At 44.0% G+C, this 63,346-nt stretch overlaps 3 protein-coding genes across 5 annotated transcripts in view; 1 reads left to right on the top strand and 2 right to left on the bottom strand.

Moving 5' to 3' along the window:
• Positions 1 to 8,426: 8,426 nt before the first annotated feature.
• Positions 8,427 to 24,432, bottom strand: abcg5 (ATP-binding cassette, sub-family G (WHITE), member 5; the record flags this gene model as incomplete). Its single annotated transcript, XM_079511905.1, has 14 exons — positions 8,427 to 8,608; positions 8,950 to 9,062; positions 10,058 to 10,169; positions 11,136 to 11,209; positions 11,447 to 11,585; positions 14,037 to 14,242; positions 14,880 to 15,093; positions 15,630 to 15,759; positions 17,508 to 17,647; positions 19,594 to 19,726; positions 20,378 to 20,476; positions 23,096 to 23,232; positions 23,695 to 23,816; positions 24,278 to 24,432. 14 exons carry the CDS (start codon positions 24,430 to 24,432, stop codon positions 8,427 to 8,429), a joined length of 1,956 nt encoding a protein of 651 aa, XP_079368031.1.
• Positions 24,433 to 25,125: 693 nt separating this feature from the next.
• On the top strand, positions 25,126 to 38,475 carry abcg8 (ATP-binding cassette, sub-family G (WHITE), member 8; the record flags this gene model as incomplete). The annotated part of the gene is made up of 13 exons (XM_079511904.1): positions 25,126 to 25,137; positions 27,130 to 27,234; positions 28,272 to 28,419; positions 28,553 to 28,791; positions 29,409 to 29,541; positions 29,905 to 30,174; positions 30,736 to 30,895; positions 31,485 to 31,580; positions 31,810 to 32,009; positions 34,210 to 34,286; positions 35,402 to 35,669; positions 37,762 to 37,889; positions 38,338 to 38,475. The coding sequence occupies 13 exons, from the start codon at positions 25,126 to 25,128 to the stop codon at positions 38,473 to 38,475; spliced, it is 1,974 nt and encodes a 657-aa protein (XP_079368030.1).
• Positions 38,476 to 40,345: 1,870 nt separating this feature from the next.
• Positions 40,346 to 63,346, bottom strand: part of lrpprc (leucine-rich pentatricopeptide repeat containing) — a 90,359-nt gene continuing 67,358 nt past the window's right edge. For all 3 annotated transcript variants that reach the window (XM_079512763.1, XM_079512762.1, XM_079512764.1), the window contains 7 exons: positions 63,158 to 63,346; positions 57,487 to 57,614; positions 56,931 to 57,046; positions 47,056 to 47,130; positions 45,993 to 46,077; positions 44,069 to 44,211; positions 40,346 to 40,626 (listed from right to left, as the gene is read on the bottom strand). The exon at positions 63,158 to 63,346 is cut by the window's right edge and continues 22 nt beyond it. In XM_079512763.1, the coding sequence (XP_079368889.1) occupies positions 40,567 to 40,626; positions 44,069 to 44,211; positions 45,993 to 46,077; positions 47,056 to 47,130; positions 56,931 to 57,046; positions 57,487 to 57,614; positions 63,158 to 63,346 (796 nt within the window). In that variant the 3' untranslated portion in view covers positions 40,346 to 40,566. The remainder of the gene's footprint in view (positions 40,627 to 44,068; positions 44,212 to 45,992; positions 46,078 to 47,055; positions 47,131 to 56,930; positions 57,047 to 57,486; positions 57,615 to 63,157) is intronic.

Below are 63,346 nucleotides of genomic sequence, written 5' to 3'. Positions count from 1 at the left end.
AAACGTGTCTAAAAAAATATCTAAAATATTTAGAAGTGTCGTAGAGACTTGAAATCAATTCCATTGGATTCCCCGTGCTTCAGACATGGATAAACACCCTTTGTTTTAGAAATATTGTTAGTTATTCCCTGTCGATTATAGCCTTAAAGGGCCTCGACGCCATACAAAGGTCATGGGCGTGACCTTTGATAGTTAGAAGTGTCGTAGAGACTCAGGACCAAGTTCATTGGATTCAGCTGGATGAGAAGAAGAAAAAATTTGCCTGCTCAAAACAAACGGACACATTTTGGATTTTTAATTGATTTTAACGCGTTGGAGGCCACTAAAAATCCAATTTTTTAAGGATTCCTCTAAATACACTTCCCCCCCCCCTATGTCAAGTAAGGGAAATCTAATGGTGTTAGTTTTAACTGTCTAGAAGACTTAGAAATGGGTCAAATTGCTGTTTGAAAGTTTTAAAAAAATCATATTTTCTCGAATTTTCATTTTGCTCCAAAACTCCTTCTACCCCCACTAAACCAATGGCGCTGAATCAGAATATGTAGGTTATATCTCAATCCGACAACCAGAAGTGCCTTAATTGGCCCCTAGTTGGCTAATTATAGAGTTCGCGTAGAAAACACGAAACACTAGGGTTGTGTGTTGTGTGCTAGGGTTGTGTGCTAGGGTTGTGTGCTAGGGTTGTCTCTCTCTTCAAACATGATCTTCAAACATGATGTTACCATGTGGGGGTCCCTGGGGGTCCCCAGGGGTCCCCGAACCTTGAGACCCCCGAAAACGCCCCCACGGGGGTGACACGATTCCAACAAACCCACCCTCGTCCAAAACGGTTTGAGAAATGAAAGAGTTACCATGTGGGGGTCCCTGGGGGTCCCTAGGGGTCCCCGAACCTTGAGACCCCCAAAAACGCACCCACGGGGTTGACACGATTCCAACAAACCCACCCTCGTCCAAAACGGTTGAGAAATGAAAGAGTTACCATGTGGGGGTCCCTGGGGGGGTCCCTGGGGGTCCCTAGGGGTCCCCGAACCTTGATACCCCCAAAAGCGCACCCAGGGGGGCGACACGATTCCAACGAACCCACCCCCGTCCAAAATGGTAGAGAAATGAAAGAGTTACCATGTGGGGGTCCCTGGGGGGTCCCTGGGGGTCCCCAGGGGTCCCCGAACCTTGAGACCCCCAAAAACGCCCCCACGGGGGTGACACGATTCCAACAAACCCACCCTCGTCCAAAACGGTTGAGAAATGAAAGAGTTACCATGTGGGGGTCCCTGGGGGGGTCCCTGGGGGTCCCTAGGGGTCCCCGAACCTTGAGACCCCCAAAAACGCACCCAGGGGGGCGACACGATTCCAACGAACCCACCCCCGTCCAAAATGGTAGAGAAATGAAAGAGTTACCATGTGGGGGTCCCTGGGGGGTCCCTGGGGTCCCCAGGGGTCCCCGAACCTTGAGACCCCCAAAAACGCCCCCACGGGGGTGACACGATTCCAACAAACACACCCTCGTCCAAAACGGTTGAGAAATGAATGAGTTACCATGTGGGGGTCCCTGGGGGTACCCAGGGGTCCCCGAACCTTGAGACCCCCAAAAACTCCCCCACGGGGGTGACACGATTCCAACAAACCCACCCTTATCCAAAACGGTTGAGAAATAAAAGAGTTACCATGTGGGGGTCCCTGGGGGGTCCCTGGGGGTCCCTAGGGGTCCCCAAACCTTGAGACCCCCCGCCCTCCCTCTATACACACGCGTGTGTGTGCGGCGTGCGCGCGTGCGTGTGTGTGCATACCCCGCGGACCCCCGTGGACCCCCACCTGGGCAAAAATGTCCACCGTAAGATGAACCTAAGTAGGTTTGAATGGGGTTTCTAGGTGTAAGTATGTAGGACTAGTAGCGTGACGACGAGTATAATAAACTGGAAGAAAAGTAACGAGTGTGTGTTCTGGTCCTGTTGATTGAGCAGAGCAGGACCTATACACCTTGAAGGTTTATAGGTCCTTCTCAGCTCAATCAACAGGACCAGAACACACCTGGGCTGGCTGCCAGGATCACATCCACCAATGGGGAGGCTGTCTGTGTCCTGTCATGGTTTCTCCTCTGTATTATCTGATTAACATCAACGATAACACTTAAAAGCACTAAAGACACCTTTGATGCACAGCACCATTCAAATGCTCTGTACATGATCCCAAGGCCCTATTTGAAAAGTAACACCAAGAAGAACAACTTACAACCTAAAAACCACTGTGAGCTCAGTGGCACCCTTGTTAAGATGACGTCCTTGTGAGCCAGAGGTTGTGAGTTCAAGTCCAGCTGAGTTCCTCCTACTTTCACTCTGCAGCATGTTTTGGAGAATAACATCCAGAAGAGAACTGGAAAGAGATGGAAAGCTGAGGAGATTCTCAGAGAGCACGGTGGCACTCTGTGATAAGCTGCCGTCCGAGGCCATGGGCTATAAATGATGAAAAACGAGGATTTGAAAAAAAGACGAAAATCACTCCGAGGCAATGGACTATGGTCAGTGGTGTTAGACTATGGTGTTAGGACGCTGCCACATGATTGGGAGATGGTGAGTTCAAACCCCACTCAAGTCTTTACTTTCAAGACCGATTTCAGAAGAAGAAAACCAACAAGAAAGCTGTATGAATTGTCTGGACCCAGTGGCGCAGTGTGTTAGGACGCTGCCACATGATCTGGAGATGGTGAGTTGAAACCCCACTCAAGTCTTTACTTTCAAGACCGATTTCAGAAGAAGAAAACCAACGACCTATCAACCAACACATTCAAAGGCATATCAATCCCATTAATCCGTTTTCTTATCAAGTTGAAGGCATCCCGCATTTTGTTGAGGGTGGGTTGGGTGTTTCACGGTTTCTCATCAACTCCATGTTAAATCACCCAATTACCCCCCAACGGACCCTAACCCTAACCCTAGTTGTCTGTTACCAGATTGGTTACCATATGGTACCAGAACCAAACAAACAAAAAAGCAGTTGAATTGTCTGGAACCAGTGGTGCAGTGTGTTAGGAAGCTGCCACATGATCGGGAGATGGTGAGTTCAAACCCCACTCAAGTCTTTACTTTCAAGACCGATTTTAGAAGAAGAAAACCAACAAAAAAGCAGTTGAATTGTCTGGAACCAGTGGCGCAGTGTGTTAGGACACTGCCACATGATTGGGAGATGGTGAGTTCAAACCCCACTCAAGTCTTTACTTTCAAGACCGATTTCAGAAGAAGAAAACCAACAAGAAAGCTGTATGAATTGTCTGGACGGGGGGCAATCCCACCCCAGTCTTTACTGTGACACATTGCTGTCCACACTGACATCAAGTAGCACAGAAAAGCTGTGTTGTAGTAACCATCAGTTAGCTCAGTGTGGTGAGAGGCTGTCCTTGGTAGCCACAGGTCCACGGTTCAAAACCCACATTAGGCATAACTGTGACACTTTTCTTTGCACACTGATTTCCAGAAGGACAACTTTAAAGCAGCCCAGAAATTCACCATGATTGTGTGCCGGTAAGTGGCCCAGCGGATAAGTCAGATGATATCCGTAGTATACCTAGTAGAAGTGTGCCGGTTCAAACCCGACATACTCCTAGTAGGCGGTGATGGTTCAAATTACCGACACCTAGAGTAGGAGTGGCCCAGTGGATAAATCAGATGATATCTGTAGAATACCTAGTAGAAGTGTGCTGGTTCAAACCCGACATACTCCTAGTAGGCGGTGATGGTTCAAATCACCGACACCTAGAGTAGGAGTGGCCCAGTGGATAAATCAGATGATATCCGTAGGATACCTAGTAGAAGTGTGCCGGTTCAAACCCGACATAGGATGGTGCTGGTAGGCGGTGATGGTTCAAATCACCAACACCTAGAGTAGGTGTGGCCCAGAGGATAAATCAGATGATATCCATAGAATACCTAGTATGATGGTGCTGGTTCAAATTACCAACACCTAGAGTAGGCATGGCCCAGCGGATAAATCAGATAATATCTGTAGAATACCTAGTAGGAAGGTGCTGGTTCAAATCACCAACACCTAGAGTATGCGTGGCCCAGTGGATTAATCAGATGATATCTGTAGAATACCTAATAGGACTAGTAGGATGGTGCTGGTTCAAATCTCCAACACCTAGAGTAGGGGCAGACCAGGTTAGATAGGGGGAGAATAGTTCAAGGGTCAGCTAAAGTGGGGTCAGGTTGGGGAGGGTAGTTGAGGTGGTCAGGTAGAGTAGGTCAGAGTGGGGGGGGGGGTCATGTAGGTGGAGAGTAGGGGTCAGGTAGGAGGAGAGTAGGGTGGGCAGGTAGGAGGAGAGTAGTGGGGTCAGGCAGGGGGAGAGTAGGTAGGGGAGGGGGCAGGCAGGTGCAGAGAAGGCAGAGGGGGGGGGTCTTCCTGATTTTCTTTTTAAATAATAAAAAAATGGAAAGAATTAGAAAATTAGAAAACAAATATTAAAAAACATATTTTTAAAATTAAATTTAAATTTAGAACATTATAAAAAAAATCAGGAAGACCCCCATCTGCCTGCTCTGCACCTTCCTGCCCCCTCCCCCACCTACTCTCCCCCTGCCTGACCACCCCCCTACACTCCCCCTGACTGAACTCTGCCTACTCTCCTCCTACCTGACCCCACTACTCTCCTCCTACCTGCCCACCCTACTCTCCTCCTACCTGACCCCCCCACGTACATGAGCCCTACCCCCTTTCTGAAACCAGCTCCTCGCCACTCGCTCTACACACTTGCCCTCGATATGCGCGTTCACGCGAGGCTGCGCCATATTAAGTGTCGTCCGAAACCAAGCAGCCTTGAGTGGAAGTGGCTTATAAAGCCCTCAAGAGCGAGTCTGTGCCGATCTAGACTCGATTGCCTTGTGCAGCCCTGTTCTCTGTCCGCATGGAAAACGCGACCTACAAATGTAAGTACCACCACAAATAAATGATAAATAAACTCCTCCTAAACAATCTTCATCTGATGCAGAATAGACAACACTCCAACTGATGTTCACAAGGGCTCTTTATTTACCCCACCGTGAAAAAAACGATAAATGAAAGTTATGAAACCACACAAACAAAACAACTTATGATTTATAAACACCATGGATGTATATGACATGTCATTTTTGACACGCTGTATTTCCTTTTTCCATATTAATGAAATCCACATGTCACAAACATACACGATAAAATGCAATATAACTGTACAAACAAAATAACAGGTAACACAATTGCGTGATGGTAACCATGGCAACGAATGGTGTCTGTTTCCTGCTTCTGCACAAGGAGGGCGAGTGTATTTCCAAACAGTTTTTTATACCCAGCACCCTAATCAATGGAACTTGATTCAGCTGGAGGGGCACTTTCTGACGAGGGAACCTCCCGAGAGCACTTCAAGTCAAGGGACTGGTTTCAGAAAGGGCTCTCCTCTCCTCCTACCTGACTCACTCTCCACCTACCTGACCCCCCCCCCCCCCCCCCACTCTGACCTACTCTACCTGACCACCTCAACTACCCTCCCCAACCTGACCCCACTTTAGCTGACCCTTGAACTATTCTCCCCCTATCTAACCTGGTCTGCCCCTACTCTAGGTGTTGGAGATTTGAACCAGCACCATCCTACTAGTCCTTCTACGGATATCATCTGATTAATCCGCTGGGCCACGACTACTCTAGGTGTTGGTGATTTGAACAAGCACCTTTCTACTAGGTGTTCTACAGATATCATCTGATTTATCCGCTGGGCCACGCCTACTCTAGGTGTTGGTGATTTGAACCAGCACCATCCTATCTCGGGTTTGAACCGGCACACTTCTACTAGGTATTCTACGGATAACCTCTGATTTATCCACTGGGCCACTCCTACTCTAGGTGTCGGTGATTTGAACCATCACCGCCTACTAGGAGTATGTCGGGTTTGAACCGGCACACTTCTACTAGGTATTCTACCGGTATGATCTGACTTATCCGCTGGGCCACTTACCGGCACACAATAATGGTGAATTTCTGGGCTGCTTTAAAGTTGTCCTTCTGGAAATTAGTGTGCAAAGCAAAGTGTCACAGTTATGCCAAATGTGGGATTTGAACCCTGGACCTGTGGCTCCCAAGGACAGACTCTCATCACACTGAGCTAACTCATGGTTGCTGCAACACAGCTTTTCTGTGCTACTTGATGTCAGTGTGGAAAGCAAAGTGTCACAGTAAAGGCTGGGGTGGGATTGCACCCTGGACATTTATTTTTTTGTTTGAACTTGAGTGGGGTTTGAACCCACCATCTCCTGATCATGTGGCAGCGTCCTAACACACTGTGCCACTGGGTCCAGACAATTCACACTGCTTTTTTGTTGGTTTTCTTCTTCTGAAATCGGTCTTGAAAGTAAAGACTTCAGTGGGGTTTGAACTCACCATCTCCCGATCATGTGGGAGCGTTCTAACACACTGCACCACTGGTTCCAGACAATTAAACTGCTTTTTTGTTGGTTTTCTTCTTCTGAAATCGATCTTGAAAGTAAAGACTTGAGTGGGGTTTGAACTCACCATCTCGCGATCATGTGGCAGTTTCCTAACACACTGCGCCACTGGTTCCAGACAATTCAACTTATCACATCAGCTACCAAAGCCCCCTAGAAATGTCCACTTTCAATCAAAAATCAACACAGGCACAGTTTGGCGTTTCGTTGTTGACACTGGCAGTAAGAGTGATTTGTCACGATACGACATGTTGAGAACTTTATTCTAGATTTTGACAGCTAATCAAAGAGAAGGTGTGGACACACTGTTACAGAAAGTAGTTGAAAACCTTGTAATTATTTTAATATAACATTCCAAAGTTACATAAATATTCTTGACATATTGATGCAGTAATTGATGTGTCCTTTGTTTTATTACATTTGTTCCCACTTTATCAACTTGATGTAATGTTTGTTTTAGTTTTTATTGAGCAATTTGAACCAGTTATTTTTTAGTAACATCAGTTGACATTAGTTGTTTTAGTTGCTTATTGAGTTTGAGTTATTTGAGTTTTGAACCTGGAACGTTTGGCTCATTAAGCCCTGACATTGTTTATTGTGCCACGCTGGCATGGAAAATGCAACTGAGAACGATATACACTATACAGTACTTAACCTTGTAAAGTTTGAATGGAGTGAATTTGTACTTAATGTGGTCTTGAACCCCAAATCTTGCATTGGTTTCCACCAATAATAACTTAATTTAGGCAAAGTTTCAGTCAATACAAATATTTAAAATACTGCCTCTATGCCAAGTCATGCAGACTGGAACTCGACTGAAGCAGCCACAATCTGCTTTATTGTTGTTGACACTTTCACTGCATCTAATTGTACAGAATTATAGTAAAATAAATAGTAGTAGCTGCACAATTTATTTATTCACTATTATGCCATTTTGTTTCAGGCAACATATACAAAATGTATTCAATATATTGATGAACATACAGTTTACAAAACTAGTAAGTAATTTGTTTACAGAACGGAAAATTGTGCTCTAGAAAAATACAAAATCATTTCACATTTGTCTATCTACAGAGTTCTTCTACATTTATCCCATATACAGAGTATAATTATCACAACATAAACGGCTGTACAGATATTATGTATCATACAGGTATACTCATCCCATTCTGACTGAAATTTGCACAACATATTTACAGTTCATCAGCATAGTTATTGGCCATGTTTGTGGTTGTTACAAAAGATATTCACCAAAGGACTTCTAAAACTGTGACTTTTGTGCTTTATATTATGAACCATGAATCAATTTATAAATACACTTATAAATGAAAGTATCCCCTAAAAAGGTATAAAGGGTTGAGTGCAAACATGCTCGTCAAGTAGAAGTTACACAATTTTTTTGATGAAGCGTTCAAACTCAGTGGATTTCAATCAGTGGTCCGGGGACCACCAGTGGTCCTTGAGGGGGTTCCAGGTGGTCCCCAGCTAAATGATGGAGAGTTTTTAACCAAATGGACCCTTATAGATAGACTATTGAGAGTGTGAAATGAAACCAAATGGACCAGAGGCAGGCGGGGCGTTACCATGTCTATGTTCGGACGTAGAATAGATATAGGCTGTAAGGGTCCATTTGGTTTCATTTTATGCTTTCAAGAGTTATTGTTAAACAACTGCATTACTTAATTTACAAGACGTCTACACAATTAAAGAATGTAGAAGAATAGTTATTTTGATCACCTTTGCCTCTTATCTCTCTTATGGTACCAACATCAATACAGCATCTTATCCGACCCGTTTGGGTCCGAGAGGCTATAGATCTCATCAAATGGTGGTCCGTGGTGCAAATGTCGAAAAAATAATGGGCCTTGACATGAAAAAGGTTGAAAACTACTGTTCTAACTCATTACATAGAGGCAGCCATGTTATTTTAGGCCAGTAGACGACAAGACTCTCCCGATGGTTTTAGTGACGCACGAGGTGGTCTCTGATCTTGTAGCTGACAACACCCAGCAGAAGGAGGATTGGCAGGAAGGAGTAGAGAAGCAGAAAGTCTGATGTGTATCGGGAAAGAGCACCAGGGTAGCCCTGGTCAATGATCTGGTCACCATGGGTGATTGGACAGGCCCCTGGCAGACTGCTGTCGCCTGGCACAGAACAACAAAACAGGGAGAGGTCAAGTGTTAATAATTTCCCACCAACAATTAAAACATTAAAATGACATTGGCCCGGTTTCTCAAAGGACACTTCTTACACCATGGTGTAAGAAGTGTCCTTGAGAAACCGGGCCATTGCCATTATAAATATAAATCAATAAAATATCATTGCATTTGTTGTGTAAATTGCAGACTATAAAGAGTGTTGTAAACTCCAAAAGTAGGTTTGAAAATAACAGCTGTGACCTCATTTTTTTTTATGTGGTCATTTACAGTTTCAAAATTAGGGCAAGTATATTGCCAAGGACGATTGTTTGGTGATGATAACCTACTGCATGTGAAGTTGAGACCATGGAACTCAGTGACAATGAGCAGTTCAGAGCTGTACTTCTGGAAGGTGAGATAACTGAGCAACTTGAAAACCTCTGGCATCTGCGCGGTACTCCTGTAGAGAAAAAAATAATGAGACAATTTGGGCTATCGATGGTTAAAGATGGAGTGCCACGATTTATTTCCACCCTAAAACATGATCATCAGGTATTATTATAATATTAGGAGGAAGAACTTGTTCCAAAAAGTGTACAGTATTTGTTAAAATCATGCTTTTATGTGGACACGCCCACCAGTTCATTAAGTATGCCTGGTTTGCCTGGTGGGTGGTGATCCACCCACATAGACACATGAAAAATTGGAAAAATACAAAAATTGTGGCACTCCATCTGTAATGTCTTGCATGTTAACTAAACCACTGGAATGTCTTGAGCTGCAACAGAAGCTGCAAGTGCAACCAATGAACCAAAATGGCACGCAAATATTTCTATAAAAAGTTAAAGGTATATTCAGTGATTTGACTTAATTCAAATATCACTTATTTTTTCTTTTTTTCTGGATAATCCTCCCTACTATAGAGTGTGCTGACCATATAAGGAGTTCCTCCCTGTCCCCAGTGAGCCCCTGGGGTCAAAAAACCCTAGTTTCAGTTTTGGTGGCGGGTGGCAAAACCTTCATCCAATCAGGATGAGTGGGGCCTTCCTCCAATCATGATCGAGTGGGGGCGGGCCTTGGTGCACATGCTGTTGGCCTGTTGCACTTCCCCCCACTGTAGAGCGTGCATGTGCACATTTTGTTACCGGGGCGGACTGGGTGGTTTTCCAAATCACCCAAATCACTGAATGCTCCTTTAAAGCTGTATGAGGATAACAAAAATGTGGCTGACTACACTTTGTAACCCAGATGCAGTTAGGCCTCAGACACACTTGTGTCCTGTGTCTTCTGTGTGTCATGGCCGCCTCAGTGCATTTCCAATGGGAGTCACATGGTTTGAAGACACAAGTGTATCTTGTGTGTGTCTTAGGTGTGAGTGAGGCCTTAGAAAACCACACCTTCAGTGTGCTCAAGAAGATAAACAAACAAATAACAAAAAGACCTGTGGTGTCTTACCTGAGGAAGCCAGAGCCCAGCATGATGCCAGCTATATTAAGTAGTGCCACTCCACTGTTGACCATGTTAGGGTTCTGGACTACCCCCAGTAACACCACAGTTAGCAGCTCACCTGGGTACAAGAATAAACACCAACGGGTGTCAATTTAGCAATTAGATTATTTCACCTGATGATTGTAACAACTTGATATGATAAAGTTATTTCTGTTTGGTTTTATTTTGCTGTACTCAAATAAGGCATAGGCCTACATGAGATGATATGATACTGACCATGATACTGACCATGATAAAGACATAACATGATTCTTCTGACCATCCCGATTTTTCCCGATCCGATATTTATATTTTATTGAACACGTTTATGCCATATCACAATAGTACAATATCCCAAATCACAGACAATATCATGATATGGATATATTATTGATACTAGGGATGTCCCGATCACGTTTTTTAGCTCCCGATCCGATTCTGATCATTTGAAAATGACGTGATCGGCCCCGATTTACGATCACCCGATCCGATCGGGACAAACCTAGTTAGAAATGTCATTTATTAAATAGATAAATAATAAAGGTCATTGTATACTGTCATTAAAAGAGCAAACAAACAAACAAAAATTGCAATATACTATTGCACCAACAAGAGGAAAACATCTTCTTTTATATATATTTATATATATATACACATGTAAAAAAGGTCATACCATACAATAACAAAAACAAAAATCATGCATTCAAAAGTCATGTTATACAATAAAAAGGTCATACTGTAGCGTCATCAAAAAGAGTTTGAAACAACATCTTTATTTCGATTTTTGATGACACCACAACTAATGTTAAATATTAAAGATAGCTTGGTAGTGCTACGTATCAAACATACTGTAGGTCAGCAGCTGATGTTAGTTGTATGCCGTTTACAGCCCCCTGGCCTGCATGTCTGATGCCCTGGAAGTTTAGAGCCGCAAGTTATGCTTCTACCTCACACAAAGAAGGAGAAATGGTGCCCGCCATACAGTAGGTCAGGGCAGGAAAAAAGTGTTTATTCAATGCAATAAAGTGTCAATGTTTTGTCTCACCTATGATATGAGGTACGAGGACAACGGCAGAGAAACAGAGGAAGCGTAAGGTGTCTGGGTGCATTCCCACCGTCCTGGGGAAGGGACACAGAACAGGAGAAAAGACAGAAGGACAAGTCACGGAAGAGGGATGCACAGTTTGGTGGGGTCGAGGCAACAGGCACTGAATATCTGAGCCATGAGTTCTGTGAGAGCAAAGCAATGGGCAGCACCGCACACGCACACACGCACACACACACACACACACACACACACACACACACGCACACACACACACACACACACACACACACACCTGTCTCTCTACTCACCAGTAAAGGAAGGAGGTGAAGATGAACACACTGATAATGCTGAAAGGCAGTATATGGAAGATGTACGCCAGGAATATCTGCCATTTGCTGTACAAACCATCCTGACTCTCCTGGTCACTGATGGCCCGCATCGCTGGGACTGGACTCACAAAACACAGACAGACAGACAGACAGACAGACAGACAGAGAGTTTGGAGATTCCAAGACAAACATTATTCAAAATGACCATGCAAGTTGAACGGGTCACCATTCACATAATCGCAACATCCAATGCTTGATTCTGGCTGAAGACTTGTATGTTGTTGTATTGCCTCACTGTATAAGAAATGCTAGCATATTACTGTACATCAGCATGGCAGAATTGAGAGAACATGTAGCCACTGAATACATTTTCTTTCAAGAGGTCAAAAACAAGCCGTCACCCTTATGGAATAATACCCTTACATCACATTGGAAAACCATTGCATTGCCTTCATGTTATGACAAGTAAGACGCGCAAACGCGGGAAGCGAACGCAGCTCGTAAATTGCAATAACAACAATTACAATAAATTACGTACTTGTTAAGGTTTTTTTTAAGTTAAGTTTTTTTTAAATTAAATGTTTTTTCAAGTTATTTTTTTAGTGTGTGTATGTGTGCGTGCGTGCGTGTTTCTTTTTTAGGTTTTTTTTTAAAAAGTTTTTTCTTTAAGTTTTTTTTTTAAGTTAAGTTTTTTTTTAAGTTAAGTTTTTTGTGTGTGCGTTTTTCCTTTTTAAGTTTTTTTTTTAAGTTAATTTTTTTTTTAAGTTAAGTTTTTTGTGTGTGCGTTTTTCCTTTTTACGTTTTTTTTTTAAGTTAAGTTTTTTTTTAAGTTAAGTTTTTTTTTAAGTTAAGTTTGTGTGTGTGCGTTTTTCCTTTTTAAGTTTTTTTTTTAAGTTAAGTTTTTTTTTAAGTTAAGTTTTTTTTTAAGTTAAGTTTTTTGTGTGTGTGTGTGTGTGTGCGTGCGTGCGTGTGTGTGTGTGTGTGTGTGCGTGCGTGCATGTGTGTTTTTGTTTGTGATACAGCTGCGCCCTCTGGTGGTGGGCGGGTGGTGTTACAGCGTGACACACACACACACAGACACACAGACAGACACACAGACGTGATCTGCTGGGTCTCATAGTAAATGCTCACTGCGTTCGCAATCACTGCGTTCGCAATCACTGCGTTCGCAATCACTGCGTTCGCAACTACTTCATCAACTTTGGATATGGCATTAGGCCATTTTCATAAATTGTGTGAAAATAGCCAATCTACAAGCTCACAACGCATCTCAAAGCATCATGTTGTGAGCTTGTATATCGCATATTGTTGCTATTAGTATTCACCCTATGATAAAGTAGGGCTTAAGTAAAATAAAAAACATCACACCCGTGTGAACTGAGTGGTGTAAGGTCTTGTATAGCCTGATCAGCTGTGGTCTGACGTAATGTCTGACGTAATGAAATCACACCCGGGTGAACTGGGTGACCGTAGCAACCATGCTCATTTTTTCTGCACAGACAGTCGTAGGAGTGGTTTACACCACTCAAAAATATCATGCAGGTTTTTGCATTTCCACTACTGCTCCTCCTGCAGGAAAGCCAATTACTGCACCTGTTTATCAGTTTCTTTCTAGAGTGATATGATCACTCAGATCATTATCTGTGCCTGTTTGGGTGCTTACAGAGTGTTTAAATTGTCACGCTCATAGTTTACGAGAGGTTACTATAGTACAACTCATAAACTGACCTTAAACACACATAAACGCGCAGGTGTTTAAATGGTCACACTCAGAGTTTACTAGAGGTTAATGGACTGCATTTATATTATAGCACATGCCAGTTATCTGGTCTTTGCTTGCCTCCAACTTGTGTAGCAATACGTATCAATAACTGTGTAATCAGAGGAAAAATACATACTTATGATATTTTATAGTAAAACAATGATGAAAACATTATATTGTAAATAAGGTTTTTGTTGTTGTCTGTCTCTGTCTGTCTATAGTGGGTATTTTCCTCAACTCACCACACACTGTGATCGTGTGTGGCCTTTGTTACTCCCTTTAGTTTTATTGTTTTGGATAATTAACCACGATTTCACATTTTGATTAACCCAACAAGAGAAAAGATAATCTCAACCTTTCACCCAGTGTCAAGCGAAACAAGATAAAACAGTGTGTCCCCCCCCCAACAAACACACACACACACACACACACTCTCTCAATGAGAGATTAGGTGTATGACGAGGCTATCAAGGTTCTCAAGTTAATTTCATTCATACAGGGTTCCAAGCCAACCTTTTCCCTAGTTTCTTTTGCTGTATGTATTATGTCTGTATGTTCATAGTCTCCACTTTTCATGGTTATTGTTGTAACCGCAGGTAACTCTGGATATGAGCACATGAGCGCGCACACACACACACACACACACACACACACACACACACACACACACACACACACACACACACACACACACACACACACACACACACACACACACACACACACACACACACACACACACACACACTTATTAACGTAATTGCAGAGGGACATTAAGCATGCCTGTATATAAGGGCTTGAACTCACAGAGGGCCACTGCGTTGAGCATGCCTGTGTAAGGGGAGGCTCCCACCGACTGGTAAATGATACCAATACGATCCTGCACGGCTCCCTTGGTGACGTCCAAGTCCAGGCGCATGACGAAGAAGGCGACGAAGAGGCCATAGATAAGGTTCTGGGACAGACGCATCAGAACGCCCATCCTGTCCCGCGACAGGTTCTGCGCTGTCCGCCTGCACACAAAGCACATATACTGTACATCATATTCATGTTATGTATATGACACATACTGTACTGGCTTAGACAGCTAGCTGGCCAAATGTGGCCATGAGTGACCTTGACCGTCAAACACAGTTGCTGTGAATGGTGTGGTAGATATCATGGCTGAGTTTATCCAGGCACAAAGGAACAAAAACACAGTTACTGTAGGTGTGGAAACAAAGAATGCCTGCACACAATAAATGAAAATGCCTGCCAACAGCCTCAGCCAACTCCTTCCCCACTCTGAAAGGGAATCTCATGAGCGAGAATACAATTTTGTTTGCTGGACAGGTCGGTTCCTTGTTGACAGTAATGTTGATATATTCATTGAAGTAAAGTGTTGAACCTGTTCAACCTGTCATGCTGAATAAATAAGGCCATGGGTATGTACGGTATGTGATAACTATAAGTAAATCCAACGGCTCAGATGGATAACCTTCGGCTGCAACAAATGACCAGGTAATATTCTCGATAATTAAAATAAAAATCTAAGCAGAAAATAATACAAGTGATATCAAAGCAGAATCATATCGTTTTTTGGGGGGAAAGAACATGGGCATGGTTGCCTGGCCCTGTGCCACAGCACCTGGCCTAACCCTGACCACTGACCTGAGCAGAACTCCCAGTTTGACCGCACCACTGGGCGACTCTTTGCTCTTGAAGGGGATGGCCGGCTTGTCGGCCCGCTGCAGGCTCTGCTGCGTCTTTCCCAGCATGCACGAGTAGATGGCGGAGGCCTGATAGGACGAGGTGATTTCATGCATGCGGTTGAAAGTGGCGGCCTCTCTCTCGCTGTTACGTGTATCCACCGAGGTGAAGTCAACTGTCAGTCACACCAGAGAAACACAAAGCAGTCAAAGGTCAGAGTTAAACAAGAGGGAGAGCTCAACAGAAAATATTACTGACACTAAGTATGGTACAGTACACAGACGGACACACTGATATAGATATAGTTCAATAAGCCACTTTCTGTTCTTGTTTTTAAGTAAGCGGCTGTGGCTCAAGAGGTGGCTGCTTGGGAATTGGGAGTTTCCTGCTTTGATCCTTAAGGCTCTCCTTGGGTTATTGTCGAAGTGTCCTTGGCTCTCCTTGGGTTCGTGTCGAAGTGTCCTTGGCTCTCCTTGGGTTCGTGTCGAAGTGTCCTTGGCTCTCCTTGGGTTATTGTCGAAGTGTCCTTGGCTCTCCTTAGGTTATTGTCGAAGTGTCCTTGGCTCTCTTTGGGCTAGTGTCGAAGTGCCCTTGGCTCTCCTTGAGAACGTGAAACGTGCTTGCTATTTGAATGCACTATTTAAATAGTTGTTTACCACTGAACCTGGATAGGCACAAGGCCACAGAAATACACATTGCAGTGTTACATACCATAAATGTCAAAGGGGTTGCAGTACTCTGGACATTCATATCCACATTGGCTGAAGAAGTCCACCATCTCCGCAGGCTCCCCACAGAACACCAGCTCACCACGACTCATGATGGCTATCCTACTGAACACCTGGAGGACAAGAACACACACACACACACACACACACACACACACACACACACACACACACACACACACACACACACACACACACACACACACACACACACACACACACACACACACACACACACACACACACACACACACACACACACACACACACACACACACACACACACACACAATGATCTTTTTCCCTCTTATCTCTGGGACCCAAATCTACACTGTAAAATCCTCAGTGTTAACTCCCAGAATTACATGAGGGTCCATTTGGGCTCCCAACTATCCCAACATTACATTACATTACATTACAGTCATTTAGCAGACGCTTTTATCCAAAGCGACTTACAATAAGTGTATTCAACATAGTTAGGGAACAAAAACTACTAATCACCAGAAGTCTTTAGTGCATTTTCTGCAAAAACAAGCAACCAAGAGTATACCTAGCGGCTAGCGCTAAGGTAAAAGTGCAATATATCAGCTACCTATTTCCTTAAACAGATGAGACAAAATAGCTAAATCAAATGAGCATGAGCTAAAACAATTAAGTGTATCGACTAAACAAGATCCAATAAACAATACAACAATAGAAAACAAGCGTTCGTACAACTAGTTGACAACAAGTAGGTCAGGCAGAGAGGAAGGGTAGTGTTTCCTGAAGAGGTGGGTTTTCAACCTGCGCCGAAATATGGGCAGTGACTCTGCTGTCCTAACATCAGTGGGAAGTTCATTCCACCACTGTGGGGCCAGAACAGAAAAGAGTCGTGACCGTGTGGATCGGCCAGAAGGACCCTTGAGTGACGAGGCAATCAGTCGCCCCGAGGTGGCAGACCGAAGTGGTCGGGCAGGGGTGTAGGCATCGACCATAGCCCGGAGGTAGGAAGGAGCTGTTCCTTTCACTGCTCTATAGGCTAACACCAGGGTTTTGAACTGGATGCGAGCCGCTACGGGGAGCCAGTGTAGAGAACGGAGAAGGATGGAACCCCCTCAAGGGCCCCTAGGGGTCCCCAGACCCCACGTTGAGAACCACAGGGTTAACTGTCTAACCCAGTGGTTCCTAAACCTTTTAGCTCAAGACCCAAAAGAAAAATGTCATGTCTCCCGGAACCCATTGTGAGCTTCTAGATATGCTAATTTCACTACTTCTTAAACATTTGTTTTACAATTAATGGAATTTCTTGATTTTTTTAATGTAATCATTACATTATTTAGATAAATCATTGAGTTTGTTATTCATGAAGATTTCTGATTTTTTGAGTGGTGCAACCACTCCAAGGAACAGCAATGACCCTATGTCCGTCCCTATGTTTAGTACCAACAGGAGGCACTGTTGCACCACTCACTTCAGACTGGTCTGATTTATTTTGATTGCTTTTTTTAATAATTCAAAAGAAAATGTAGGAAACACAAAATGAAGGGATATTTACTCGTGAGTCGCGACCCATACAAATTTGTCCGCATCCAGCAAATGGGTCCCGACCCAGTGTTTGGGAGCAGTGGTCTTACTGGTCTAACAGTGTGTTAGACTCTAACCCACCTAAAGAGAGCTCAGAGTGTGGTTGGTGGACGGTCTTACCCACCTAAAGAGAGCTCAGAGTGTGGTTGGTGGACGGTCTAACCCACCCTAAAGAGAGCTCAGAGTGTGGTTGGTGGACGGTCTAACCCACCCTAAAGAGAGCTCAGAGTATGGTTGGTGGACAGTCTAACCCACCTAAAGAGAGCTCAGAGCGTGGTTGGTGGACGGTCTAACCCACCCTAAAGAGCTCGGAGCGTGGTTGGTGGATGGTCACTATGACGATGCGGTCCCTCTTGGCCAGTTCTGCAAGCAGGTGCACGATCTGATTGGCCGTCATGCTGTCTAGCCCTGTGGTCGGCTCGTCCAATAGGATCACCTCTGCAAGACAGCATGGTAATGACACCATCACTGGGTGAGTCAGCCACACATCCGGGGAATAGTGAGAGAGACGATAATGTTCATGTCACCGTGTGTGTGTGTGTGTGTGTGTGTGTGTGTGTGTGTGTGTGTGTGTGTGTGTGTGTGTGTGTGTGTGTGTGTGTGTGTGTGTGTGTGTGTGTGTGTGTGTGTGTATGTGTGTGTGTGTGTGTGTGTGTGTGTGTGTGTGTGTGTGTGTGTGTGTGTGTGTGTGTGTGTTCCAGTTTGAACTTTTAAAAGCTTTTAATGGACTTCCATTATTAAGTGGCACGAACAGGCCCCTCAAAGGTACAAAATTAATGTGTTAAGATAAGTGAGTCCTTTTTTGTTAATTACTCTAATTAGGACAATTAAAAGATTGCCTCTTGCATTATGAAAGCAGAGTGGAATTAGCAAATGCATTAATTGTGAGATTAATTCATTTCCTGGTTGATTGGAGAGGCACTGAATGGGAACTTCTTATTACTGTGTGTGTGTGTGTGTGTGTGTGTGTGTGTGTGTGTGTGTGTGTGTGTCCAGTCTAATCCTGAATGAGGACTGAGGCCTTTGTACGTCCCTGGGGACAGACCTGATAAACTACAACTGGGCTGCGTACGAGTGCGCATGCACACACACACACGCATGCGCACGCACGCACGCACGCACGCACGCACGAACACGCACACGCACACGCACACGCACACGCACACGCACACACACACACACACACACACACACACACACACACACACACACACACACACACACACACACACACACACACACAGTTCTCTGCTTCAGAGTGGTGTGATAACCCGGTCTTTCATTAGCTTCATCTATTCCTCCATCCCATGTGACTTCCTTCCATCCTCTCTCTCTGCCATTCCTTGTCCAGTTCTTAATGACTTTTACAACTCTTTTGGGATATACCGTCGTTTTGTGGAGAACTTCTCTCCTCGGGATAGCACACTACTTCTAATTTAGATAGGGCTGGAGATTATAGATTTAAAGTATATTCAGCTTGTTTAAATAATATTAAAATCTATAATAAATAATTATTTTAGACCAGTGAGGAATACCAATATGGCATCATGGGGATTGGGGAAATGTAGCGCGTATCGCTATACATTATCAGCCTAGTAGTGCAGGGTTTATTAATTGTGTTCAGCATGATCAGCGTGTTAAGGTTCGGGTACCAATGCAGCAACATCCCCTATAGCGTCATATGATCCACGGGGTGTACTTGTACATGATGTCTCCTGGGGCAATGGGGCATGCACTTGTACATCAAGCCGCCTCACGCTACAGAAACTGTTGGTTCCCAAGGCTTGCTTACTTACTTACCCAGCACTGACCGGATTATTGTGTGTGAAATAGCCCTTTCCTTCTCCCTCTCCCTCCCTCCTCCTCCTCTAATCTAATCTATACCTCTCGTGTTGCTAGATGTAGAGAATAACTTTTATCGGGGAATGTTATTGTGGTACATACACTTATTACACAGACTTTACGGTTAATCCAACCAGTACTGTACTGTACCCGTTTGTGGCATGATTTAAATTTGCAGAGGGCCACATTGCATATTACTGTCGTAGCAAAAATAGCCAATCTACAAGCTCAAAACACGTCGCAGTGCGTGTTTTGACCTTGTAGATCAGCTATTTTTGCTATTTGAATTGAAATCCTGAATTATTTTTGCTATTTTTGAATTGGAATCCTACTTTTAATACTACTCATTAAGCTACTAATTTAGACTGAAGTAATTAAAGCGGGTCATGTTTGCATGCTTGGAATTGTAACAGCTGAAATCAATAATATATCAGTATTGCGATATTAACCTGAGGGCTACATTAAGTAAGTGAAGGTGGGGGCCGCCAGTTCAGTTGCCCATGTATGCTATATAAAAGGAATGAGAGCCCTGAGCCACTCACTGGGGTCCTGAAGCAGCTGGCTGGCAATGGACACCCTCCGTCTCTCTCCTCCAGAGATGCCCGGGAAGACGCGGCCTCCGATGACACTGTGGGCCACGTGACTCAGACTCAGTTCTGCCATCACTGCTGACACCTGCACGTCAAAGGTCACTTATTGAGAGACAAACTAACTATGATGTAAGTATGATGCCTGATGGCAGCTATAGATTATCTCCAGCAGTATTATCGGTGATGGAGTAGAATGTGGTATCAATACCACAATGTAGTAGTATGTGTCTCTGTTACAATATTCAAAAGGACAAAATGTCCCATTTCAAAATGTATGAACATTTTTAAATATGTAGAAAATATATCTACAAGCTCACAATGCGACGTATTGTATCATGTGGCATGATACTGACCATAATGCTGACCATTATAGTGACATGATACTGACATGATACTGACATGATACTGACCATGATACTGACCACTGACATGATACTGACCATGATACTGACATGATCATACTGACCATGATACTGACATGATACTGGTCATGATACTGACCATGATACTGACCACTGACATGATACCGACCACGATACTGACATGATCATACTGACCATGATACTGATGTTACTGACCATGATGGCTTTAACCACTGCGTTTGAAATATACAAGACCATTATGGTTTTATGGAAGAGGCTTCAGTATTGAATTATTATTATTAGCACGTATATTCGATTTGCTAGTTTGGTCAAGAGGAAGACATGCTGGCCTGACAGGTTATATATGCGGTCACCTTCTTCTTGATGCCATCGGCCGAGTGTTTCCGCAGGGCGAGCTGAGCAATGTAGGTCAGAGTCTCCTCCACTGTCAGGTAGCTCAACAGGTTGTCACTCTGCACGGGGAGAGAAAGAGAGAGAGAGAGAGAGAGAGAGAGAGAGAGAGAGAGAGAGAGAGAATCTGTTGGTCTGGGCCAGTAAAGAGTTTCTAATTCTTTTTCGTGCCAAGGACCCCAAAATTGTATTTGGCGCCGAGCAGGCCCTCTTCTGACAATGATTTGCGCCAGGGACCCCCATAAGAGAAGATTTGTGTTAGGAAAAAAATCCAAATTATTCAACACTTTTGAAAATCTTTCAAAAAATTTGCCTGGGTTCCAACCTGATTTCCTGCGTTCCGTGGATTTGTAAATGTCACTTCGAAGTGACATAAGGAGACTTAAGATGATACCAGGCAGAGCGTGGGAGCAAAATCAGGAACCTTATCAATAAAAAAGAAAGTAGCACCTATCTCAATCTATCACTATTCAATCTATCTCCCTCACTATTATTTCAGTATATGCATGGGCTATAGCTAAGGGGATTATGGATTTATGGTAAAGAGGAGAATATAGTACAATATTCTATGCCCGTAGATATCAGCTCTGTGGTTACTCTAACTTGAACCAAAGTAATGTGTGTGAGTTCAAGTGTGCTCAACGTGAGATGGTAGCACATGAAAACTTTCTGTGTGACTCTCTGGTAGTTGTGCACGGATACTACAGCAGCATCTGACTCACATTGAGTAAGCTCCGCTTGGTGCTGCTACATCCTTGCAGTAATCACTGATACTGTGCAACAGCAACCTATACAATATCAAGTATGTTCCTCCGGTGTAGCCGAGCTACGCGAACACACTCAGACAGAAACACACACTTACAGAGAAATCTTGAACCTAATGAACTCACCGCCTGCTTCAATTAACATGCGGTGCCTCATGGTCCCATGTCTCCTCCGAGTGACTTCTATCAGCGGCCCGTATCACCTCTCTATCTGCAGCTTAGCAGAGGCAGTTAATGACAGGGCTTAGAGAGCAGAGCAGCCGGGGCCGCCGCTATCGGCTGGAACACGGAGACCATTTGAAAGGGAAGCGAGGCCGGTTTTAAAGCCCACGATTTTTAATTCAGGCTTTGGATACACATGAGCACCTCTCAATGAGAGATTAGGTGTATGAGGAGGCTATCAAGGTTCTCAAGTTAATTTAATTCATACAGGGTTCCAAGCCAACCTTTTCCCTAGTTTTTTTGCTGTGTGTATTACAGTATGTCTGTATGTTCATAGTCTCCACTTTTCATGGTTATTGTTGTAACCGCAGGTAACTCTGGATATGAGCACACACACACACACACACACACACACACACACACACACACACACACACACACACACACACACACACACACACACACACACACACACACACACACACACACACACACACACACACACACACATCAGTACAGCCATTCACCAAGTCAAAGGTCAAAGATTAACTTTATGTCAAATAATGAGTGGTGGGAACCAGGATAAAGGGAAAATGGGTGTGCGTGTGCTTGCATGCATGCGTGTGTGCATGCATGCATAATACCAACTCATAGTTGAAGCTATAATGGTCCTAATGCTATAATGCCTCTATTATTAGAGTAGATGTTATTAAAGTCAGTGAGTGGCTCATTTGTACAAATGTGTAAAAAAATTAACATACAGTCTGGGAGAAGTTTACCAAGATGGTAAACACTATGGTTCAAAATCACAGTTAAATGACAGTTAAGTGCCAGGTTGAGGTCAGAGGTCATTTGCTACAATATGTTGAGATGCAATGTAAAGTCACTGTCATCAATACATGGCTACTGACAGATGAAACATCTCCATCCATCCATCTTCAACCGCTTATCCATAGTCGGGAAACAGCTCCACCAGAGAGCTCCAGATTTCCCTCTCCAGAGAAACATTAGTAACTTCCTCCTGGGGGATCCTGAGGTGTCGTGAGTCGATGTAGTCGGTGAGACCTCCGGCCTTCCGAGGGTCTCCTCCCAGTGGTACATGCCTCGAGGACCTTCCTAGGGAGAGAAGCATCCTAACCAGATGCCCAAACTGGCTCCTTTCCAGGTAAAGAAGCAGCCACTCTACTGTGAGTCTCTCTCGCGTGACTGAACTTCTCACCCTATCTCTAAGGGAGATGCCAGCCACCCGTCGAAGAAAACTCAATTCGGCCGATTGTATTCGCGACTTTATTCTTTCGGTCATGACCCACACTTCATGACCATAGGAACGAAGATTGCTCGGTAGACAGAGAGCTTTGCCTTCTGGCTCAGCTCTCTTTTTGTCACAACAGTGCGGTACAGCGACTGCAATACCGCCCCTGCTGCTCCGATTCTCTGGCTGATCTCCTTCTCCGTCCCCCCATCACTCGTGAACAAGACCCCGAGATACTTAAACTCCTTCACCTGGGGTAATGTCTCATTCCCTCCAATGAACCATCACCTTACCGTGGTGGAGAAGTGTGTGCCCCAATGAACCCGGGAGCTGAAAACTCTGTACCAGATAATATTCAATTAAATAAGATGAACTCTAGTTTAGTTCTTGAAATGTGTATTATTTTCTAATAGCAAGTATTTTAAAGCCAACACACCAGAAAATCTGTTATTTTCATTGAGGTGTGTGTGTGCGCGCGCACGTGTGCGTGCATGCGTGCATACCTGCAGTACATAGGAGAAACAGTCCTGGTACTGTTCCCTCTTCAGGTTTCTGCCGTTAATGAAGATTTCTCCCAACAGTGTGCCAGAGTTTCCAATCCTCCCAGAGATTGCATCCAGGAGGGTAGTCTTCCCCGAGCCTATAACACACACACGCACAATGATGTGACTATTGACAGTTCAATGCCGTATTAATTGAACAAACAGTCAGGAGCCTCAGCACGCATGGCACCTCCTGATCATGCTCATCACATTGTGGGATATGGCATTCCATTCGTTGCAGGTCAGCCAACGTAGTCAGTAAACTACAGTATGTGTCAGTAAACTGCATTTGTTGCTGTCAGTCAGGTGTCAATGGAGTCAATACCAACAAGATAATATACACTTTTTGGCGTTGGCATGGCAATTTGGAAGATTTCACTTGGGACCCACAGCCCCAGGTGCCTCTAACATTACACTAACCCTAACATCAAATGTCTTAATTCTGCAACCAAAGCAATTCCAAGGCACATAACCCAAATATTCTAACATTTGAAAACAATTTGTTGTTCACTGGGCCTGTGCCTTAGACTGTGCCAGCAGAATAATGTATGCATGCCAACCTGAGTTGCCCAGGATGCCCATGATCTGCCCGCTCTCTACGTGGAAGGACACATCGTTGAGGATCTGACGGGTCCATCGTTTTCTGTATGAGGGCAAGTCCCACCACGGACCCACATGTTCACTGCACCCGGCACACACACACACACACACACACACACACACACACACACACACACACACACACACACACACACACACACACACACACACACACACACACACACACACACACACACACACACACACACACACACACACACACACACACACACACACACACACACACACACACACAGATCAATACATCTTAATTTACATCCTAGAACTGAAATATGAGAGGGAATTGAAAAGGAGAAGTTGAACCAAACTCCCTGTCGGCTATTAGTAGGTACAGTAAGTTAGTAGGTACAGTAGGTTAGTAGGTACAGTATGCCAATGCCAGCTTCTGCCCAAATCTGTTTGTCTTAATATCGTCTAGTAATTTTAACAAAATGTCTATAACAAAATCTGAAGGAGCCTTCCTCTCCGTTTAGTTCACATAGTGTACATGTCATATAGACACATGTAGTGTGTCATTCGTACCTGACTGTGTAGGAGACCTTACTGACGCTGAGGCAACCGGAGGGCTGCTGCCCCTCTCCACCGTTCCGTCTACACATGTCCAGCTTGTCCTCCGACACAAACTTATAGGACTCTCTGAACCTCCCGCCGCTCTCCGGTCCCGGAGCCTCCTCCATGGTATAGGATCTGTTCATGACTGCTGCTCATCCAACTGACGTGGTGTATATGTATAGGCTACGGGTACCTGCAAAGTTATAGTGAAATCAAAGGTAACTTCTGCAGAGATGTCAAAGCGTATAGCCAAAAATGTAGGCTACAGTATGTGTGTCCGTGACAGGTCCCTAAACGACTGGCCGGTGGTGTCCTCTCTCAGATGCACACACAGAGTGGTGGTTGGCTTATCTCGGAGACCTTTGGTCTGGTGTGGTAAAAAAAACAAAAAAACGACAGATTGCTTTTAAACGACTAGATATCACTGTCAAATCATTCTTTACACAGTAGCCTATAACCAAGGGTAGTGGAACTGACAGCACACACACACAACAGTGAAGAACTGAGAATGTCCCACAGTTGGTCGTTATGCATATACTATGGAGGCTGATTTGACATGGTCAGGGCACCGGAGCTACACGAGCGTGTGTGAACATTTCATTTCAGTAAACTGTCCATCCATCCTGAAGTAAACTGGAGGAGTTCTTCAGCTGGACTGTGGAGACAAAGAGTGCAATAGAAGAATCAGAAGAGAGACAGCCTGCAAACAGTGAGAGTGAGAGATAGATCGGAGCACAAAGCAATATTGGAGGACGGAGGGAAGAAACAAGGGGGGAATTGACCCCTGGCTCTACAAACTACAACCGACTACTTGCATCATGGACCCAGAGGTAAACCCTAACCCCCGTCGCACACACAAGGTCAGTCAGTCCCAAATATGGGAATCATTTCAACGTTAATGGCGGGACTTATACTGGACACTGTATACAACATGATATAAAGGACATAGTGGTGTCATTTACAGTAGCGTTGAGTGAATCATATTTGCTGCATCTCTCCATGACAATGAATCTTGCATGATTCATTATTCAAATAAATAATTTATTGGAGTTTCCCTCTCCTATAACTAGAAGGGGCATTAGTCACCCTCCATACAGCATCCAACTGCTTGGCTCAAGGGCTTTGTATTAGCTAAATACAATTATTTGTTGATTTTTATTTTTATTATTTATATCTCAAATCTCATTGAGGTCCTTACTGTAGGTTGACTGGCAGGTAGAATAGAAAAGTAAGCATTTCTGATTTCTGATTCAGGACTCGAGGCATGAGGTCAATGGGTACTGGACATATCTAAAGGCAGTAGAGGTCCCAGCCGGTTTAAATAGCTGCATCAGCACTAAAAGAAAGAAAGAAACCCTTTTGTTTAGCTTTATTTTACATACTGTATGGTTAGAGACCGGAAAATGAGAGCAGAAAGAGGCAATGACATGAAACACAATGTTTCACATACAGTACCAATACATGGAGATTATGTTAAAAAGTAATCTCTGTGACAACATTCCCAGTAACGTTCTACAGGCTGTGGTGGCTAATCAAGATACGGTAATTAGTGCACAGAAAAATCCTCAGTTTTAAACTTTTAATGTATCAATTTATAAATCTGAGTGTGCACCCATTGCACCCAATACGGTCTTACAGGTCCACTACCCATGGGTACATCTGTACACTCTCAGTTAATTTAACTCATGTTTTTCTGTGTATTTGTAAAAAGTAGTAGTTGTCCATGTAGTAGTAGTAGTAGTAGTTGAGCAGTGTAAATTCTTGTGAATAGCAATTAATATATTATTTCCTGGGTATTTTAGGTCAAAACTTTGTAATATTGATTGTTTTCTGTATAGGGACTACAGATGGAAATTACTAGCATTCTTGCTAAATCCGGCATATTTACATTGTATATGTGGCATATAAATATTAAAAGCAATATGTAATCTTACACACATCCACTTGAATCCACACACAGTGTGAGCTATCATTCCAGTGCACGTGAAGGTTCCTGCTCAGTGATAGTGGACTCATTTAAAAGTCAAGGTCAAGACCTGTCAAGGCGTAACCTATAATTGGAGACACCTCTAACCCATATCTTGTTATCGTTTAGACCATCAGTCTGTCTTAGATCTGTGATATCTAAATGAGAGAATGACAAGATTACGTAACCATAACATTAGGCAGCGGCTGTGTTTCAAATGGACCCTCGACCCACAAAAGGACTCAGGCAGCAATTGTTTACACATACAAACAAGCACACATGTCGTGCACGTGAGTTCAGGTGTATGATTAATGACTATGGTGCTGACTATTTTAATGACTATGATAGTAGATAGCAAATGGCTGTTAAAGTTAAGGACAATGTCCTTTAATGACCTTTCTGAGGCACATACAGTATACACTGTAAAAAATAAAATCCTAAGTGTTAGAGTGTATAGTAGTTGTATTACAGGTTAATTTGGTCACAATTGTACACTCTCTGTGTTGAGTTACAAATGGATAAATTAACAATTTTGCTGAGCTGTGTAGTGATTCTCAGACAAGAAGAATTACTATGTCACATTACTACATTATGGCCACCTTATATAACCATACCCACATACAGTATATGGCCACATACTGTATGCTTAACAATGCCCCGGCATTGTTAGTCAATGTCAATATGTGTCTGTATAGGGATCATTCTTGGCATTGCCATCGTACCACCAAGAATCTCTGCAAAGAAAACTGGAGCAAAGAGGTTGTTAGAGGGGAAATACTTGAACCATCCTAAAAACATTACTCAAGTGTACGTGTGTTGAACTCATTTACCCCTCTCTCTCTTTCTACCATGTCAGAGTCGCGACATAGAATTGTTCTCATCATCAGAGGAAGACAGCAGTCTGTATTTCACCTACAGCGGTGGATGCAATGAGCTGGAGGTCAAAGACCTGCACTATGAGGTAACTACTGGACCGGGCTGGTTTCTTTCTTGGCAAGATAGAAACCCTCTCCGGAGAAAGCGCACTTCACCACATCAACCCTAGCGTCTCTATTCTGGTGCGAACATTCATTGAAAATGGCAGATCTATAAACTCACATGCGTTGAGTGCATGCGTGTTCCTGACAACATTTTGGGACACATTTGTACATCAAATCAGTTGATTGGGAATTGCATGTCAAATTGGGGACTAAACTGGAAACTTGTCCAGCTCAATAATGGCCGCTAAGCCCTCAAAATGGAGCACTTAAAGATGGCGGCCACCACTATGCTGAAACATTATAAAACACATGCACACTTGGATTACACTTGGATTCAGCAGCCCTTAATACCCCTAAAAACATTAAAAGAATTAACACGATTTGCCTTCAGCACTTAAGCACATTTTCTGAAATCCTGCCTAGTCTATATCTGCTATATTCTGATAGTACTTGCTAGAGTGTTTGTTCAGTACCAGGGGTCTCCCTGTCTCTTTAATAAACAGAAAATACATGGTCAGCTGGGTTGCCAATTTTCAGCTACAATTTTATAGTGTTCCAATTAAAAATGTGTCTGCTCATTTCTTTGTGTCATAACTTTCAATTTCACTTGTTTAATTTGTATCATTGTACTCCTGATTGGATAAAATTGGTATCCCAACCTGAAAATGCATTTCCTGTAATACTAAAGAGCTGAAGAGAAATGAAGACTGAACAAACAATCTACAGTACATCAATGAGTACTATCAGAATATAGAGATATTTAACACTTATTTTAACAAAGAAATATCACCTACCATACCCTTTAAGTTTAAGGTTAAGCTGTTAATGATTAGGGTTAGATCTGTTATATGGAATGAATGACGACAAAGCAATGTGCCTGAAAGTTTGGAAAACCTGTGTGTGTGTGTGTGTGTGTGTGTGTGTGTGTGTGTGTGTGTGCGTGCGTGCGTGCGTGAGTGTGTGCGTGTGTGCGTGCGTGCGTGCGTGCGTGCGTGCGTGCGTGCGTGCATCACACTAGGTGGACACAGCAGCCCAGATCCCCTGGTATGAGAGGCTGTCAGAGTTTAAGATGCCCTGGGAGATGAAGGGAGACAAACAGACAGCCATCAATAGGCTCAATCTCCGAGTACACAGTGGACAGATGCTGGCCATCATAGGCAGCTCAGGTAACATAAACATAGTGTATTTAAGTAACGGCTGCATGCACGCAAACAAGAGTGTCTGCCAGAACGTCCCCCAAAGTTTGTGAGCAGACGCCAACTACTAGTGTTAATTACCTGTCTAACCACCTAACCCCAGGTTGTGGCAAAACCTCCCTGCTGGACATCATAACGTGCCGTGATGAGAGTGGCGTGATCAAGTCGGGTCAGATCCTGATCAACGGGAAGCCCAGCACACCGCGGGTGGTGCGGAAGAACATCGCCCATGTGCGGCAGGATGACCGCCTGCTCCCACACCTAAGCGTCCGAGAGACCTTGGCCTTCGTAGCCAAGCTCAGGCTCCCTACACACTTCACCCAGGCTCAAAAGGACAAGAGGGTAAGACTATGTTTGTAACAGGATCCAAACGATATCCAGTATGTACAGTAATGTAGCACAGGCTGTTTGCCATGAGACTTCAAAGCCGAATGGAGTGGAGATAATGGGCAGTATTATGCGTGTCTTAAGTACCAGGTCTTATGACTTAACTTAAGACCTGGAGGCGTGATCAATGCCATTTGGCTATTCTGAGTGGCCAAACAGCAGTAAAGCAGTTAAGTAATACGACCTGGTACTTAAGACACGCATAATACTGCCCATTATCTCCATTGGACCTTGCTTTGTTTTGTTTGCAAGTCAAGAATTCTAAACTCCTGCCTTTAAATTTGTCTTTAAGCATGACCATGCTTTCCAAAGAGCACAAGGTTCAAGCCAAAGTCACGTTCTTCTTCCATTGTGTGAACTTTCAAAATACTTCCTGCTTACTGTAGATGCACACACAGACTTTATCAGTCCTGTACTGTATTGGAGTGGCAAATAACACCAAGAAGACGGATAGTTTAATTTGGGCATGATGATAAAGTCCGTCCCTTAATCACTGTACTGTATATACCTTGATGATGGTCCATCTGCACGGATACCTAACATACCTACAGTAACCGTGTCTACCGTCGCAGGTTGATGATGTCATTGCAGAGCTGCGGCTGCGACAGTGCGCCAACACCAGGGTGGGGAATGAGTACGTGAGGGGCGTGTCTGGAGGAGAGAGGAGGAGAGTCAGCATAGCTGTCCAACTGCTCTGGAACCCTGGTGAGAAAGAGAGAGAATACGTTGTTAGAGTAGTTTTCTATTGAAAATTATGATTTTTCTTTATTAGTGTCATGCTCCCAAGAAAGCCTAGCCCATATGGACACATGTATACAGTATATGTGTTAATCCAATACCTTTAATGCGACCACACACAATCAATAACTTCCACCGCGCTCTGACTTCTCTGATGCCATATCCTCTTAGATCAATGACATTGATGTATAAAGGTAATGGGTCGCACACACAGTGTATCCAGCCTTCGTCAATCACACATAAAGTACAGTACAGTACGGTACGGTACAGTACAGACAGACAGACCTGTACTTGGTGGTCTTCAACCTGCTCCCCTCTTTGCGCCTTAAGGCATCCTGATCCTGGACGAGCCCACGTCAGGCCTGGACAGCTTCACAGCCCACAACCTGGTGATCACCCTGTCCCGCCTGGCACGGGGGAACCGGCTGGTGCTGCTGTCTGTCCACCAGCCTCGCTCCGACATCTTCCAGCTGTTCGACCTGGTGGTGCTGCTATCCTCCGGGTCAGCGGCCTACTGCGGGCCTGCCCGGGACATGGTGCCCTACTTCACCGCCCTGGGACACCCCTGCCCCCGATACTGCAACCCTTCGGACTTCTACGGTGGGTCAAATGCGGAGCAGGGGTGGCAAGAGAGAGGGGGCTCATCCTTGGAAGGGCCAAGGATGAGGTTCTGTCATGAAATTTGTTTTACTACTGGTCCAGAGATACTATCCACCAGACACAGAACTACTCACGTACTATTTATACAGTAAAATGGAACTCAAAGTGTAAAGATCTAATCTAATGGACTTAAAGGGCAGTGTTGGGAAAGTTCATTTATTTTATGAACTAGTTTAGTTCACAGTTCAGAAATTAAAAAAGGAACTAGTTCAGTTCATAGTTCCTAATTCAACATTTAGAAATTTGAACTAAAGTTCATGGTTCCAAAAAATTAACTATTTTAGTTCTTTTTAGTTTTTTTTTTCTTTTAAAGCTCACTCACTTTTGAACGAAGTTGAACGTGAGAAAGTGACGTTCATCAGGCAGAAATACAGTACGTTCAGTTCACGTTCAGCTGAAATAGGAACGCGTTCGTGAACTATCGTTCGGGTACAACACTGTTAAAGGGTCAATGTGTGTGTGTGTGTGTGTGTGTGTGTGTGTGTGTGTGTGTGCGTCCAGTGGATCTGATCAGTATAGATAGGCGCAGTCCAGAGAAGGAGAGGGAGTGTGTGGAGCGTGCGAGGATCCTGGCTGCACAGTTCATGGACAAGGTGCGGGACACAGATGACTACATGTGGAAGCCAGATGGATCCAGTATGGCACTGACAGACAATGAGAGGTAGCTGTAGATCTGTGTGTGTGTGTGTGTGTGTGTGTGTGTGTGTGTGTGTGTGTGTGTGTGTGTGTGTGTGTGTGTGTGTGTGTGTGTGTGTGTGTGTGTGTGTGTGTGTGTCTGTGTGTTCTTCTGTTGTCTCAACCTGAAGAAAGAAATGGTCCGCACACAGTATCATACTCTCCCGTGCTTTAAAGTTTAACCCATTTTTGTACCAAGGAGGACCACCAAAATGTGGCCCAGAAGACAATATTCACGTTAAAAATGAAAATGTATTCAAAATGTTTCACTTTCAAGATTGTTCTGCTATGTTTGAGAACCACTGTTCAAAATCCTAAGAGATAAAAATCTAAAAAGGAAGATACTTTCCGGTTTTAACGGACGGGTTAACAAACAACGTTTCGCCCAAGAAGCCCAGTCAACGAAGTACACTACGTAGGGTTTATAACTTAAGTGGTCAATAATCTGATTCTGGATGATATTACGCCAATCTGTCCTCTCCTCTGCTCAGTCATCAGTCACTGGATAATGGTCGTAATAAAGCAGGATCTGTGCAGTGGAAGGAACACATAAACGGTTGTTTCTTCCCTTCCAGTGCTCAGCAGCCCAACAGAGAGAAGGAGGTGATCACTGTGTCCCAACAGAAGGACAGACTGCCTGGCAGACTGCACCAGTTCACCACACTCATCAGGTGAAAGCAACACACACACACACGCATGCACGCAGCCCCACACACACACGCACACACACACACACACACACACACACACACACACACACACACACACACACACACACACACACACACACACACACACACACACACACACACACACACACACACACACACACACACACACACACACACACACACACACACACACACACACACACACCTCAACTTACTCATCTTCCCCCAGGCGTAACATGTACAATGACTTCAGAGACCTGGTCACCCTATTGGTCCATGGCTTCGAGGCTCTCCTCATGTCGCTGCTGGTTGGCTGTCTTTACTACGGGGCGGGACAAGAGCGTCTGTCCATCCAGGACACAGTGGCTCTCCTCTACATGATCGGAGCTCTGACTCCATTCGCTGTGGTGCTGGACGTCATAGCCAAATGTGAGTGATTGACAGCTGTCAAACTATTATTCACCACTTGGATTCTTAGGCCCTCATTTATCAATTGAGTGTAAAATCTGCCCCAAATTCGAGTGTAGGATTCGTAGTACACCCACGTCGGGTCGGCATTTACAAAGTGATCGCAGACAGCTGTTCCTTCCTAATTTCATTCCTAGCAGTAATAAATGTGACGGCTGAAATCAATCTGGCACGCCCTATAAAATCTAGCCGCGCCCTCGGTTTTGCGACATGAACAACTGCAATACGACCTGGAAACCATGGTTACAGGAAGAAAAAAGTTTCACTCGCTTGCCTAAGTTGCCTTGCTGCCCCTGCCCTGTCACTGTGTTGTTAGTTGTAGGCCTATATTCAATTATTAAAGTCTTTATTCATTTAATATACAACAAGATATATTAGTGAACGAAAACCTGAACCTGTGAACCATGAATTATATAACAAATAGGCGCGCACACACGCTGCTGTTTTGCAAGGTGCATCTCCTGTCCTGTCTGTCTCTCTATCACTGTGGTCCGTCCGTGACACCGTGACCAATTGACCATGCAGTTTGCACGTTCAGTCTATTTAAATTGCCTCGCTGTCAACTGTCAATTATATGAATATTGCAGCCAAAACCGTAGCCTTATGTGGCACTGGACAGTGGTGGTGGTGGTGGTAGGCTGCAGGCTGGCTTAGCCTATACTATCTCCGATGCGTTCCCACTTGCGCTGGCACGGCACATTTGGCATTCGAGCGACGCGTCGGGTTTATTAAACGAGGAGGAGATTGCACATACTGTAACTCCAGAAAGACATCGGCCTGCTGTAGATTAGGCTACAGTAGGCTACCCATGTTGGGACTCTCCGCGCTGCAGCACTGCACTATACTCTCCAACGTCCCGTCATGGAAATATTTCAGAACAGACAGCCCAAATCCTCGCATGTATGCGCTCATCATGCAAAACACTGTTTAAATGGCTTACGCATCTACAGTAACTTGCAACATTGTTTTTAAATGCGCGATTTTAATTGCTTGCTTGTAAAGTTGGAAATCTCCTACTAATTTCATATGACACAAAGACACATCGTTGATGTATTCCTTTACTTTTTTTTTCTTTTTTACATTTAGCCCATATACATACCTATACAGTTTTATATAAACATTTTAGGAGTGAATACATATGTTTCGATGCCTGTGACAGCCTCTCAGCTGGTCAAACAATGCTGCTCCACTGTTCTACGACAGAAAAACAGGTGAGGACAAAGCGTACGACAGCTCCCGACCAGACGTGGTTTTTGTCTTGGCTCAAGTTCAAATTCAAACGTTGGCGCAAATCGTAAATGCCGAAAATTGCGGTAATTTCGGCGTACACCCATATTTTGGCGTACGCACGGTTGATAAATGAGGGCCTTAAACTCTTATTTTATACTTGGCCCTACGGTGGTGTGTGTCACATGACAGATATATATACAGTAGCTGATCTGCAAGCCCACACCGTGTCACCTCGCGATCTCTTTTGAGCTAGATGTGTTTTATATTATATTATACACAGTAATGTTATTAAAATGTTATTAAAAAGTGTTAAAGATCCTCCCTAGTGAAAATTCTAGAGTATATTGGCATGTCATGAAAGAGAGTGAGTCAAAGGTAGAATGGCCTTACGTAGCAGCACGTGAAATAAATGCCTAATAAAATTAGATAAATAAAACATTACAAACTGAATTACTGTACATGTCCGACCAAAAGCCATCTAGGACCAATCTGGGTCACCTCACCTAATCCAAGTTAAATTATGATCCATAAAATTGATTTTTTATACAATGAAATGACACCAAAATGTAATGGCAGTTTTAGGTGTCCATAAACAATTTTATTTTATTACACTCCTCCGTGTCATAATGAATAATAGTTCTGTTGACTGACATTGCCGTCCTTGTCGCCCGGAATTCGAACGCGGGTCTAGCGTGTGGAAAGCCAACATCTTGACCACTAGCTTAAAGGGGAATTCCCCTTGGTCAAGGGAGATATTAGGCTTTTGGTTATTAGGCAGAGGCTCTGAGCCACTACTGCTACACTTAGTGACACTAAAGGAGCAACACATAGAAAATGTTGAGGGAAGCTAACAGAACAGTTCCAAGGTGAAATGGTCAATCTGTGAGCTACAATCTCAGCCTCTAACTAAGCCTTTCTTCACCCTTTATAGGTCATTCAGAGAGGGCCATGCTGTATCATGAGCTGGAGGACGGCATGTACAATGTCACTTCTTACTTCTTCGCCAAGGTAAAACACTGTGCTACAGTATAGCCTCATGCAATGCAAAAGCCTCAGTGGTCCTCAAACTTTTCAGGCCGTGACCCCTCAAAATATTTGAACTGGGGACCCCCCACCCTGACGAGCACTTGGAGTTGTGAAATTACATTTTGTTTGACTCTGTTCCACAGATAAATATTGTGAAAATAGCAGATCTGTAGTCTCATAACGCCTCACCTTGCCTATTTCTTGTATTATTTGACAAGGAGTAGTTCACACAAAAAAATACTTTTCTATGAATTACACACCCCATAAAGCCTTGAATTCATGAAGATTGATTTTGATTGATTTGTTTTGTTGCATATATTTACAAACTTTTAAACTTTGTACATTTATTTTCTAATAAATATGAATATTAAGGCTGGAAATGTAATGCTTTATTGATTTTTTTTAAAAAGATGCTTTGTTTCAACTTAAAGGAGCATTCAGTGATTTGGGTGATTTGGAAAACCACCCAGTCCACCCCGGTAACAAAATGTGCACATGCACGCTCTACAGTGGGGGGAAGTGCAACAGGCCAACAGCATGTGCACCAAGGCCCGCCCCCACTCGATCATGATTGGAGGAAGGCCCCTCTCATCCTGATTGGATGAAGGCTTTGCCACCCGCCACCAAAACTGAAACTAGGGTTTTTTGACCCCAGGGGCTCACTGGGGACAGGGAGGAACTCCTTATATGGTCAGCACACTTTATAGTAGGGAGGATTATCCAGAAAAAAATTAAAAATAAGTGATATTTGAATTAAGTCAAATCACTGAATATACCTTTAAATTGCACTATAAATCAAATGTGGGGTCAAGACTTTCCCCCATAAATTCAAAATTGTGGTTCTGGTATCAAAAGGTTTGAGAAACCCCGATGAAAACATTCCTGAGAACACACCCTTTAAAACCAGTAGGGGTCAGTCTCGCTCCATGTGGAAGACATTTTTATGTGAAAGGATTTTGATATTACAAACCATACTGTAGGCCTACATGAACAACTTCAGCCCTATATACCTATTTCGGCCTTTTAAAAATATCAGATCTACGAGCTCACAATGCGTTATACTCACCGATTGTTCTCTCACACAATCCAATCCACAGATCCTCGGAGAGTTGCCGGAGCACTGTGCGTTCACCCTGGTCTACGGCCTGCCCATCTATTGGCTGGCCGGCCTCAACGAGGCCCCGGATCGCTTCCTGCTCAACTTCCTGCTGGTGTGGCTGATGGTGTACTGCAGCCGCTGCATGGCGCTGTTTGTGGCCGCCGCCCTGCCCACCCTGCAGACCTCCGCCTTCATGGGAAATGCCCTGTTCACCGTCTTCTACCTGACCGGAGGCTTCGTCATCAGCTTGGACAACATGTGGCTAGGTGAGAGGACAGACAGTGTACTGTGGACAACATGTGGCTAGGTAAGAGGACAGACAGTGTACTGTGGACAACATGTGGCTAGGTGAGAGGACAGACAGTGTACTGTGGACAACATGTGGCTAGGTGAGAGGACAGACAGTGTACTGTGGACAACATGTGGCTAGGTGAGAGGACAGACAGTGTACTGTGGACAACATGTGGCTAGGTGAGAGGACAGACAGTGTACTGTGGACAACATGTGGCTAGGTGAGAGGACAGACAGTGTACTGTGGACAACATGTGGCTAGGTGAGAGGACAGACAGTGTACTGTGGACACCATGTGGCTAGGTGAGAGGACAGACAGTGTACTGTGGACAACATGTGGCTAGGTGAGAGGACAGACAGTGTACTGTGGACACCATGTGGCTAGGTGAGAGGACAGACAGTGTACTGTGGACAACATGTGGCTAGGTGAGATACAGACAGTGTACTGTGGACCAGTGGTTCCCAAACTTTACCACGTCAAGAACCCCCAAATTGACACTAATTAGCCCGCGGAACCCCATTTGAAAAGATATGCCAGGGACCCCCATAAGAGAAGATTTGTATGGCTCTAGCAGTGATTCTCAACCTTTTTAATGTCAAGGACCCTCAGTTTGACAATATGCATTAGGCTACGGACCCGCTTTACTCCATTTAATGGAATTTCTATCTCTGGGATCCTCAATTTATATTGTTAAAATCAATGTTAATTTTAACAAATGGACCCTAACGGGTCCATTTGGTTCCATTTGTACACTCTGAGTTACAGACTCATAAGGGTCAATTTGGTCCAAACTATCATGTAGCTGGGGACCACCTGGAACTCCCTCAAGGACCCCTGGGGGTCTCCGGACCCCACTTTGGGATACACTGTAGACAACATGTGGCTAGGTGAGAGGACAGACATACTGTACTGTAGATTAGAACAGAGGTTCTCAACCGTTTCAGGCTGCGACCCCTCAATAATCATATTTGGACTAGGGAGTAAGGACCCCTCCTGGGGGTCCCGAGTTTCCCGACCCACATGTTGAGAACCACTGCTGTAGAACATTTTATTGTTCTTCTAACTTGTGGTATGTTTTAGAAGCTTGAGGAACACATGGCTAGCAGAGGATAAAGAAAGAATGATGTTGAGGATTACATAGAGATGCTAGGGATCTAATACCCCCGTTCCAGTTGAAACACAGGTGAAGTATCTTTGTCCACATAACACAGAGCAGACTTCTCCTAAACGACTCAAACCTAACCCTAAACTGTGGGAAGATAAGACAGTTTGTGCTGCATAATCCAATCTGAAGCCAAACTCACAGTGGAAAAGTAGTTTTCACCATTTAGACTTTAGAGCAACGATTCTCAACCTGGGCCAGGGCACACTGAAGGCCCAGGTAATTATGTAAATATTTGCCAATTATATAATTGGCAAATATAAAACGAAGATTTTGCTATAACATTGATGAACAAAAAAGAAAAAGGTAAAAAGCAATAAAGAAAAATATTATTGTCTTTAAAAATGTGTTTTCATTGCGATACCGATAAATAGGAACTTAAAGTAGGCCTATACTACGTCAGTTCCATTGATCTAGCTGGAACACAATCGATTGATCGATCATTAAAATAAACATGCTCTGAAAATGCAGGCGAGCGAGACGGCCCACCCATCTGACGACGTGTTAAGTTATCAGATATTCGCTCTTGAAATTTTCAATTTGGCGCTGTTCCAGAAAAGGTTGAGAACCACTGATTTAGAGCATGCTTTACTCAAGGATAATGCCAAATCTCTCCAATTTCCATGTTTACAGCACAAGGTTAGACTTGTTCTGGTTTTTGGAGAAGTATGCTATGGTCTGGAGTCGTGCAGGAAACCTGTATTGTGGAGAAAGACACTTCACCTGTGTTTCAACTGCATGCACAGGCCCACTGTACATACTGACAGTATTGTCATGTTTGGGCAAACCGTTACTGTAGGCTGGTTAATAAGTCATGTTAATCATGTATGTGCTGCGTGTGTGGCTGTGTGTGTGTGTGTGTGTGTGTGTGTGTGTCTGTGTGTGTGCACATTGCACTTACCAGTGGCGTCATGGCTCTCCCACGCCTCCTTCATGCGTTGGGGGTTTGAGGGCATGTTGCAGGTGCAGTTCAGAGGCAACATGTATCCAGTCACCATTGGGAATTTCACCTTCCAGGTCGATGGCATCCATGTGAGTTAAAACTGAACACGTAATAGGGCTGCAACTCTCAATTATTTTCTAATCGATTATTTCTTCGATTACCTTTTTGATTAATGGAATAATCGAGAACGTTTTCACTCAATCATTTTTACAAACCGATGAAGAATCTATTGACTGAATAGATTAGTATGATTACACTTATGTCCTATTTTTACGTGGTCGTTAAACGGTGTTTTTCATTTTTTTCTTTCAAAATCTTGAAAAAAGTGATAGATTCTTTCGATTATCTGTTGCACTCCTAATCACATATACACCTGTGTTATACGTAGGCCTACTTATATACATGAGACCTAAAATGCAAAGCCACTGATGATTTCGTGGTGAACATCTTTCATACTAGAAGTCTTTGTTTACACAATTAGATCCACCCTAACAGTTATTTGAAGCCGTTTCCATCTATGTTTCTCTGTATATCTAGGTGGTGGATGCCATGAAGATGAACCAGTACCCTCTGTACTGCAGCTACCTGGTCCTGTTGGCTGTGATTGTAGCCTTTATGGTACTCTACTACCTGTCACTCAAATTCATCAAGCAGAAGTCAAGCCAAGACTGGTGAACACACAACTCAGAATGTACAAATTGTACATCCTCAGAGTTGCAAATGGATAAATGAACACTGAAGATTTCAGTGTGCAAGAGTGTAAGTCGTTTCGTTTCCATCAATGGAGACTCATTTTGGCTTCAGATTCGACTGGTTTCGAAATCTGTCCATATTTTCCAATTGTCATTGTAGTGTCCAAACTGTTTGAATACTTGACAATGCCTAAAACTAGTTGATTATTTAGAGAAAACAGTGCCTGGATACAATTTTGATAGCAATAGTTGAACATTTTGAGGACAAAGAATTGCACAAATTCCAGGCATACAATATAGGCTACTATATCGATGGACCAATCTAGTAGCCTGGAATTCAGCCTGGTTTGCTACATTTGTCTTTTTCTCACTTCGTAAGAAAAAAAAAAAAAAAAAAAGACAAATTAAGTCTGGATCCCAGGCTACCAATCTAGTTCTAATCTACAGTTTGACCCTCTGTAACTGGTCCTAAACGATTTAATAGCACAAGTACATATTGCAGTGCCGCCGTATGCCACTGGATGGCAGCAGAACACTTCAGAGTTTGTTCCTACAGGTTTTCAATGATGTAATTTTCCATTAATTTTGCCATTTTCTGTCTTGGCAAATGATTAGAGTGCCACTTTAGCAGATATCCATCTGCAGCTTTTGCCTGTTCCATTTTAAATCTTTTTGTTTTTCTTTTTCTACAGCTTAATCTTTTTTGTATATGTAAGGTTATTAAGCTTAACGTGTGTGCCTCATTATAGGCAATGCAGAGAGAAATGTTTAGTAAGTCACACTCCGATAGACTTAGGCAGTTTTATTTTTTCCTTTCCTTTTTTGCACTGGTGCAAAAGCCTGATAAATGTATTGCCGACGTGTTTTGGATCCATATTAGTAAAACAATAAATCAAGTTGCTCCACTTGAAGATGTTTTTCTTCCTTAACGGTATAGAATGACAGACCATCCTCTGGTTCTTTCTCAAGGAATATTCAGACAGTATAATGAGACTTTGGAATTACCACTCACACAATTTATATTATATCATTTACATATTATAAAAAATAAACTAGGAATCCAAAATCTCAGGATCCACATATAGTGTGGCTCTCATGTGGATTTCAGACTTTGTGACCAGCTGTGTCATCAATGACATCAGTCATCTATGACGTCCTTTATCTCTAGGACACATCTATGAAGTATGACTCCAAATGTCACACTGTAATCCAAGGTCATTGCAGAACAATGTCAAGATCATCTTATCTTTATATCTATCTATATAAGAGAACCGTTCGCCCCACCGATTTCAAATTCGACACACGCGCTCCACACCACCGCAGGGGGTGCAGTGCCCGGTGTCGAGTCGTCCAGAACCGCCCCCTGCCCAGGGTCCATATATGGAGCTGGCCTGTTCTGACATCACAACACTCCATATTTGGGCATGCCTGAAACAGAACTCCATAGGAATAAAGGGACAGACAGATACAGAAATCTCCAAATATGGGCATAAAAGGGACACAGACAGATGGGTGGAACGGGTACTCTGACACACGTACAACGGGTATTGCGTAGCCGGGTGGGACATGGATCTCCAACTTCCATCGTTACCGACACGTGCTCTACAGCCGGGCACCGGTGTAGTCTACGGTATATAAAATTCAAGTTAGTCTGTGGCTGTGTTTGTGATTTGCGCTGATGTCGGCATCAGCGCAAATCACCGATGTAAGAGTAAAACAGTATCTATTCTGAAATTGTTTCTGTAAATTAAATTCTGATGTTCTTTTGAAAGTGCAATCCTCGATAAGCAGTTGACCAATGGCATGGTGAAACACGCAAGCACGCACCCATTCAAATCCAAGAATCCAGGATGCCATGTTGATAACTACCTTTATTTATTAGCATAAATAGTTCTTAATTTACAGCGGTGCAGAAGACAAACTTTAACATAGCGACAGCATGAACACAGTATTTCACCATTTATTTTACTCCAACTCAAAGAACTTATAAAAAAATTATAAAAAAAAAAATTAAGGACAAAGAATGGAGGGATGGAGGGATGGAGGGAAGAGGTGAGGCTGGGAGAATGACTCTTTATTCTCTACTCGTTTCTGCCTTCTCCTTCAGCTTTTCTGCGTAGAACTTAAAGGACTCCTGGAAGCATAGACAAAAGAGAGGAGATAAAGACCAAATTAGCATCAAACAGGAATAAACTATTCCCAATGACTTGTATGGGGAACAAAGGCCATTGTTTCATAGGCAAAGTGTGGTTTTGTTTTTCGTTTGTGCATTTGTATTTACGTGTGTGCGCGTATGTGTGTGTGTGTGTGTGTGTGTGTGCGTGTGCGTGTGTGAAATACTTTCCAAAAAGCAAGCAACTGCCGAGGCCCCTCTGGGCTCAGCTAAATAGTCTCCACTTACCATGGTAAGGTTGTTTCCTTTCATCTTGAAATTCCCATTAATATACAAATAAGGGATTTGTAAGCAGGCTCGCTACACACATACTCACACACACACACACACACACACAAACGTACGCACACATCCAACAACTCCCTGTTCTTTCTGTTCCTCCCTTTGGCTTTTGCTAATTAATCACCGTTTTGATCCAAGGAGTTGTGTTCTTTTATTCTGAGGTGTGTGTCTAGGGCAGGTGGGGTTGTGAATGCTTTTCACAGATTACAGTTGTTGCCCCACGTTGTACAGTCCCTTAATAACGCAAGGATTTAATGTCAATAAGTAGCCGTGTTCGTCGTACAAAGAGGAGAGTGATTGTGTGAGAGAAGGATTGATTGACTGAGAAAGAAAGGGTTCAACACCTTTCTTATCTCCTTTCTCCTGAGACACTTGGTCCTGGAAGCCACTATGACAAGCGGCGGGAACGAGAGGAGGAGAGAGAGGGTTATGGACAGGGAGAGTATTGACCCCGAGATCGTTTTGTGGAAAACTTTTCCCAGATACAAATCGCAAACTTCACTGGGGAACCTCTACATTTTGAGTATATTCACGTAATGTTCTGGCGCAGCCACAATCCGTCTTGTAAATAGAGCTACAGTACACATAACACATCACCACTACAAGCGATACAGAGTAGACCATACAAAGCAAGTCTCACGCACATCTCTATTTACAGTAACACCAGTAGCCAGCAGAGGCGGATGACCATTTTACGGTGGGTTTTAAGGCGGTACAAGAGGTTGTCGAGAGAGAGAGAGAGAGAGAGAGAGAGGTGAGAAAAGGTGACTGATGTGCATGTCTCCAATTCCCCATGTGCATTCTCCTGTGCTTCTAAAACCTGGCCTTACTTTACCTCTCTGACTGTGCATAATACAGAGGCTGTGAGAGTGTGTGTGTGTGTGTGCGTCATCCACTAATAACAGCCTTGCATGGACTTACCAAAATGTGCAATGCACTTGAAAACTCGACAGCAATAGGAACTACACATGGATGGAGTCCATTGCTGTGACACCCTCTCACTTACACAATCCATGTACTACTGTATGTGACTGCAGGCACAGCTTCACACACACACACCCACACCCACACACACACACACACACACCCACACCCACACACACACACACACACCCCCACACCCACAGGCTGTACCCTAGCCCTGTTTTTAGGACTCGAACTTCGGCAGGAATTTTCGAGCGAACATCCGAACCATTCGGACACTGTCTCACAGACAGTGTAGGCTAGTCGTTAAGCAGCAGGAGGACGTTTGTTATAGCAGTTCAACCAAACCAAAACAAACGTCCAACACAGATCAAAGTAATTACTCACCTACTGCTGCAGGTTCCATAAGTAATCCCAGTGTTGTTCAAGATGCATGGTTTTCATATTGTAAATAATTATGGTCACGTGGTTTAGCGTGGTTTAACTGTCTCAGCTGTTGGTGCGCAAATGCGCCTTGCATGCCTTTGATCTACCGCGCAGAAAACATTTTGACGACATATGCGCACTGGCGCACCGGTCGTGTGCCCAACCGGATTATTAATAACATCTAAACACAACATGAACATAGTACTCTTATTATGCATATCGCATTCTCGCAGAGATATATTTTCGAGTTAAAAAAAGGGAAAACAAATATTTAAAAAAAACAACAAAAAACGAATGGTTCAAGCCCATTAATTAAGATTCGAGTGCCAACCCTAACGAGCGAACGTTCGAACCTCGAATGTTCGGAGACAGCTTTAACACACTGTTAACTGTGACAAGCTGATGGTCGTTAGCGTCGGTACCCAGGTTTTCATTTTCGTCTGCGCAAAAAAATGAAAGCATGGGGAAGCGCATCGGCCGCTCTGGTCTAGAAGTGGGAGTCAACCCTTCCGGGTGGGCGTCGCTCCAAATGATGTGACGTAGTGCTGCACTAGGGGGGGAGAGGAGGGACAAGGGCTGACGGACAGATCGGTGAACCAATCAGGGCGCGCGCAAATCTCATGCGCGACCTGCCCCTCTAGACCAGAAACCTAACACGTTAGCTCAGGCTAGATGGTCGTTGACGCTTGTTAATGCATCAAGGAAGGCAATTATGATTCTGCACTGTCAAATAGGTCTACATCTATTCTAGGATCTTAAATAAACGTTGTGAAAATGTGGTAGCGTGTTGTGACTTTGATTTAAAAGTTTTAATACAAATATTTCCAGTATAAGGTAAGTATACGCTTATCGCCATCGGTGTCGCGAGGATGAGGGCGTACTTGGGAAAATGTATCCCCTACAAGTACCTGGGCCAAAAGTTTGAGAACCCCTGGTCTACAGTATAATATACTGCAGAACTGAAGACAGCGAGCCAAGCCGTCATCCTCCCATAAAGATTATATATGGGAGGATGTAGCTCTTCATTGTAGGGTTAGGGTTGCGATATTATGATCTATGCTTGCTGATCATTTATGCTCCACCTGTCAAAGTTTGTGAATCCATTAATTTTGCTAAATGTTGCAAGTATGTTCCTCAACTTAAACATGATTTCAATGGTTGAAAACGTAGGTATCGTAATATTACTTTATTAATATGAAAATTATTATTATTATATTGCGGCGGCCTTAAGTCACTAGGTTTTTATTCTCTACATTTCAGGGTCCCAATTCTGCCAATGGGCTATTCTTGGCATTGGCCCCATGTCAGTGCGGTTGGGGCTGCAAGGTTTACAGTTTGAGATTGGGAATTGTACCAGAGAAACCATTTTCATAACACTCACCATTTTGAACGAAGCACTTACCGCCTCCCTGTAATGTCTCCCTGTATGAGCGTGTATGTGTGTGTGTGTGTGTGTGTGACTCACAGGGGGCTCTGCGTAGGGGACCGCCTCCCCTGTAATGTCTCCCTGTATGAGCGTGTATGTGTGTGTGTGACTCACAGGGGGCTCTGCGTAGGGGACCGCCTCCCCTGTAATGTCTCCCTGTATGAGCGTGTATGTGTGTGTGTGACTCACAGGGGGCTCTGCGTAGGGGACCGCCTCCCCTGTAATGTCTCCCTGTATGAGCGTGTATGTGTGTGTGTGACTCACAGGGGGCTCTGCGTAGGGGACCGCCTCTCCTGTAATGTCTCCCTGTATGAGCGTGTGTGTGTGTGTGTGTGTGTGACTCACCGGGGGCTCTGTGTAGGGGATCGCCACCCCTGCGCGACGGTAGAGCCCGGCTAGCCTTTTGAGTGACAGCTCATCCAAATCCGCTCCCTCCTTCAGTATCTGTTCATGAAGAGCTTTGGCTGATGCCAGGTCGTTATCCAGATCTGAGAGACGCCAGGAAGAGACACAACGAGTCAGCAAATCAGGAAATCAATTGGGAACCATTTCAGATTGTGTGTTTATTTCTCGTGTGCATGTACTGTAATACACTTTTTTATCATGCCGATTTCAGGATAGGCATGGGAAGAGAGTGGCTCCAATTTTGGATCTCGTGTGGCATCTATGACATACTTTATGACTCCAAATTATGGACACGGTTTCAGCCCGATACATATTTCAGAAAATGAGACCTTGTTATTTCATTATTTGTATTTCAGGACCATTCAAACAAGTCATACAGTATACAATAGTGAAGACCCTTATCTAATGGTCGTTTTTACTCAATATATCCGTCTATGCATGCAGCACACCGTCTTTGTGCATGCATGCGTATGAAGGACATATCTGAATCTGAAGAACAGAATCTGAATAACTTTGTTATTTTCATTGGTTGTTATGTCGCAACGCCATGGCCTACGCTACATATCAGGAAAGTTTGTTGTGTGATTTCGTTGCCAGATTGCTCACTTGCTGGCAGTCAGGATGGGCTGCAACTCCACAGCAAATGGTGGATGCTTTTTCATGTTTAGCTATGATTAAAATGTTCTTCTCTTCCTGGTAGTGCAAGGCTAAAGAACAGTAACATCTAAATATTTTTGAACTTGTGTGTTCCTGTCTGAACCATGGCTCTACATAAAGAATAAAGCACATAAACCCTCTATTACCTAGTAAACTTGACCAGAACTGTACTTGAGCTCCACTTTTTTCCTTCTACACCAAATCTCGGAAAATAGCTACAAGCACCAGGAGGGGGTGGGGCAGAGGTGAGCGGGCGGGTTCGACATATGCCCTTGCTGGGCTGCATTCATGACACTTGCCTTGTGTCTGACACCTGACTTGTGTCTGAACACAGCTTTGATGGATGTGTTCTGCCCCCTCCCCCCCATCAAACAAAATGTTTGGTCAAACCATAAGGGCTTCCATTGGAAATGCATTGGAGCAGCCATTAAACACAGACACAAGACAAACACAAGACAGGGGTCTTGAATGTGTGAACGCAGCCCAGTAAGGGCATATGCCGACCCCACCCCCTCCTGGTGCTGCGGCCATCTTGGATCCTTAACACAATATAAACAAATGGAGAGGGGTGGGGACGAGAAAGGCCCTTATTGTTGTATTAATTAATATCTTGCAATATGTGAGGTATAGCACGAGTAGTTTGTAAAGAGTGAGAGATAAAGATGAGATGGGTGGGGACAAAATAACAAAAGCAGAAATAACAAAAGAACAGAGGGGAACGGTACAGAGGAGAACAGATGCTGACCGGACGGTTAGCTAACACTAATTAAATAGTCATGTTAACTTTCTGTACAGAGAAAAGATGGAAGATGGAAGAGTTGGTGTTGGTGAGGAAATAAGAGGAGATGGAGATGAACTAGGAGAAAGAAGACAACAGAAGCATTGTGAGACAAGAGGAGGTGGAGGAGGGTGGCAGAAGGACAAGAAGCAAGGGACACAGAAGGGAGAGAGGTGAAGAACAGAGTGGCGGAGCGTGTTACGATTAGCACGCTAGGCTAGCCAGGACGGCCAACTCATTAGAGGACATGTGTTCTTTTAACCCTGAATGTCTGTCTGTTCGGCTGCAAAGACACAGACACACACACGCCTTGCTCTGATGCATTTTTTATCCTGTCGCTAATGACAATTTAGCCACAGGCCAGCGAGCCGATCACTGCACCACTCTGTCTAGTGCACAAGATCTCGCCAGGCCCAGAGTGTTTCTTACCGTAGCATTTCATCATGTATGTGTTTTGAGAGTCCTTCTCTGTGCAATCTGGAAATAGGCTAAAAAGGCTCTTGACCTTGTCCACCTGCATGCCATATACAGCAAAACACACAAAGACATATAGTAAGGAACATAAATGCATACACAATGCATCTAATATCATATATAAAAGTTCACACACTGCATACCATGTGTGTCGTGTGTGTATGTGTAGCTATTTGTTTAAAACATTTGGCAGCCTGTGACACAAACACAGACTGGTTGTTAGAGGGGCTTCAACAATTAAGGAAGCCCAAAAAAGACAAAAAGGATGGCAAAGCATCGTGATGTCTCTGCTACATTATATGGCAGAGACGCTGTTACTTATACCTAGGGTTGTCCCGATCGGATCGGGTGATCGGAAATCGAGGCCGATCACGTCATTTTCAAATGATCGGAATGGGAACCAAAAAATGGGATCAGGACATCACTAGTATCAATAATATATCCATATCATGATATTAGACTGGAAATTGTCTGTGATTTGGGATGTTGTACTATTGTGATATGGCATAAACGTGTTCTATAAAATATAAATATCGGATCGGGAAAAATCGGTATCGGCAGATGCTCAAAATCAAATGATCGGGATCGGATCAGGAGCAAAAACATATCCCTACTTATAATTTATACCCATAGAGTACTGAGTGACATGCCTATTGTATCATGAAAACATATAGTATGCCATGATTTTGTATGTACTGTAACCTTACTGTACCTATAATATAAATGGTAGAAATAAATGTGTGTGCGCTCGTGCATATATGACACAATGCACATGAGTGGAGGTCAAAGAATAGACAGTATGTCGTAGAACCACGTAACAGGGAAGTGTCAGCTTAGAGAAAGTTGCATTTCTTGTAAAAAGAGCTCAAAATTAGATTAGGATTAGATCACTGATTTATGAACCATCACACAATAATCCTCAAAAGAATGAATAATGAACAGCAATTCAAAATGTGTTTGAAGAGAGGCAAGATGTAGTCATGTACTGTATGCAGAAGAAATCAAAGGTCTGTTTTACCTGTCCAGGTTTCTTGGACAGTTTAGTTACGTAGGAGAGCATCCAGGACTTCTGTTCAGCCACTGCGTTACAGCGCTACGGCAGACGGGGGGGGACAAAAGACATGCGACTGTCACAACGAGGCCTGACATTGATCAAATGGGTTATTTTTTATAGCAAAGAACCCTCCAACATCTTTGCCATTGACATACATAAGCGCACGCGCGCGCGCGCACACACACACACACACACACACACACACACACACACACACACACACACACACACACACACACACACACACACACACACACACACACACACACACACACACACACACACACACACACACACACACACACGCACACACGTCAGAGGTTAATTGCTGACTTAATAAGTGGGTCAGAAACACAACTCCTGGTTTCTTTAGGAATTATAATACATATAATTAATATACAGCACCACTCACTTCAAAAAGCATAATTATCTACACTTAGTCGCATAAAGGGCCACCAATCTAGCACTTAGTTGAAATCTAAATATACCCAAAGCTTTTCATTGGGTGATTTGGGCCTGCACCACTTCCTGACATTACCAATTAACACAAACCAGGAAGTGAGATAATGACAGCGAGTTATGAGTTAGAGAGAGAGAGAGGAGAGGGAGAGTTGGAAAGAGAGAAACATTAGATAGATGAGTAACAAGCTTAGTATGCGACTTAAATTTTAAGTGCAGAGAAAATGGCTCCAGAAGCCATTTTCTCTGCACTCAGTCCACATAATGATGTACAGTATATTCAAACACGACACCATACTACACACTGTGTACCTTTTCTGCTAGACATTTTAACTCAGATCTGTATGGCGACGCAGCAGCAGCAGCAGCAGCAGCAGCAGCATGCATGTGCCACTAGCCCCCTACGATCGGGAGCATTTATGCATGTGTTTTGAGTGCACGTACCGTAGCGTACGTACGGTATGTGTGTGTTGCATGGAAGTTGCAGTGTGCTAAGCCAGTGAGTGGGTGAGAACAGAGAGGCCTTGTGTGTTTCCTTTCCTCTGGGCTGAGAAGCAATGAGGTCACATTACTAGCCGGTCGTGAACTGACGTTTCACTTCTTCTCCCACTCTTGCAGAATTAAAAAGGGGCAAGGCTTGCTAGGCTTTTAACAGTCTCACTCACACAAATGCATGCACGCGAGCGCACACGCACTCACTACATAGTCACTCGGTGGCAGAATGGCTTTGGTACAATCAGGCAATTAGACAAAAACTATGCCACTTCACTCAACCCCCCTCGCTCTTACATCCATTCCCTCTCCTCCCCCCTGATCTCTCTCTCTGCTAGACCGAACACTCCAAAAAGGCCAGGGCCGATCGGGGGTACTTTCTCCGCTACACACCACTGCATAAGAGCTACATCCGTTCCCCAATGCCCCCCCCCCCCCCCCCCCCCCCCCCACAGTATCCGCCTTGCCGCTTTTTACTATTCTATGTTTCTGTTCACATTCCAATGGCTGAATGGCTCTCTCTCATTCCACTCTCCCACTGGACAGGTTTGCCTGTCATTATTATCATCTGTGTAGCTAGTTAGTTAGAAGCTTTTCAGAGTTCCTTTTGGCCCCCCGTCTTAATTTATAATGGGACAGAAGGAACGAGCCGGGTTGTCACCCCGCAGTGACCTGGACTGGTGGTTTAGGGGGTGGGGGAGTGAGGTGGTGGACCATGACGAGTTACAAACCAGAATCTACTGGTCGGTACTGGTTGAGTCCACAGATCCTGAACACCCGATAAAGTCATAAGGGTGAGAACTGAGTAAGGGGAACCTCCCACCAAACCCCGCACCTGTGCTGTGTGTGTCTGCTAAATACCATGATTGTACATTGTTTGTGTGGGTTTGTCTCCCAGCAGTGCTTGTAATATACACCGTATAGGCTCCAGTAAGGCCTGCCACTAATCCAACTCCTTCCCCGGAGTCTCTTTTTGTCCTCCACTTCGCAGTTCCGTGGACCTCTAATATTTAACCCCCAACTGACTGCCGAGTGTGACCGTGGACCAGGCCACTTCACGGAGCCCAGCAGTCTCCCAGCAGTGCTTGTAATATACACTGTATAGGCTCCAGTAAGGCCTGCCACTAACCCAACATCCGGGGAATCCTTCCCCGGAGTCTCTTTTTGTCCTCCACTTCGCAGTTCCGTGGACCTCTAATATTAACCCCCAACTGACTGCCGAGTGTGACCGTGGACCAGGCCACTTCACGGAGCCCAGCAGTCTCCCAGCAGTGCTTGTAATATACACTGTATAGGCTCCAGTAAGGCCTGCCACTAACCCAACATCCGGGGAATCCTTCCCCGGAGTCTCTTTTTGTCCTCCACTTCGCAGTTCCGTGGACCTCTAATATTAACCCCTAACTGACTGCCGAGTGTGACCGTGGACCAGGCCACTTCATGGAGCCCACCAGAAGTGTGACCGTGGACCCGGCCTCACAGTGCACGACCTGGACCAGATGTGGACCAGGCCCCTCCATGGAGCCCACCCTGTCTATCTCTCTTCTATTCTTTCTTCCTATTCCAATCCTAGATAATTAGTTCATGTGTTTAAATGTATGTTTGTTAAACGACAATAAAAGTATAAAAGACACTTGAGTTATATTATTTAGACAGTTTGAGTAAAGACATACTCTTTGTGCAGTTGTGGCCTTTCAGTAGGTGTAGCTATGGATCATGATGCTATCAACTTAGCAAGTTAAATCGTGGATAGCTATAAATCTGAACAGTAAAAAACCATACGGTGTAATATAAAACTATATTACGGTTCCTTTTTACTCCAAACGTAGTAAATAACCATACGGTGTAATATAAAACTATATTACGGTTCCTTTTTACTCCAAACGTAGTAAAAAAAACATACGGTGTAATATAAAACTATATTACGGTTCCTTTTTACTCCAAACGTAGTAAAAAACCATACGGTGTAATATAAAACTATATTACGGTTCCTTTTTACTCCAAACGTAGTAAATAACCATACGGTGTAATATAAAACTATATTACGGTTCCTTTTTACTCCAAACACAGTAAAAAAACATACGGTGCGATTATTGTCATAATCGCGGTAAACTTACTAAAACAAACGCTCAAAATGAGCAAGGTTTTTACTCCAAACGGAGTAAAAAACCATGGGGTGCGATTATTATCATAATCGCGGTAAACTTTACTAAAACAAACGCTCCAAATGAGCAAGGTTAGTGTGCAATTATCAACTTAATCGCGGTAACTTTACTAACAATTTTAAACCAGTAGCCTTGTAACTAAAATAGCCTTGTAACTAAATGGTTCAAAGCACGGTTAATAGACGCCACAGCTTCAGACTCAAAAGTCTCAAGCATAGATGGTAAAAAGCCTGATGTAACCACAGGCCTTGTACTACATGTACAAACAAAAGTAACTCCAGCGTAAAACAGTACATAGCATGAAATCCAGTTTAGCACAGAGCTCTGAAGAAGCCAGCAAACCATAGGATATAAAGCGTTACTGTAAAGCTAAAAGGTTGCTAACCTAATTACAGGCGGACAATTTGATCCGAGCTCTGGGTTTTAATGATTACTCCAGAATCAAGGACGTACGGCCTCTGATTCCAAGCAAGCTGATGTCATTGATTTAGGGGTGATCATTGTAAACTAGAAAACGGGTCAATAGTCCCATGTTATCCTTGCTTTTCACCAAGGGTAAAATGGCCGCCAGTGTAAAGCTAATTTGCTAAAACCATTAGCCTTTTGTCTTGCCTTCCACACTGTGACTACCACCCAGCCATAGGCGGGGGAGGGGCAGTGATGAGATAGGCGACAACAGGGCAAAATGGCAACTTGCCTCTACTCTGAAATACTTCTAACCTAGCCATGAGTGGGGGAAGGGCAGAGTAAATAGGCAACAGGGCAAAATGGCAACTTGCCTCTACTCTCTAGAAGACTCTCCATCCCAGCCATAAGTGCGGGGGGAGGGTAGAGTTTGGTAAACAACAGGGCTCCACCACTATAACTTCTGCTTATCAGCAGGGGTGGGGGGGAAGTCATAAAGACAAGCCCAAATGCTAATTGCGACCCCACAAGAGGCACATGCAATAGGCTTGTGAATAAATGGAGCTAGGACAGCACTAACCACCAGGCTAAAATTGAGTAAAAAAGGGAGGCAGGTTTTATTAGCAATGAAATGTGAAACCACTTTTAACTATAATACCTAGCTTAAATTAGACCAGAACCGTAACGGAAACAAAAATACTGTAAACGCTAAACTGGCTAAATCCCCGGTGTCAATGCTATAAAACTATAAAACCGTGATAATAATAGCACTTGCTAAAATCCCCAAGAGGTGAGGCAAAGATGGCTAATATATTAATCAATGAGTTAAAAGTTAAAAGCGAAGTGGCACGATCAATATTCAAAAAATTAGCTACTGAGTGTAAAATAAGTCTGTCACAAAATACTCCAGTCATCAGAAAAGCAAATGCATTTGTTAATCTTAAAACAGCTTTCGAGAATGTAATGGACACTTATACAGATTATTTTGAAGAATTGAAAGAAGCTAATTTATCACAAAATGCTTTGCAAGTAAATAGTGAGCTCCATGACTGCACGACTAAATACTATAACATTAGAAAATTGTTACTGGATTCAGTGTGGTTACAAGTGGAACCACAATGGTCAAACTTGTCTGACACAATAAACAAATTGATTAGTTCAGAGACAAGAGAACCGATGGCATTAATAGAGTTAGAGGAAGCTCTCAATGTTTTGAATTTAATATTACAGGACACCAAATCCTTAATAAGTCCGAAAAGGTCAATTCAAATGCTCTCTGGCTATAAAAAGCTCGTTCTAGCGAGAGACAGGCTTAACCTGCAAGCCGTACCAGAAATAGCCCAGGTAGGGTCAATACAACTACTAACACAGGTCACCGCCGAGCCGGCGGGGGAAGTTGAAGACCCAGCAGACGTCACCTCGATTGGGGAAGAAACGGACGGGAGGCGACAGACGCCTGACCGCCCTCTCACCCCAACAGATGACGTCACCTCGATGGGGGAAGAAACGGCAGGGGGGCGGCAGGAACCGGTCCGCCCTCTCACACCAACAGCAGACGTCACTTCGCGAGCCCCAGGGGGGCTTGCCACTACGTCAGCGGAGGACAACCAGGCTCCCCCGAATGCGACGCCAGAACCGCAGGGGACCTGCTGTCCAACGCACGACACCAAGGAGCTGGACACGGCACAAGGCCCAGTGTCCGACGTGGGAAATGGGACGCCGACCGCCACTACGTCGGTGCACATCGACCAGACTCCCAACACAGCACCGGAGGCCAGGGTGAGTCCAAAGGAAGAAACCACCCAGCGAGCTGCCGGGGCCAGCACAGCGCACGCTGTCACGGCGTCCGTCGCGGGAGACAACAGGAAGTCGACCGCCACAGAACAGTGGCGCACGCCACAGCAATCCCTCGCCTCAGAAGGGCGAGATGACATCAGAGCGGCAGACCTAGGTGAGACGAAACCGTCCTCCACCAGTGCGAGCAGCGGCCTGACACCAGACCCCACAGAATCCACCCTGTCAAGGCATAAGCCCTTGAGTTTCACCAGGGCGGAGTCTGCGACGATCGCCCTGCTATGCCTACCCATGCCAGCAACCACTGCAGTAGTCCACCCCACAACAGCGACCACCACAACGTACCCCCTCCCGTCCGGCGAGGGTAAAGATGGTGAGCTGGGGGGACCGCCCACAGCCAAACCACGTGGAAGCTGGGGAAAGCTTTGCAAAGCAGCGCTCTCCATCACAAGCCCTGCAGCCATCGGTAAGGTCACAATAAAACCTGCCGATGGCACCGATGGCAGAGGGAAAGTTAAAATGAAAAATGCAGTCAATGCCAATTACGTCATGAATGAATGACGGATGCACACACATGCCTACCCCCCCCCCCCCAACACCGGCGGGCCCAAAAGGATGACCACCAGGAGGAATGTTGGCACAATCGGGGGAGCGTGCGCGCACGCGCACACGCGCACACACACACACACACACACGTGCTTCCCCCCCCACACAGGGAGGGGGACCTCCAGGCTGTCACCAAGGCAGAGAAGGACAGTGACAACTTCATGTGTGTTTTTAACAAAAAGTGTATTGTGTGATTGTGAATTGTATTACAAGTTAACATTACAGAATACATAAACATTCCCCGGTTAACGAGTACAAACCAGAAAGTATAAAGTAACTCATAACTAGGGTAAAATGGTAAATTAATGTGTGGTATAAAATAATGTTAACTCTTCCTTTCCAGCAAGGAAAAAGCCAGGATGGGAAGGTGTGAATTGTAACACAACCTAGTTGCCACGCACACGAACAACAGCCCATGTCAATGACAGGGGCAAATGTATCAATGTTTGAAATGTGATGACTTTGTTAAGTTTGCAGGCCAGTTTGAAATCATTGCCTAAAAAACCTTTAAGGTGACCAAATCGAAGTGCCATGCTAAATTACACATTAGTTACTAAACACACAAAATCCAAGGGCTTTTACGAAAAAGACAGTAAAGTAAACCAGAACCCTTGTGAAATCTTATCTCCAATCTGCTCAGGACCAAGCAAGTTTATGAGGGGTAATAAATGGCAGGAACCAACCTGCTTCTAAAAAGTAATAATCTTAACAGGTTGACTTTATTTAACAGTATGGGATGTTAGATGAAAGTAAAAATAGTGATCCACGAAGATATCACAAGTCAATGTATTTGTTCGAACAAAGTGGAATCAAATTATAACAGAATTACAAGTAAGGAAACAAACAGGAACCTTAAAATGAGAAACTAATTCTGAAAAGATAAAACAAAGAACAATATTATAATTCCTTAACCAGTCAGTTCAAAGGCATGTTAAGCTAATCATAATTTTGTGTTTATCAAACCCCCCCCCTTCGGCAGATAATCAATGTGTCAAAAACCAAACCCTTTATAAACGAAATGATTGTTTGAAGAACCTCTTCAATAAGTTTATGAATAGGTTCTTGCGGGGGGTGTGGAAATATCCAGGATATTGGGATGTGTTAATGTTTAATAAATAATAGGTACTATACCAGTGTTGACTACTGCTAGCACAGACATACCTAAAAAGGGCCCCCGCCTGTGAAGTCCCTAAGATAACAATGGGGGTAGGGGTTGAGGTGTGAAAAGGCTCCCTCCCAAGGGAAGAGAGAGGCCACCAGCAAACTGCTTCTCCCATATGCCAGACCTCATGGCAAGCACATGTCAGGTAATACTTCCTGGTTTCAAACCAATAGTAAGGTTGGCTATAAACCAACCACAGGAAGGAGCTCAGCAGCCAATTGATGCCAAGCTGGTTTAAGACCGGCCCACAAGGCGGGCTCCACTAAACAGAGTTTTTATAAACCCTGCGAGGACTCTAGTAGCTCAGATTCTAGTAACATCCAGAAGAGTCCACACCTCGTGCCAACCGTACGATGAACAACACAGCTCACATAAGACCAATGGTAATTATTGATACATAATGCAAACTATTAATAATCAATGAACAATGTGTTATCCATGTGTTGTGTAAACCTGCCTGTAATCGACGAATGTATGTATTTCTCTCTCATTCATGCAGGTTATTTACCTAACTAACTAACCTAAACGTAAAACTGGGTTAAAACTAACCCTTAAACCAATCCTAGATAATTAGTTCATGTGTTTAAATGTATGTTTGTTAAACGACAATAAAAGTATAAAAGACACTTGAGTTATATTATTTAGACAGTTTGAGTAAAGACATACTCTTTGTGCAGTTGTGGCCTTTCAGTAGGTGTAGCTATGGACCATGATGCTATCAACTTAGCAAGTTAAATCGTGGATAGCTATAAATCTGAACAGTCAGGGAGGGAGCAGTCCCCATGTCTGTCTACACTATGTGACCTCCAGGTAAAAACACATGAACCCTACCGTACCTATTCTGGGCATGGCATAATAATAGGCAAACATTCGGCAAAAATAGCAGATCGGCAAGTTCGTTGTAGTGATCTTGTAGATCGGAATAGAGATTTGGTGTAGGGGGGAAAAAGGAGGGGACCAAGAATAGGTACATAGGGTTTAACCCATTTAGGCCTGACGTCGAAATAAATATTCTGAAAGAATATATATTCAAAGATTTGTGCTACATTTTCACAATTTTTCAAAAATTGCAGACCTACAAGCTCGTAGCGCGCCACTCAGTGGCGCGCTATGAGCTTGTAGATCTGCTATTTTTCAATAGCTAAATAATGATTAGTTAAAACACCAAAACGGGTTCCCGTCCAGAATGGGTTCATTTGCTGTTTATTAGAAAAGATTAACGGTATTTGACAATACTTTTCTTTCCCCATCTTCATAAAGAGATCCATTTAGTTCCTTTTGAAATAGTGATGAATGGTGGTCAGCAACAGCAGCTAAGTAACATATCCACGCTCATTAGCATGCATGCCAGTCTGAAACACAGCTAAATGATTGATAGACGGAGCGAGAGCGACAATCAACCAGGAGATTCCTGGTGGACGGTTTGCGGTGGACCATGTCTCTCATCCGTCTGTCCTCGCCTGGTTTCCCTCTCTCTCTCTCCATCTCTCCAATGCCTTCCGCTCATCCATCCATCTAGTGTTCTCTTTCCTGTCTCTGACTCATCTAAGCTGGTACATATTCACATCCCCAGAGCCGAACACAGAGTCATGGAGCTGCACTTGATGAAGCGTGATCACATTAAGTAAAGTGGCAGCAGGCCAATTTCACACAGCCTACCCGGTGGTGGTGTGGTGTGGTGTGGTGGGATGGAGGGAAGTATCCCCCTCCGCTTTTACTATGAATGAGAGGGATATGCATCTGGATAAATAAGTCAACTAGAGGAAGGCTAGATGGATGGTACTATACACACAGACACAGAAGTGGCACGCATGAGTTATTTTCCCTGTGCTTTTCAGAGGCTTATCTTGCCATTCCATCTGAAGTTTAATTGAATCCTGACCGTGTACAAATGTAATTGTTACATTTTGTACACTCTCTCCGAGTTATAAATGGATGAATTAACACTGAAGCGTCAGTAACAGCGAGACACGTTCTGTGCGATGAAGATAAACCTTTGTGGTCTCTGTGTTCTCTGAGTGGCAAACCTGGCCACTAAATATATTTTGGGTATATCTCACCAGCACTCCATCATCACTCTGGATTCTGGAATGCAGGAATGCACACACTACAGTAGGCACACCATATCCCAAATGAAGTGGGGATTGTTTTGGGGTTTATATCCAAAGAGCTTTGCCCAAACGGTTAATGAGTAAATAGCTAGTTTTGAAACTTCAGTCCTACAGTTTCTGGAACCGTGAGCTGGTTTTAGTTTAACATTCAATACAACTAGAGATGGGATTTATGGCTCTTTGAAGGGATCCGTTCCTTTCAAAGAGTCGTTCAAAAGACTGGCTCTTTTGAACGACGTTCCCGATGGGGGGGGGGGGGGGGGGGGGGGCTGTGGGGAGGGGTGGGGGGGGAAGGGGGGCAAAAAAAAAAAAAGTCTGCCCAGTGTCCCCCCCAGTGCCTCCCCAGTACCTCCCCAATATCTGCCCAGGGCCTCCCTAGGGACTCCCCACTCCCCAGTGCCTCCCCAGTGCCCCCCCCCCCAGTTGAAACCCCCCTGCCCCCCTCCTCCTCTAAAAAGGAACGGCTCCCTACTGTGAACCGGATCCCATCGTTCCTTTCAAAGAGCCGTTCAAAAGATCCGACTCGTTCACGAACGTCACATCTCTAAATACAACAGTATGACGTCTGAATATAATGTTCTCCACACACACACACACACACACAAACTTAAGGCATATACTGTAGACGGATAGTAAGGACACACTTACAGCTAGCAGGAACTTTGCATCCTCTATTTTGTCCATCTCAAATAGCTCCAGGAAGAGGTCTGTGTTTGGCCTGTAGCAGGCGAAGTGATTGGCTAGGCGCTCCGCCATAGCACTCACTGCAACACACACACACACACACACACACACACACACACACACACACACACACACACACACACACACACACACACACACACACACACACACACACACACACACACACACACACACACACACACACACACACACACACACACACACACACACAATGAAAATGAATAGGATCACTGTGGTGGTATGGTACAAGCATACCATGTTTTTATTTTCATTCCACTCATTTCAGTATGGTATGAAAATCAGATCGCATAGACTTGAAACCATTGTAAAGCGCAGATTAATTTGCATTTGGAAACAGTCCCCGGAGAAAAGGCCAATTTACAAAATGAATAATATGTCTATGACTTATTAAAAAAGCATTTGAAATCTTCCAGGTTCCATGACTATAAACTGTAAAACTGGATGGTCTATGGTTGTATATTCTGTTGGTGGGTCTTACGTTTGTCCAAGGCCTGGTCGTGGTTCTCCTCCAGGACCTTTCTGAAGACGTAGGACATGCTGGGGAACAAGCTCTCTGGAGCCGTGTAGACGGCCTCCAAAACCTCCACGGCAGAATCCACGTCACCCCTGGAGAGGGCAAAAGGAAAACATATCTCACCAACTTAATCCATTTTGGGCGGGAACCCCTTTTGGTGTTTTAAACATCATGTTATAATTTAGCTATTGAAAAATAGCAGATCTACAAGCTCATAGTGCGCCACCAAGTGGCGCGCTACGAGCTTGTAGGTCTGCTATTTTTGAAAAACCGTGAAAATGTGGCCCAAATCTTTGAATATATAGTGAACATTTTTAACTCAAATCTTTGCTTCTGAGGGGTTCCTGGAACAACATATTTTCAGATGGGGGTCGGCGGCCAAATACAGATAATTCTCGGCGAAATATTGAGCACCACTGATAAAGAAACACGTATTTCAGAAAACGGTCAGCATTTAGAAGACATTTTTTTAATTTCGACGTCAGGCCTAAATGGGTTAAGGGGCTGCTAAATGACCAAGAGACATGCCAAAGGAAAAGTGGCGTGTCAGATATTTCACATACAGTACAATACCAGTAAGACGCCCTGAGGGCGAGTAGCCCTCAGCCCTCTGAGTAGTACTAGCGGTGTGACTCTGCCTTTGCTCTGTGAATCTGCACTTTGGCACAGTAAGTGAAAACATACTCCGATCCCTTTTTTTCCCGCATTTCCTTCCTTTATTTTACTATCCGTTTGTCTTAATTGTCTTCTGTCTGTTTTTATACTCCAATGTACTGTCCACAGGCAGAGCTCAGTGACACACTTTCAGACTGTCTTTCTGAAACTGAACAAAGAGCCAGCAGACTATTGCCATCACCTGAGCCATCAAAACAGCTCAAGTGATCTCATAGCTCCGCCCTCCCTTTTAAAAGCTAACTAGAGGTACCCCAGTCTTACTCTGAGTAGCGGTGTGACTCTGCCTTTGCTCTGTGAATCTGCACTTTGGCACAGTAAGTGGAAACATACTCCGATCCTTTTTTCTGCATTTCCTTTCTTTACACTTCTGAGCTTTCTTAGTTCCTTTCCTTTGAGCAGTTTGAAAATGCTAATACCTGATTTTCTGCCTGGATCTTTGAGAGATTTGTGTGAAACGTTCTACACACAATCTATGGACCATTATCTGAAATCCCAGTTGAAGAGAAGTTTGTACGTCGTGAAAACATGAACAGCGAACACACTGTAGTAATGGATAGTGCCAAAATAAGGACATTATTGTCATCAAAAACACTGAATGATTTTACTGTTAACGATGACACAACTGATTGTGTCCAGATGACTCAGTAGGTGGAGCTCTTTCCTTTCCCCCGTCTGCCTGCCTTGTGCTAACCACACTAGTGTCTGACTCACGGCTGGTTGAATCTCGTTCTTTATCGAACAAATCACACAGGCTGACTACTATAGCCTAGTGCCCAATCCAAGCCGTTATCAATATTTAACGAATAGTGTAAGTGTATGTGTGTATGTGCGTCTGTGTTGGGGACGTATCCAGCTGATTGTTGCGACTGGGGACGTCTGAATAATTTAGCGAGGGTGGGAGGGAGGCTCTAAATGTGGCGCTCAGTTTTCCGGTGGCCCTGCTTGTTTTGTCTTTTACCGCCCCGGCTCTTAAGCAGTCAGCTCGACTCAGGCGCGCCAGGGACGCACGTGTCACAGCTGCTCAGGGCTACCGCTCCCAGAGGTCAGGGTTCAAGACGACAAGCGCTCATTTCCCCCCGCCCCACCCACCGGTGGCCAATCGGGCGTGAGGCCGTCCACCCTTTATCTTATTTCATTTCTCAGTCTCTATTTTCTGCTGTCCGTTTTGAGTCTGTGTGTGCGGTAGTGCTGATCGGTGCTAATGTAGGGCGATGAAAGTTTGATGCGCTGCACGCTTTAAAAATGTGTTCACTTGCTTTTTGAGACGAGATGAAGGCGACACCGAGGATTGGCGGTAGAGAAGAGAGCATTTTGCTATTTGTTGTTTTAACACATTAAGGACAGAATGTATGAATAATCCTATTACGCTTGTGTTAGTATGCAGTAGTGTGTTACGATGGTCTTGCTCACAAGCACGTTGCCTGGTAATGCGTTATACCGACTGTTGGGTTTCAGCTTAAGTGCGGTGACTATGATGTTCTATATGGACTGTGTACAATCTTTTATACTTCAGTGAGCTCCTAAATCACTGCAAATTATTTCATATTTCATTGGAGCGCCCAGCCAGGCTGGAAGCACGGCAGAGGATTCAAACCCTAGTCCCCACGGTGGTGGGCAGGAACTTGTCCTCTGTGATATGTGGATGGCCCCTTCCCTCTGCCTTTCAAACTGTGATTAAGTGACTAAATAAAAAATCTATAGACTTATAACGATGTAGGCTTCATTACTATGCAGATTGTGTCCAATCTATCTGCCTATTGGTCCTCACAACCTGTCTGCAAATGGATATACTTAGTTAAAACTACCTGAAATGATGCGCTGGCAAAACGATATAATATAGGCCCCACACCTTGGGGACATTTTTGTCACTGTATATTTGCACATTATGTGAAATGTGTCCATGCTATAACAACTAGGAGCAGTGAGCAGATATTGTGTGGCACTCGGGGTGCAATTAGGGTCTTGCTCAGGGACACATTGCTGGCCTGGCCTAGAATCGTACCTGGGACAACCAGGGTCTCTAATAATAATAATAATAATAAACTTTATTTGTATAGCACCTTTCATACATAAATGCAGCTCAAAGTGCTTCACAGGGCAGGACACAAAAATAGAATACAATAAAACACAGTCAAGTAGTTAAAATGATAGAACAATGGCAAAGAACAAAATAAAAGTATAAAAACATAGAGAAAAAATAAATAAAAACACAACATGCAGCAAATCAGTCAGGACAGAGTAGGAACGCAGATATTAAAACTCAACTAAAAGCAAGAGTGAAGAGGTGAGTCTTGAGTTGAGATTTAAAAATGTCTACAGAAGGTGCGTGTCTGAGCTGGAATGGTAATTTATTCCAGGCTGTTGGGCCGGAGAAGCAAAAAGCTGCCTCACCATATTTTTTTGTGCACATTTTTTTAGGCACTTCAAGCAGGCCAGCAGTGGAGGACCTGAGGGGGCGGTTAGGGACATATCTAGGTAGGCAGTCACGGAGGTACGAAGGTGCAAGACCATTTAGGGATTTATAAACAAGTAAAATAATTTTAAAATCTATTCTAAAAACCACTGGGAGCCAATGCAGTGATGATAGAACTGGAGTAATGTGTTCTCTCATTTTAGTTCTAGTTAACACTCTAGCAGCCGCATTTTTAACAAGTTGGAGTCTATCCGTTGATTTCTTTGGCAGGCCTGAGAGGAGGGCATTACAGTAATCTAATCGAGAAAAGACAAAAGCATGGACCAATGTTTTAGCATCATCTAAAGATAAATATGCTCTAATACGTGCAATGTTTCGAAGATGAAAGAAAGCCGTCTTGGTAGCTTGATTAATGTGCGCATTAAAATTCAGATCTGAGTCGATAATAACCCCTAGGTTCTTTACTGTCGACTTACTTCCTACATTTAGGTTACCGAGTTTATTTTTTATCAATTATTTTTGCTCATTAGAGCCAATTATAAGAACTTCTGTCTTATCCTCGTTCAGTTGGAGAAAGTTCTCACTCATCCAGCATTTAATGTTGGACAGACAGGATAGCAGTGGGTCAAGGGCAGAGGGGTCATCAGGGGCTACGGAAAGATACAGCTGCGTATCGTCCGCATAGAAGTGGTAATTCACTCCGAGGGCGCTAATGAGTTCTCCCAGCGGCAATATATAGAGGGAGAACAATAGAGGACCAAGGATTGAGCCCTGTGGAATACCGGAATCAATATTGTGCGTGTCCGATACAAAGTCGGCTAGGCTGACAAAATAGCTTCTTCCTGATAAGTACGAGGAGAACCAGGATAAGGCCGTGCCTGAGAGGCCTATCAAGTGCTCGAGACGTTGTAATAAAATTGAGTGATCAATTGTATTGAAAGCGGCCGTTAAGTCCAGGAGTAGTAGAACGGACACATGTTTCTTGTCGGCGGATACCCTGAGATCATTGATTACTTTTACAAGTGCCGTTTCAGTGCTGTGCCCTTTTCTGAAACCGGATTGAAATGTATTATGTATATTATTGTTCTGCAGAAAATTGTCTAGTTGGAGAAAGATGATTTTTTCTATTACCTTGCCCAGAAAGGGGAGATTGGAAATTGGTCTGTAATTTCCCAACACAGAGGGATCAAGGTTATTTTTCTTAAGTAGTGGCTTAACTACAGCCGTCTTCAGTGAGTCAGGAAAGATGCCTGATTGTAAGGAGCTGTTTACAATTTGCAGGATTTCTCCAAGTACACACTCTAGCACCTCTTTGAGGAAGGGGGTGGGAATACCGTCCAGTGAACATGTGGATGAGGACATCTGCATTATGGTCTTGCGGAGTTCCTCTTCCTCGACTGTATGGAAAGACGCCAGGCTTCCCCTAGGGCGAACAATATTTAAAAGCGAGGCAACATTTGCTGTGTTTGCAGCAGCTACATTTATGATGCCAGCTCGAATGTTATTGATTTTGGCATCAAAAAAGGATGCAAACTCGTTGCACTTAGCAGTAGAGGCGGGAAATGATTGCTTGTAAGACTGGGGAGGGTTTAGTACACGTTCAATAGTGGAAAATAGTACTTTTGCATTTTTCTTGTTCTTAACAATTATGGCCGAGAAATATGCCTGCCTAGCCAAGCGCAAAGCTCTGTTGTAGGCAGCTGTTGAGATCTTAAGAGTCTCTAGATTGATCGTGTTTTTATTTTTTCTCCAGACACGCTCTGTTCTGCGACAGTGTGTCTTAAGTGAGCGTGTATGCTCATTTATCCAAGGTGTTATTCTGGAGTTGCATTTCTTTTTGGTTTTTAACGGAGCCACTATATTAAGGGCAGATTCTACTTTGGAATTAAATTGTTGGACCATATCATTCACTGAGGGAGTGACCAGTGATGGGGGAGCAGGTGTGAGATGACGGGAAAAAGCAGTGGCGGTGGATGTGTTAAAAAAACGTTTTTTTATAGTATATTCTGTGTTGTTTTTTTCTAAAGCCGTAATAGTCATATTAAAACATAGCAAGTAATGATCCGATAACTCAGGCCTTTCAATGGTCCTATCAATCCTAATATTCAGGTTTCTGCTCATGACCAGGTCAAGGGTATGGCCATGGTTATGAGTAGGCCCAACAACATGCTGAATAAAATCGAAAGAATTTAATAGTTGTAGGAAGTCCATAGCCACGCTGTCTGAGGCATTGTCCACGTGCAAATTGCAGTCACCTATAATCATTGTTTTATCATAGTTTGTGGAACAAATAGATAAAAGCTCTGACAATTCGGTTAAAAACAGGGCTTTACTTGATTTAGGAGGACGATAAATACTAATTAATGGCACAGAGGATTGACTCTCCAGTGTAGTGGCCTGGTACTCAAAAGATAAAAAATTGCCGAGGGCTAAAGGTTTGATTTTTAAAGTGTCAGAGAAGGCTCCCCAGGCGGGCTCACTAACTACTCAGCTATGTCCGCCCCCGACTGCGTACTGCCGGGGCGAAGACACACAAAGAGGTCTTACCTCCTGATGTGTGCGAGGGCCGTGTTGTTGGGGAACAGCATACTGGACACTGTGAGGGTAGAGCCCAGGGCTTTGGTCAGGGAGGCCACCTCCTGGATGGCGGCTGCGTCAGCTTCAGGACCCTGGGCCAGGGTCTGGACCAGTCGAGCGATGGCGAGCTTGCTGGGCACCTGGTCTGCCTGCAGCATG

This window comes from Electrona antarctica (assembly GCF_951216825.1).
Source record: "Electrona antarctica genome assembly, chromosome: 10".
Taxonomy (NCBI): Eukaryota; Metazoa; Chordata; class Actinopteri; order Myctophiformes; family Myctophidae; genus Electrona; species Electrona antarctica.
Note: the sequence above shows the minus strand (reverse complement) of the source record. Positions and strands in the feature narration are given on the sequence as shown.